This window comes from Suricata suricatta, chromosome 12 (assembly GCF_006229205.1).
Source record: "Suricata suricatta isolate VVHF042 chromosome 12, meerkat_22Aug2017_6uvM2_HiC, whole genome shotgun sequence".
Lineage (NCBI taxonomy): Eukaryota > Metazoa > Chordata > Mammalia > Carnivora > Herpestidae > Suricata > Suricata suricatta.
This window is the reverse complement of record NC_043711.1, coordinates 14,803,849-14,874,444: the sequence shown is the minus strand read 5'-3', so window position 1 is coordinate 14,874,444 and position 70,596 is coordinate 14,803,849. Positions and strand designations below refer to the sequence as shown.

The following is a 70,596-nucleotide window of genomic DNA, read 5'->3' as shown; positions in this document are numbered from 1 at the left end:
TCATGATCTCACGGTTTGTGGGTTCAAGCCCCACGTCGGGCTCGGTGCTGACAGCTCGGAGCCTGGAGCCTGTTTTGGATTCTGTGTCTCTCTTTCTCTCTGACCCTTCCCTGCTCACGCTGTCTCTTTCCATGTCTCAAAAAAAAATTTTTTTAATAAAAAACTTTAAAAAAAGAATCTTAGGAGCACCCCAGCTAAGTGATTAATTTACTAAAACACATCCATGCGCCCCCCCCACACACACACACTAGAACAGAGTCTCGTGACTTATAACCCAAGCCTCACCTGCTGGTTTGTCCAGCAGCGCTGACTCGGCTTTGGATGGGGTGGGGGAGGAGTTTGCTGGTCAGGATTCATGATTGCGCTCAAGGTGAGTGGAGCCGCGGGGGATGTCAGGACCAAGAAGACCCAGGGCCAAGGCCGTCCACCTGAGTGGTGAAGAACTGTTCAAACCCTCTAATTATCATTCTTAATGATAAAAACTATCCCACAAATTATTTCAAACCTCTTCCTACAGCCTTGTAATTAGCCGCCACCTTCTCCCAGGCAGCTGGCAGCGTTCTGACAAGCAGGCCGGGAGAGCCAAGATTCCTGCCTCACCTCGTTGTAGCCTTGAGTTTGTCTTTCAGGACATCATTTAAAAAAAAAAAAATCACTAACTACTGCTTGTAATAGCTGACACGTTCTGAGCATCTGCTCTGGGCCGGCCGCCTTCGGAGTGTTTATGTGTAACCGTCGCCCGTTAACCGTCAGGGATGCGTTCTTTAAACGCACACGTGCTGCTCGCACACACGAACCGACGCCCTGCGTCTCACGGTTTCATTCGGGAAAAATTATAACAACTCCAGCCCCCAACCATTTCCAAAAATATACAGGGGCACCTGGCGGGCTCCATCAGTTAAGTGTCTGACTTTGGCTCAGGTCATGATCTCGTGGTTCATGAGTTCAAGCCCCACATTGGGCTCCCTGCTGTCTGCACCGGCGCTTCGGATCCTCTGTCCACCTTTCTCTCTGCCCCTCCCCCACTCGCGCTCTCTCAAAAGTAATACATAAACATTAAAAAAATAATAAAATGTTGTGTTTGGAGATGTGAATATTCATGTTCCCTCAGTAGACATTGGCCAGAAATGACTATGAAAGATGAAACGGATATAAGTAGTAAGAACTAAGCTGTTTGGGGGCGCCTGGGTGGCTCAGTCGGTTGAGCGTCCTGCTTCAGCTCAGGTCATGATCTTATGTTCGTGGGTTCGATCCCCACGTCAGGCTCTGTGCTGACAGCCCAGAGCCTGGAGCCTGCTTCAGATTCTGTGTCTTCCTCTCTCTCTGCCCCTCCACTCATGCTCTGTCTCAAAAATAAATAAAACATTAAAAAAAAAGAACTAAGGTGTTTCTCCTGAGAAAACATAAATTGAGGAGGTGCTCTTGAGTAAATCTCTTCCTCAAGCAAGGAGCCTTGCTAAGACCCTTGGATTGAGGGGCACAGAGAGGTGAAGTGACTTGCCCAGGGTTACCCAGCTGGTGGGTAGTGATGTTAAGATGGTGGCCCGAGTAGCTGACTCCAGGGTCCAGCTCCCGTCACCAGTGCCCAGTGGGACTCTTGAAGACAGCGTTTGCTAGTCCTCTCAGATGGCGTCTGCACCCCAGACACTTCCCTTCATGCAAAACAAAACAGTGAGTGCTGTGTTCATATTTGTCCTGGGGATATTCAAACAGTTTAAAGACTGTGCCTCGAAAAACCTCTACATGGTAACAGAAATTCAAATTGTACAAAAAGTCCGTGGGAAGCAGTATGTCCCCTTCCACCTCTGACCTCAGGCTTTCTCCCAGAGGCAGCTGTGGTTTCCTGTGCATTGTTCCTGAGCAAGCCTACGTATGCACAGGGATATAAATGTATGTACATCCCTTCTTTATGTGGAAGGAGCCTCCATTACGTGCTCACTCCGTATCAGAACATATGGGGGCTGCCATTAATTCCCGATCATGCGCACACCGTGTCATATCATCAGCCTCCAACTGCTGGGTCGTCTCCAGCAGAGAAGGAGACACAGAATCTGAAGCAGGCTCCAGGCTCTAAGCTGTCAGCACAGAACCTACCCGGTGCTCGAACCCACAGACCGTAAGACCCTGATCTGAGCCAAAGACGGACACTTAACCGACTGAGCCACCCAGGCACCCCTCCAGTCTTTTGTTTTTATAAAGAGAGCTTCAGTGGCCATATTTGCAGTTGCCTTTTTTAGCCATATAGACAAGAGTATCTGTGGGTGCAGTCCCCGGAGGAGGGAGTTACTGGGTCAAAGAGTTTGTACAGAAAGTGTCAGAGAATAAATGGAGGAAAGTGAGTAACAGAAGTGAGGCAACTTGCCCAAGGTCGCAGCTAATAAGCAGGGCAGCTATCCGTGAATCTGGGCAGACTCGTTTCAGAGTCCAGGCTCCATCCCTCCTCGCGCTGCCATTTTCTCCTTCCTTCATTTTTCCCAGCTGAAACTTACCATAAGTTTTAGTGAGAGAAACGTTTTGAGGTTCCTTTTAAATATTGACTTTTGATATTGACTTTGAAATGCTCAAGAAGACTGAAGACAGGCCTGGGCTCTGGGAGCTCCTTGTGAGCTTACGTTGAGTTACATCGAGTTACGTTTGTTCTTACTGACTTTGACGTCAGTGACTCTAGCGGCCTGAGGGCTAAGAGTCCTCCTGTGCAAAGGACAGTTCGTTAGTAGCAGTAACGATCGTGACAAGGACTTTGTGTTGTCCCCCATGTTCTCCCCATGTGACCCACGTTGCCCCACAGTATCTTAACCAGGTTGGTCTGGTCTGGTCTTCTCTACACAGTGATGGGGAACTTGATAGAAAATTTGCCTTCACTTCACAAACTTGTAGGAAATGAGAACTTCTTTATTCGGGTACTGGACTTAAAAAATAACCTGCACTTCTTAATTCTCTCCCCAGAGGAGCCCAAGACAAGGGCACCCCTAGAAACGTCGCTGGTCTGACTTTGCCAGGGAGGGGCCACCCTCTTAGACCAGCTGTCTGTCCTGCCAGACGGACACACAACTGAGTTGTATGACTCCAAGGCCATTAAACACCTCGCTTCAGCGTGTGAACATGTTTAAGTCATGAATTTGGAAATACCGTGAAAGAATAAATTAAATCAAATACCTTGATCCATAAGCACAAATGATGTAGCTTTTTTGTTTGTTTGTTTGCTTGCTTTTTTAATGTTTGTTTTTCAGAGAGACAGAGCACGAGTGGGGGAGGGGCAGAGAGAGAGGGAGACAGAATCCAAAGCAGGCTCCGGGTGCTGAGCTGTCAGCACAGAGCCCAACATGGGACTCAAACTCACGAACCACGAGATCATGACCTGAGCCAAAGTCGGAGCTCAGTGAACTGAGCCACCCAGGTGCCCCAATATAGCTTTCGTTAAGTTTTAAGTAAAGTGCAGATACTTCTGATCCTCAGTGACAAAAGACCAGGGTGACATTTCTACAAAAACAGACAAGGTACCCATCTGCTGCCTGTCTGGGATAATAAAAGACAGTCTCCCAAAGATGAGTTTCATCAAATTTTATGCGTCCCCAAATTACATGGAGTTTAAACTAAGTGGCCGTTTGGGGTTTTGAGTCGGCCACCTGGCCATGCGCAATGCCACACGATGCTTGGAGCCGTGAGGAACCTTCTGCAGCTCTTGACAATGTGTGGTCCAGCTGGGAGCAGGGCTCAGGTGTGTCTGTCCAGGCACCTGCCCACTCACCCGAACGGATGCCTTATCTTGTGCTATGGATCGGGTGGCGGGAACACCAGGCTATTTCAAAGATGCGCGGCTGAAGCAGCATTGAACCTGAAAACAATTTGGAACTTTCTGGAAGCCGTCCATTCAGACAGGCGTGGGGAGAGCACAAAGCTTGCTTCAAATCCTGCCTCCACCACTTCTTAACTAGACAACCGGTACTGGTCACTTAGCCTCCCTGGGACCACGGCCTCACTTCCAAACAAGGACACCGTGGCACTCGTGGGTGGCTGAGTGAAATCCCCGCTGTGAATCACTCAGCACGACTTGCCTGGCCTAAAACACTTCCCTCAGTGAATGAGAATTGCCATTTTCTCTGATAACTGGAGCCGAGTCTGAGAAGAACTTGGAGATTTTCAGCAGCAGGCAGTCTAGACAGAACTGCCAGGCCCGAGTCTGTGTAACCAGGTCACTCGTGGGCGACACTGATGTTCTCAGGCTTCTGCCACACCGGGCTTTGGTTACTCTCCCAGCACAGTTGACTTTGGGCACGTGTGAGGACGTCTTGGGGGAAGCTTCTAGAAGAGAAGCTCCTGGATTAAAAACAGAAAGAAATTGGGGTACCGGGGTGGCTTAGTTGGTTAAACATCCAACTCCTGATTTTGGCTCAGGTCGTGATCTTCCGGTGGTGAGATTGAGCCCAACGTCAAGCGTGGAGCCTGCTTGGGATGCTCTCTCTCTCTCTCTCTCTCTCTCTCTCTCTCTCTCTCTCTCTCTGACCCTCCCCTACTCATTCTCTCTCTCTCTGTCTCTCAAAATAAATAAATAAACACTTTCTTAAAACTGCAAGAAGTCGTTCTCAATGACACTAGCACAAGTTTTTAAAAATTGTTTGCGGGCAAGCACAGACACACACACACACACACACACACACACACACACACACACACACACGTTTCCGGTTAGCCAAGCAACTGACCAGACCAGTTTTCTGTAACTTAAATGCCACGCCCAATTACTCGGGGACGTGAATGTGAACACCCCAGTAGGCTTCTGAGGGTGAGGGCTGTTCTCATGAGCAGGTGTCCTGCGCCGGGACCGGGTTGGAGCGGGCCAGGCTGTGAAAGCCACACCGGACCCCTGCCTTGAATCCCCTCCGAGAGACGGGAGGAGGATTGCTCAGCTGGCCCAGAAGCCGCTGACAATCTTATCGGGCACTTCGGCCTCAGGCGAAACCTGTCAAGAGCAAGTTCTCAACTTGTCAGAACACAGAAGACAGCTTTCAAATTGTCCAGGGTGCTTGGGCCATCGTGCGGAAGCCCGGCCCAGCCCCGGGGAGCTGAGCCCCTCACCAGAACGTCTTGCAGCCTCGCTGGCCTCTCCCTGTACGGGGAGTACAAGCCACCTTGTGGCCAGGAACCTGGGTCCCCAGGGAAGGGGTGCCCCGCCGGCACCTCGAAACGCTAGATAAGCATCTTCTGCTCCTTGTCCTGGTAGTTGGAGACTGGAAACAACCCAAATATGCATCAAGAGGAGCCTGGTTAAATAAATTCTGGAACATCCTGACAGTGGATGCGACACAGCCATGTGAGGGAATTGGGTAGCTCTCGTGAACTGATGAGGAACAGCCCCCAAGGTGTATTGTGGGGAGGAAAACAAGGCGCAGAACAGGGAGTGAAGCATGTTGCCTTTTGGCAAAAGGAAATGAAATAAAATAAAATAAGGTGGCCTATAGGTATATACTTGTGTATTCATAGATTTCCTGAACAAGGACACGCACAAACCGATATGGGGGGTGCCCCCGGCCACAACACCAGATTCAAGAGAAGAGTGAGACTTTTTACTGGTCAAAACTGATTTTTGCTTGTTTGTTTGTTTTTACTTTGTGCTTCATGTATCATTTATCTAAATGCAGAACATATTGTTTTCAGCTTTATTAAGATATAATATACAGAGGCACCTGAGTGGCTCAGTCAGTTAAGCGTCCAACTCTTGGTTTAGGCTCAGGTCATGATCACACGTTCATGAGTTCGAGCCCCGAGTCAGGTTCCGCACTGACAGTGCAGAGCCTGCTTGGGATTCTCTCTCCCTCTCTCTCTGCTTCTCCCTTGCTCGTGCTCTCTCTCTGGCTCTCAAAATAAGCAAATAAACCTAAAAAAAAGATATACCTAACACAGGATTCGCCAATCTCATCGACAGTATTCAGTGAATCGTGTCTAATGCATGACTCAACATTCCTGCCACCCTGCAAGGTTCCTGCTGACACCTTTGCCGTCAGTCCCTCGGCAACCACTGATTTGCCTTTTGCCTTCTATCACCAAAGTTTTGCCTTAAAAATAGTTTTAAATTTGGGGCGCCTGGGTGGCTCAGTCTGTGGAGCGTCCAACTTCAGCCCAGGTCATGATCTCACAGTTCATAGGTTTGAACCCCGTGTTGGCCTCTGTGCTGACAGCTTGGAGCCTAGAGCCTGCTTCAGAGTCTGTGTCTCCCTCTCTCTGCTCCCCCACCCGCACCCTTGCTCATGCTCTGTCTGTCTGTGTCTCTCAAAATATAAACATTAAAAAAATTAAAGTAAAAAAACTCGTTGTAAATTTAAATAAATCCAGAGGCAGGTATGAGGATCGTAATCAATTCTGCTTTGTAAAAATGCAGATATCATGAGTGCAGATACTGTCTTCAGAAAGTCTACAACTGTTTGCTGCAGGAATGTGGTTGTGTGTAAGGAACGGGGCAGAAGTATTAAGTCACTAGGAATTGGGGAACTAGTGACCACAGCTGCCTTCTCCACTTGGAGCGACTTTTCTAGAAGAGCAAATTGCTGCGTTTCCCTCGTACCCACTCTTAGAGCGTAGCACTGAGCAGGCCTAGAGATCTGGTTTCTGCCTAGAAAATCTTTGAAAGATCTAGTCTATTCTTAGGCCATTTGGTAACAAACCCCATCCATTCCACAGATCGTGGAGGCCCCGTACGCTCGTCAGCGAACGTACAGAGGTACAAAGCACCAGTCCCTTCAAACATGTGAACTGGGGGGCTACAAATGGGCGGCCTACAGGCCTTGGCCCAGTTCTGTTGGATGTGTTTTGAAAAAAAGCTGAATTACAGAGTGTTCATTCAGTAAAGCATGCACCCTCTGATTCAGCAAAGACACTGTGTTGGCTTTTCTTGTTTACATTGCTTGTCTGGGCCCCTGAAAGAATAAGTTTGAGACACTGCCCAATGTGATAAGTACTCATGAAAGATACACACACACACACTGCTGTATAGGTTGGGGATGGAGAATAGCTTTCATAGACAGGAAAAGAGAAGGCAGAGGACACGGTGTGCTCCTGGCGGCAGGTCTGTGGGGCGTCACGGTGACCCTGAGGCTGCCCCGGAGTGGAAGTGCGACTCCGTCATTCCTTATCAGTGACCCTGCTGTGCTGTTCTGCTACCATGAGAGCCTTCTCCACCTTTTCTGAACAAGACAGCTTGCTAAGTGATCCACAATGTGGAAAACATGAAATTAAGGGTGATCCTTTGACATCCAGATGGCCAACGGACACTTGAAAAGATGCTCAACATTGCTCATCATCCGGGAAATGCAAATCAAAACCACAATGGGATACCACCTCACACCTGTCAGAATGGCTAACATCAACAACACAGGAAACAACAGTGTTGGTGAGGATGGGGAGAGAGGGGAGCGCTCCTGCCCTGTGGACAGAAATGAAAACCGGTGCAGCCACTCTGGAGAGCGGGATGGGGCTTTCTCAAAAAGTTAACAATAGAGCTACCTTATGATGAAGCAATCACACTAGTAGGTATTTACCCAAAGAATACGAAAATACTCATTCAAAGGGATACATGCACCTGAGGATTTTAGTGGCATTGTCTACAATAGTCAAGTGTGGAAACAGCCCAGGGGTCCATCGATTGATGAACGAATAAAGAAAATATGGTGTGAATAAAGAAGATATGGTGTAGATATACAGTGGAATATTACTCAGTCATGAAAATGAGTGAAGTCTTGACATTAGCAATCACATGAATGGAGCTAGAGAGTGTCATGCTGAATGAAGTGAGTCAGTCAGAGAAAGACATGCCATACGATTTCACTCATATGTGGAATGTAAGAAACAAACCAAAGAGCAAAGGGGAAAAAAAAGAAAGGCAAACCAAGAAACAGACTCCTAACTGTAGAGAACACACTAACGGTGACCAAACGAGAGGTGGTGGGGGATGGGTGAAACAAGTGATGGAGATTAAGGGGGGCACTTGCTGGGAGGCGCACCGGGTGTTGCGTAGAATTGCTGAATCGCCATATGGTTCACCTGAAACTAATATTACACTGTATGTTGACTAACTGGAATTTATTTATTTTTTTAAGCTTATTTATTTATTTGGGGGGATTGGAGGGGCAGAGAGAGGTGGGGAGAGAGAGAAGCCCAAGAGGGCTCTGCTCTGTCAGTGCATCGTCTGCCGACGCAGGGCTTGACCTCACGACTGTGAGACCATGACCTGAGCTGAAGTCAAGAGTCAGATGCTTATCCAACTGAGCCACCCAGGTACTCCTGATATTTCTATTTTTAAATATTTATTTATTTTTGAGGGAGAGAGAGTGCACATGCAAGCTGGGGAAGGGCAGAGAGAGAGGTACAGACAGAAAACCCAACATGGGGCTCAAACTCACGAGCCCCTGAGACCATGACCTGAGCCGAAGTCGGACGCTTAACCGATTGAGCCACCCAGGTGCCTCTGTTAACTGACTGGAATTTAAATAAACACTTTAAAAAGAGTGATTCTTCAGTGTATAATTTATAACTGGAGACCAGCTAGAGGAGCAAAACAGAAAGCAGTTGAATGAGGATTAAATGCCTCATTGCTCTGGGATTTCACCTGGATTTGTTCCCATCCTCCCTTCCTTCCTTGGAAATATCACTTAGTGGTAGGACCGACTCCAGATGTAAGGACTATGGCTCATGAGAAGGAAAGTGCTCTGAACCACAGTCTCTCCCTTTCAGCGCTAACCATCTGCTTCTCTCTTCCACCTGCCAACACGGCGGGCTGGGGGACCAGCTCCTCAGAATGCTCAGCTCAACATTCATGGTCCTTCAACCTTGTTTTTTATGTCCCTGAGTTCTGAGCATAATTCTCTTAAGATCACTGGCTAGGGGCGCCTGGGTGGCTCAGTCGGTTAAGTGGCTGGCTTCGCCTCAGGTCATGATCTCATGGTTTGTGGGTTCGAGCCCTGCGTCGGGCTCTGTGCTGACAGCTCAGAGCCTGGAGCCTGCTTCACATTCTGTGTCTCCCTCTCTCTCTGACCCTCCCCTGCTCGCGCTGTCTCTGTCTCTCTCTCTCAAAAATAAATAAAAAACATTAAAAAAAGATTAAAAAAAAAAAGATCACTGGCTAGTCTCGATACTGGCGGTGACCATGCGCCAATATGACCATCCTTGTCGATGTAACTTGTTGCGTGATGGTTGGACCCCTATCATTCCCGTTCTCGTTGGTTTAAGACCTTGCATGTCAACGTCTTCCATACCATCCGTCCTCATGGACCAAACACCCCCGTCACAGCGGTTCTTGTAGACAACCACCTTCCACAATGACCCTCCTCATGAATGAGACACACCTTCTGTAATGGCTGATCTTGTTACATAGCACCTTCCGTAATCACCATCCTCTGATGTAACGTATTCCATAATGACCCCCCTTGTTGATGTGACACCTCCCGGGGACGTTGGTGGCCCCTGTGGGGAGAAAAGCACACACATGTCTGTGTGGCCACAAAGATTTCCTGGAATGTGCAGCCTTCCTTTGCTGACCCGTTTTCCTCTGGTCTTACCCCGCTTACCAGAGGAATCGCTATTGACCTGACCTGTGGTCGTTTGAGAGAGTTTCATTCGGAGACTGATTCTCTAAGTCAGGCTGTGTGGCTTGACATCCCCCTGCCCTTTACGAGTGCTGGAAACATCGGGGAGCCTGGGTGGCTCCGTCAGTTAAACATGTGACTCTTTTAATGTTTAATTATTTTTGAGAGACAGAGAGAGAGGGAGAGACAGAGACAGAGAGAGAAGGAGAGACAGACAGAGAGAGAGGGAGAGACAGACAGTTTTGGATGACTAGGCTCTTGTCTCCCTACAGAACAGAGTCTATAGTCACGGCGAGGGGCGGGGCGAGGGGGAAATACTAAAAATATTTTTAAAATATTAAAAATTTTAAAAATAAAAGATATCAGCCAGGTTGTGTTCTTATCTAGAGCTCGTGTTGTCTTCTAAGCTCACAAGGTTGCAGCAGAATTCAGTTCTTTGTGGCTGGTGAATCCAAGGTACCCTGCTCACAGCAAGTAGAGGCCACTCAGACTTCCCACTGTGTGGCCCCCTCCATCTTCAAGACCAGCTACAGAGAATCTGCCTCCAGTCGAATCGCTTTCACACTTCAATTCTCTTTCTCCAGGAAAAGCCCAGTCTTTTCAAGGGGCTCAACTGATTAAGTCAGGCCCACCAGAATACAGTTGACCTGGTCCTACAGCATCACTTAATCACATGAGTGATGCGCCTTGATGTTCCAAGTCCTTCCCACGCTCAGGGCAGGAGTACATACAGGGCACAGGTCCTTGGGGTCACCTTGAAATTCTGCCTACCACAAGGTTCAAGGGTCAGGAGCTTGGTGCCCTCTGTGCAGACGGACGTGGGGTAGCCATTACCAATGAGAGCTTACCACCAGCCCAGCCCTGTTCTTTGCACTTGACACATATGGTCTCACTGCAGGACTTGTAGAAGTCCCGTGTAGTTCACGTTTGTGGCCAAATATTAAAATGAGAAAGCTGCAGTTCAAAGAGGTAAGATGAGGGGTGCCTGGGTGGGTCAGTCGGTTAAGCTCAGGTCATGATCTCACAACTTGTGAGTTCAAGCCCCGCGTCAGGCTCTGTGCTGACAGCTCAGAGCCGGGAACCTTCTTGGGATTCTGTGGCTCCCTCTGCCTCTCCCCTGCTCATGCTCTGTCTCTCTCTCTCTCTCAAAACTAAATAAACCTTAAGAACAATAAAATAAAGAGGTAAGGTGGTTTGTCCAAGGCGGCCCAGCCAAGCGTGGCCCCAGAGATGACCGCAGAGACTGAGCTCATGGGGCAGGTGTGTCACTCACAGCAGGCTGAGTGACAAAGGTCCAGACTCGAGCGGCCAGCGCAGGTCAGGCCCTAAAAGAACCATCTCTCCTGCCGCCCCTCCCGATTCCCTCTGCAAAGCTGCAGACCAACCTAAATCAAAGATGGATTTTTGTTTTTAGTTTGTTTATTTATTTTTGAGAGCAGGAAAGAGAGATAACCCTAAGGAAGCGCCAGTAGCCCAGGCCCCAACCCAGGGCCCAAACCCGCGAACCATGAGGCCACGACCTGAGCCAAACCCAAGAGCCGGCGCTCAACCAACCGAGCCCCCCAGGTGCCCCTCAAAGGTGGATGTTTTCATAATGAAGCATTTCCCCACTGCCTTCCCGCCCCCATCTCTTCACCTTATCTTTGAGGGACAGTGAATAATAAGGTGGAAATAGGCTGTTATAACCTTCTGGAACAGCCCATTTTATTTATTTTTTTAAATGTTTATTCATTTTTGAGGGAGAGACAGAGTGCCAGTGGAGGAGGGTCAGAGAAAGAGAGGGACACAGAATCTGAAGCAGGTTCCAGGCTCCGAGCTGTCAGCACAGAGCCCGACGCGGGGCTCAAACTCACAAACCATAAGATCATGACGTGAGCCGAAGTCGGAGGCGCCCCCAGGCGCCCCAGAAAAGCCCATTTTAAACGACACTTATTTTTAGTTTAAGCGCCTGACTTATGTTCAGGCAAGTGAGAGAGCCCTCTTGTATATTGCTGCTAATCGCCAAGGAATGCGGGCCTGTCAGAACACTGGTCCCGGCAGCCCATTGTTCCGTCTGCAGCGCGGGGAAGGTCAAGGTTGCTGAGCGCTGGTGGCCGGCGCTTTTCAGAGAAATGCTCCTGCTTCTTTTTTCCATAACCTTTTGCCATCTTTTGTGTTTCCTAGTTTATTGACACCATTTTTCAGTTTAAAGAAAACTTTCTCCCCCTTCTCACAAAGCGAATAGTATGTGTGTGTATGAATTGGAGCCTGGGTCATTTGGCTCCATCGTTGGGTGTTATTCGAATAAATGGTTAGCAAGGCTCATGTGGAAAAGCAAAGCCCAGGGGCACCTGGGTGGCTTGGTTGGTTAAGCATCTGACTTCGGTTTAGGTCATGATCTCACCGTTCCTGGGTTCGAGCCCCCACATTGGGCTCTGTGCTGCCAGCTCAAAGCTTGGAGCCTGCTTCAGATTGTATCTCCCTCTCTCTGTGCCCCTACCCTGCTTGCTCTCTCTCTCTCTCTCTCAAAAATAAATAAACATTTTTAAAAAATTGTTTAATGACTACTATGGTAGACTTTCTGTTATGTTTACTTTACCACAATTTTTTAATGGGGAAAAAAGTGTATGGGGTTTATTCATGGGCAGTAGAAGGATGAATACTCTTCTCAAAATTTTCAAAGTTTATTTCTTTATTTTGAGAGACAGGAGAGAGCGAGAGAGAGAGAGAGAGAGAGAGAGCACGAGCAAGAAAGGGGCAGAGGGAGAGGGAGAGAGAGGATCCTAAACAGGCATAGCATTGTCAGTGCAGAGCCCAGCATGGGGCTTGAACTCACAAACCATGAGATCATGACCTGAGCTAAAACCAAGAGTCGGACACTTAACCGATGCCACCATGCAGGCGCCCTGTTTTCCCTTTTCCTTTTTATTTACGTTTTTTACCACAATTAAGAAAAAAGAGTGGCGCTCACGTTAGGATCCCAAGGCTTGCTTTGTAAATGCACTGGCGTGTCGGCGTCACATCCCACAGCGTCCCTCCTTCCACAAGCCTAACTCAAGTCCCTCCCGGTTCAGACCACTCGGCCTTTACTCAGAAGCCAACAGGCCTTTCTCCTCCTCTTCAGAGCTGGAGAAACAGTAGTTTGTTGGAGCCAGAAGTGTGAGGCTCTCTGCAAAAACCTAGGAACTTGAGGGCAGAGACCTTGAATCGTTTGTGGACAAGACCCCATGCCCAGCACCCTGCGGTCACAAAGAGGGACTCCGGGGGAGTTAGTGCCCGTCTGGAAGGATGGGGGGGTGGGATTTGAACCTCTCATCAGAACAACTTTTTTTTTAATTTTGTTAATGTTTTATTTATTTTTGACACAGAAACAGAGCATGAGAGGGGGAGGGGCAGAGAGAGAAGGAGACACAGAACCAGAAGCAGGCTCCAGGCTCTGAGCTGTCAGCACAGAGCCCGACGCGGGGCTCGAACCCATGAATGTGAGATCTGACCTGAGCCGAAGTCAGAGACTTAACTGACTGAGCCACCCAGGCGCCCCAGAGCAACTTTCAAAGAGTTAACTATTGTTTCTCTGAGTCTTCAAAATTGTTTAATTGAGGCACGCAATAAAATACATAAATCTTAGGTATACAGCTTGGTACATTTTCCGTATGTATACACACATATACATACACATGTATACGTGTGTGCGTCCTTCCGGCACCCCAGAATTCTCCTCCGCCCCCTTCTGAGTTAATACTTGTCCCCCAGGGCATTCGCTGTTCTGACTTATGCAAGCATCGATCGGTTTTGTCTTCTGGAACTTGATATAACAGAATCATATAGTCTTTTGTGTGTGGATTCTTGTCTGACCATCTCGCTGCTCACTTTGTGTTTGTTTTGTTTTGTTTTGTTTTGTTTTGTTTTAATGTTTATTTATCTTTGGGAGAGAAAGAGACAGAGCCTGAGCAGGGGAGGGGAAGAGAGATCACGACCTGAGCGGAAGTCGGACGCTTAACTGCCTGAGCCACCGAGGTGCTCCCCTGGTTTTTTGTTTTGTTTTCTTTTTGTTTTACTTTTTTAATGTTTGTTTTTGAGAGACAGAGACAGAGCATGAGCAGGGAGGGCAGAGAGAGAGGGAGACACAGGATTCAAAGCAGGCTCCAGGCTGTGAGCTGTCAGCACAGAGCCCAACATGGGATTCCAACTCATGAACAGCGAGATCATGACTTGAGCCAAAGTTAGAAGCTGAACTGACTGAGCCACCCAGGCGCCCCAGTTTTGTTTTGCTTTAAAGTTTATTTATTTATTTTGAGAGAGAAAGAGAGATTAGGAGTTGGGGAGGGGCAGAGAGAGGGAGAGAGAATCCCAAACAGGCTCCACACTGCCAGCACAGAGCCCGACATGGGGCTCGAACTCACTCACTGTGAGATCATGGGCCACTCAACCAACAGAGCCACCCGGGCTCCCCTTGCTGCTCCTTTTGTATCAGAACCCGAACAACTAATCCGTTAGGTGGGGCCATTGGAACAAAGCCCTTTAGGGCGGGAACACTAAAGAAAGTAGAGATTCAGCAACTTGTAAAGATTTGGCAGCTGGGAAAGGGGAGGTATGGGCCTCTTGTCCTGAATATGTCCGTGGGCAGGCACGCAGATGGGGTCTTGGATCTGCGTCTTTGATTCTTCTCCACCCTTCCTTGGGATCCTTAGAGACTTTCACGGTCGCAGTAGCTCACGCTTCAGGGTCTGACAAAATGAATCTTTTTAACGTTTCATAAAATGTAAATGTGATTCACACTGGCCTTATGGCTTTGGAACATATCATCATGAATTATTTACAGTTGTTATGAGCTGAGTTGTGTGTGTTATTTAATTCTGCAATTCCCAAGTTTAAAGTCTGTTATTGGGCAACTTGTTCTCCCTCCGTGGCCCTCTTTGAAATCATTCCTTCACTCGGTGCACTTTGATTCAATCTGGAGTTAAATGTGAAAGTCCATGTTTTGGGCTGGCAAGAAGCCTTCAAATGGCCACAGTCCCAGAGAGATCTATACATAGATGCATCCACGTGCTCCAGACCGGAGCAGAATCCCTCAGAGCCCAGTGTCCTCACTGGCAGAATGGGAGATGATAGAAGCACCCACTCGGTGGGGCGGTTGCGGACATTGATAAATCCTTACCGAACACGAGCATGAAGGCAGCACATACAATGAGCACTCACTGAGTATTCACTGTGATTATCGCCTGGGCATGCCTGGTGCCTAGATTCCAGAGGCTTCTCACCCCGGGAGAGACTGATCAGTTCCTGCAACTTGTGTTGTGTCCTGTTTTATGTGGATGTGAGAAATTCACTCTTTTCCAGGTCGGCCTGCGGGTGACTTCCTGCCGTTGGGAAGACAGTCCCTGTTCAGTTCACCAGTGTGTAGATAGACCTGGCCAGGTCGCTGCCAGGTGGAGGTGGGGGGATCTAACCCAGTTATCCCCTCCACTGTCTGCAGGGCCTCACTGCCCCGGGGCCACAGATTAGTAAAACTGAATTTGGTGGTCTGACAGCCTGGCACCCTCCCCCCCACACAGCGGATCCCATTCAATACTTATGTTGGTGGCGATGCCCAGCCCCTTGGTGTCAGTCAGCAACTCATTGTGCCTCAGAAGAAACAGCAGCTGCTGGGGCGCCTGGGTGGCTCTGTCGGTTAAGCGTCTGACTTCAGCTCAGGTCATGATCTCACAGTTCATGAGTTCGAGCCCCACGTTGGGCTCTGTGCTGACCACTCAGAGCCTGGAACCTGCTTCTGATTCTGTGTCTCCCTCTCTCTCTGCCCCTCCCCAACTTGGGCTCTATCTCTCAAAAATAAACGTTGAAAGGAAGGGAGAGAGGGAGGAAAGAAAGAAAGAGAGAGAGAGAAAGAGCAAGAAAAAAGAGCGAGCACCTACTCTCTTCCTCCAGTTGACTTGACCACCCTTGGAGGCCTCCAGAAGGGCCGCTCGGTGTGGTAGAATGGACGGGGCAGGGGGGCTGGGGTCCAACCAGAATGTCCCAGCTGCCGCCTGTGTTCCAGAAACATGGGGAAGTGGAAGTCCTCTGGGCTGCAAAGGGTGCTGGGATGCCATGAGTCAACACCTACGAGCAGCTTTGATAAGCAGTGAATAGGGCCAGGCCGGCAGGGAAGGCGTGGAAAATCTAAGGAGGCCTCTGCGCTTGCACAACTTGAGAGTGAATGCCTCCTTCAAGCTCGCCCCAAGGTGCCATTCAGCCTCACCCTCGTCCCCGCCCAGCCCTGGGCTTCAGACTGTCCACAGGAGGAGCAGCTAACCTTGATCGACTACCTGGCGCCTTTTGAAGCACTTCATAGGTATTAACTCTTTTCCTCCTTACAACGGCTCTAGTATTATCCCCATTTGCAGTTGAGGAAAGTGAGGCACAGAGAAGCTAAGGAATTTGTCCAAGGACACACAGCCAGTGAGTGGTAGAGCCAAGAATCCATCCCGAGCAGTGAGATTCTAAAATCTAAGCTTCTTAACCACTATGCAAAGCTGCTAAGTTCTGCTGGTCCACTGGGGAAAGCCCAAACTCCCTGGCCACAACCACGCCCTTTGCAGCCTCTGTCTTCTCTGCCTCTTCTACCCACACTTCCCTGGGCCTCCAGCCAAAACAAGCTCCCTGGAGTGGCCCCGAGGGAGCCCCGTTCTCCGTACCTCTGGGCCTTTGCACTTGCTGTTCCCTCCACCGATCCTTCCTGACACGCGTCTCACTATCCCTGGCTGGCAAACTCCTCTTTATTTTTCAAGACCCATCTTAAGTTGTGCCTCCTCTGTGAAGCCTGCCTTGACCCCCACCCCTAGACAGTTAATTTCTGACCCCCAGGGTCTCCAGAGTACCTTGACTCTCCTTGGTGCCTAACGGTGCTATCAGGTGGGGTCTGGTGGGCAGACGAGCACATGTATATTCAGCGTACCTCAACTCAGCAACTGCTCCCTGCGGGGAGTAAAAGCAGGAGAGATTGTATAAACAGTGTGAGCGAGCCCACAGGGTGGGTGTGGGGTGTCCCTTCTGCTGGGGTCCCTTCCTCGGCCTCTCATGTTCTGACCTCCCATGCTCTGAGGGACCATCCACAATTTAACCAAATGCATTTTGCAAACCTGGCCCCTGAAACCAAATCACTGCGTCGTCTGGTGCTCACCCCGAGGAGCCGAGATCCGCGCCACGGATGAGCAAACGCCAGCCGCAGCCAGCGGACGTGAGGGAGGGTTTTGATGCATGACGGGACATCTTCCTCGGAGGACAGGACTATTTTGGCCAGAAGTACTTTTCTCCTCACGGGCTTGCTTGGGAATTTGACTCCCACGCAGGCTGTGACTGATCAGCCGAGCTGACTCACAGTTATGCCACTGGGCTTCTGCGTTCTGTCTCCCTCAGCATCCGGGGCCCTGCTGCGTGGCATCATCCACCTTAACAGGTGTCTCCAGGTGCCCAGGCCCTGTTGGGAGCTGCTTGGTGCCCGCGGTGGACGGAGACTGAATGAAGGCCATGCTTTCCTGGGAACCACACTCAGAATTGAGACAGCTGGTTATAATCCATCTAAACATTTTTATTTTATTTTTATTTATTTTTGAGACAGAGAGAGACAGTGCGAGCAGGGGAGGGGCAGAAAGAGAGGGAGACAGAATCTGAAGCAGGCTCCAGGCTCTAAACTGTCAGCACAGAGCCCGACGCGGGGCCCGAACCCACGAACTGTGAGATCATGACCTGAGCCGAAGTCGGACGCTTAACCGACGGAGCCACCCAGGCGCCCCACATTTGTTGGTCTTTTAAACTGTATTTGAGGGACGCTTGGGTGGCTCCGTCGGTTAAGCGTCCGACTTCGGCTCAGGTCGTGAGCTCACAGTCAGTGAGTTCGAGCCCCACATCACACTCTGTGCTGCTGGCTTGGAGCCTAGAGTCTGCTTCGGATTCTGTGTCTCCCTCTCTCTCTCTCTCTCTCTGCCCCTTCCCCACTCACATTCTCTCTCTCTCAAAAAAAAAATTTTTTTTAACTGTATGTGACGAATCTGGGAGCAAATAAGTTCCCCACTGTGTGTCTGGTGGAATCCCCTTCTTTGGGTTTATTTTCCTTGCCTGTGTTTTCTCTCCCGAAGAGATTGGATGACAGGGAGAAGAAAGCACAGGGCTGTTTGTACAATATCCTGTGATACGGTGATTAATGAATGGTGATTAAAACAATTGGAAATTCCCGCCTGAGAAGCCGCTTGTGGGGCAGAAACTAGCGAGGTTCTCCAAACAAGGAGCGGTGGGAAGGCAGGAGAGTGGAGAAGAGACGTGTGATTCATGACAGGAGCCCAGTGCCCGCAAGCCTCCCGGGCCTGGGAGCCCACGCGCCGCTTGCCCGAGGCTGGGCTGGGCTTGGGTTTCTTTCCACCTGGAAGACCTCAAAATCACGCCAGAAGGCTTTGTCTGAGTTTCTGTGGACTTGGATAATAGATCTCCCAAAATGACTGCACCAGTGAAATACCAAGTTCCTGGGGAGGCAAAAGAAAGAGATGTTGAAGAAGAGAACGCCCAACCACTTTCTTTAAACTTTTTTTAATGTGTATTTATTTTTGAGAGAGAGAGAGAGAGTGAGTGTGCTAGTGGGGGAGGGGCAGAGAGAGAGGGAGACATAGAATCATAAGCAGGCTCCAGGCTCCCAGCTGTCAGCACAGAGCCCGGTGGGGGGGCTCGAACCCACGAACTGTGAGATCATGACCTGAGCTGAAGTCAGATGCTCAACTGCCTGAGCCACCCAGGTGCCCCTCAGCCACTTTCTATAAGTTACAGCGCGTCTGTCCCACACTCAGATGTGCCCACCCGCTGGGGGTTGGCCGCGGTGGGAGGCTGAGATTTATTCCAGTGTTGGGATTTCCGATTTCAAGGTAGGATTAATGGTGGGGAATGCAGGAGGGAGAAATGTGCAAGCAGCATGTCGTTCTCAAACCCTGAGCATCTGTGATGAGGGTTAAGTGGTTTTGCACAAACAATGAGGGGTCGCTCTGCCCCTGGGCTGGGGGGAGTTGTGGGGGGAGGGGGTCTGGATTTCAAGCAGGTGCAAAGTTGGGTCATCAGCCTCTCAGCCTCTCGCTCCCCGTCTCCCCCTTCTGCTAATATATTCATCCCTGAAGTTGCGAGGGGCTGTGCTATGGGTAATGTGTGGTTGGCTGTGACCCTAGGAAGCAGCCTGTCTTGTGAATAGTCCCCTCGCTCTCCTGCTTTTGTTTCCTGTGGGGGAGGAGCTGGGAAGCCGGGTGGAGATTTCTGGTCTGGGGTACTAAAGGAGAGCTATGAATCACCACCGGGCTGTAGAATGTGCTGGAGGGGTGGGGAGGGGTCGCCTAGGAGGCAGAACAAAGAAACCCTGTGACGTAATAAAACTACAGCTGAAGTGAGTCATTTAACCCTTTCCAAGCTTCACCGTCTTTGTTTGCAGAATGAGTTAGAATGTAAATCTAGGTCATTTTGACCCCAAATAAAACATACAGGGGCGCCCTGGTGGCTCACAGTCAGTTAAGCGTCCAACTTCGGCTCAGGTCATGATCTCATGGTTTGTGGGTTTGAGCCCCGGAGCCTGGAGCCTGCTCCCTCTGTCTCTGCCCCTCTCCTTCCCACAATCTCTCTCTTTCTCAAAAATAAAGAAACAGAGGCAGCATTAGCGATTCGTGAAGGATGGATTGGTGTATTCCGTAACTAGAGTTGGGATAGCTGGCTTCCCATATGGAAAAAAATAGTAGAAGTGAATCCCTACCTCCCAGGAAAAAGGTCTTTCCAGTACAAAGTCTTAGGTCCCATTGGGACTTTATCATTCTTAAAGCCCTCCAGAGGCCGTTTAGAAACCTCTAGTGTGGACTGTTAACTCCCTGGGGGCAGGAACTCCAGTGGTTTTTGTCATTAAATCATTTGTACCAAGTACAGTCTCCTAGAACATATTATGAACCCAGACAGTGTTTGTTAAATGAATACACGATTTCATAGATTCTGCAAGAAAATAATTTTTCTAAAAGAGATTACACATCTTTTTCCTGGGCTGTCATTAATAGTAGAACAGATCATTGTACCCCAGAATTAGTTGGGGGTACTGACCTGCATGGAAGCAGGAGAAAAGAGCTGATGAGCTGAAAAGAGCACCTGGGTGGTTCAGTCATTTAAGTATCCAACTTCAGCTCAGGTCATGATCTCGCAGTTCATGGGTTTGAGCCCCTTGTCTGGCTCCGTGCTGACAGCTCAGAGCCTGGAGCTGCTTCGGATTCTGTGTCTCCCTCTCTGCCCCTCCCCCACTCTCACTCTTTGTCTTTGTCTCTCTCTCTCTCTCTCTCTCTCTCAAAAATAAGTAAACATTAAAAAAAAATTTTAAGGAAAAGAAAAGCTGAGTGGAGGCATTGTAGTGAGAGCCCCTTTGTTCTCGAAATTGAATTTAAAGATATTTTAAAATATTACACATGCCACGAGAGAAACAAGGCCTAGGATTTTATTAAGCTATATTTTAACTATGGTCATGACTACTCCTTTATTCATTTATTAAGTGCCTACTGTATGTAATAACACAATCTTTCTAACACGTTTCTTCCTCTTTTTCTTGTTTATTAAGGCATAACTTCCATATAATAAACTTCACCAATTTTAAGCGTACAGTTTGATGCATTGTGGCGTTTGTGTGCAGTGTGTAATCACCTCCAAGGTGGAGATACAGAAAGGCCCTCCCATCCTGCCCCCTGGGCCCGCATCCCCTGCCCCCTCCTCCAGCATCCGCCAGCTGCCGGTCTGCTTAACGTCTAACACTTAATGAAAATAACAATAATAATTGTAGAGTCAGGAATTTTGTTTTTCATATTTATCTGGTTTTAAGAGAGAAAGAGATGGAGCCGGAGCCGGGGAGGGACAGAGAGAGAGGGAAACAGGATCCAAAGCGGAGTCCGTGCTCATAGCAGAGAGTTCAACGTGGCCCTCAAACCCACGAACCTTGAGATCATGACCCGAGCCGAAGTCAGACGTTTAACCAACTGAGCCACCCAGGCGCCCCTAGAGTCAGGAATTTTGAAATAATGCTGTAACCAAAGGGTGTACACGCAGACAGAAGAGAAGTAAGAATGGGGAGGGAACTGATCACCCGGCTAAGCGGGGCTGCAGTCCGGACGCTGGACGCAGCCTCACTTGACAGTGAATTAGCCCCACGGGAGACCCAGGGTCAGAGGCTGCCAGAGAGCCTGCCATGCCTCCCGAGACTGGGTGTTCCAAGAGGTTTTTTTTTTACAAATAACATGGGGAGACTTTTTTACGATTACAGAAAAAGAACGCAAGATTGACAAACACCGCTTGGACTAAAGTCTGACACCTGGGTTTCTGAACACGGATCTGGGTTCATTTTAAGTTTTTATTTATTTACTTATTTATTTATTTATATATTTATTTTTGAGATGGGGGAGGGTGCACAAGCGGGGGAGGGGCAGAGAGAAAGGGAGACAGCGGATCTGAAGTGGGCTCTGTGCTGACAGCAGAGAGCCCTACGTGGGGCTTGAACTCATGATCTGCCAGATCATGACCTGAGCCAGAGGCAGACACTTAACCAGCTGAGCCACTCAGGAACCCCCGGATTCATTTTGACTTGATGTCTTAAAGAGCCCCTGAGCCTTCAGGTCCGTCCCTGAAGATTTTAAATGGCGACGCTTCTTGAAGATGAAGCATTGGAATAAATGAGTTCTGCCAGGGAGAATGTTTTCTCTCTCTGAAGCTGTTAATTAAAAAGCTGGGTGGGGGGGCGCCTGGGTGGCTCAGTCGGTTGAGCGTCCGACTTCGGCTCAGGTCATGATCTCATGGTTCATGGGTTCGAGCCCCGCATCGGGCTCTGTGCTGACAGCTAGCTCAGAGCCTAGAGCCTGTCTTCAGATTTTGTACCTCCTTCTCTCTCTGACCCTTCTGTGGGGTCTCTATCTGTCTCTCAAAAACATCATTTAAAAAAATAGATTTTTTTTTAAAAAGAGCTTAAAGCCCCTGGTTCTCACCAAGACTTACTAGCCCGAACGGAAATACAGGAGTGGTGGTCTGTCTGTCTATCTGTCTGTCTGTGAGATGCTGCCAAATGCAGCAAAGGCAAGAATATGGATGGAGATTACAGTTTTTCACGGAGCCGTTGGGGGCTTGTAACTTCGGCCCCACGGGGACAGCAGTCACCGTCTGGATCCCCAGCCCACCACTGTAATGACAGGCAAATTCCTGCTGCCTTCCGGTAGAAAGGTGCTCCTGTTCTGATCACAGGAGGAGAAAACAAATGAACAAGGAGCACGGTGCTCTCAAAGCCCAGAGCAGGGAGGGACATAAAGCAGGAAGACGGGGGGTGCAGGAGGAGGGGAGCCCTTCAGGAGGCTGGCCAGGGAAGGTCACTCTGAGGAGATGACCTTTGAACTGAGACTGGAATGACCCAAAGGACTCAGCTTTTGCTAGAGAAAGAGCCTTTTAGAAATCAGGATTAGCACATACAAAGGCCGTGGGGAAGGGAAGGAGGTTCGTGTGGTCAGGAAAGAAGGCAAAGGTGGTCGCTGGGCCAAACAGGGAGGGGTACGAGCTGAAGTTGGAAAGATTAAGACATTTTGCCACCAAAATGCAAACCGAAGCCATCTTGAAAGCAAAGTCGGGAAGGCAGTCGAGCTGGTGTCCCGGCACCCTGAGGCACGTGTCCCCACCGGGCAGTAGCTGGGGATGTGTCCGTTGCAAAGTCACTTCTTCCTCGGGTACTGATCACAGACCGGGAGCTGGCAGGAAGGGGTAGGTTTTGCTGACCCAGCCCCCTCCTTTTATAAATGGAGGAACAGTGGCCCAAAGAGGGTAAAGTTCTTCCTGATAAAAATGGACAAGATATTTGCAGTTCACTATCACAGACTGAGGGCTCAGTCACCACACTATATAAAGAGCAGCTGGCTGGCCAGGCCAAAGCAGAGCAGACAAGGTGGGGGAGAGATTCAACAAGAGGATGGCGGAAGTCCCTACATTTCATCACACGTAGCTGCTGGCCCGGGGAATACACGTGTGCTCATACCTTCCCGTGGGAGGAGAAGTGCATGTAGCCTGCACGTAGCCTAGCAGTTTTGATAAAATTAAAGCACGTGGCTGGTCAAAAAACTGGAAGGAACTCAGATGTCACCCAGCAGGTGCATGGAAATAAACACACCGTGGTCTATGCAGATAACAGTGCCCCACTTAGGAGTGAAAAGAAACAAAGTACTAATCCCTGCAGGAAAAGTGGATTAATTTCACAAACGTGCTAAGCAAAGAAACCAGGCACCAAAGGGAATATCCTGTAGGGTTCAGTTTATATGGAGGTCTGGGCTGGGCAAAACCAATGGATAGTTTTCTGGGACCAGAAGCCGAGGCTGACTGAAAAATGATACTAAAGGGATGTTTAGGGGTGATGAAAATTTTTTATATCTTGATTGTGATAGGGGTTATGTGTATATACATTTGTTAACCTCTTAAAATGAGTGGATCGTTTTCAGCATATGTAACTATAGCTCAACAACATTGATTTTATTGATTTTCTATATTGAGAGAGAGTGTGCAAGAGAGAGACACGGCACGTGCCTGCATGAGCAAAGGAGGGACAGAGAGAGGGGGAGAAAGAGAGAATCCCAAATAGGCTTCATGTTCAGCACCGAGCCCTAGGTGGGGATCGGACCCACAAACCATGCGATCATGACCTGAACTGAAATCAAGAGTTGGATGCTTAACCCACTGAGCCGTCCAGGCACCTCTTAATAAATTTGCTTTTAATTTTTTTCACATTTATTCATTTTTGAGAGACAGAGAGAGACAGAGCATGAGCAGGGGAGGGGCAGAGAGAGGGAGACACAGAATTGGAAGTAGGTTCCAGGCTCTGAACTGTCAGCACAGAGCCTGACACAGGGCTCAAACTCACGGATGGAGAGATCATGACCTGAGCTTAACTTGATGGTTGCCCAAGTGCACCAATAAGTCTGCTTTTAAATAAATTTTTTAAAAGGGTGGGGAAAGCAGAGCAGGTTAGATTGCTGCTGATTCATTGGCTGAACACTTAATGGACACCTTCCATGAGCAGGTGCATCAGAAGTACTGGCCATGCCTTTGTCCCCGAACGTGGTGGGCAGAACACCCACGTCAGCCCTGCACGTCTCTGTGAGCCCCTGGGACCCCCCACGGGACTCACCTACACACGACTGCCCATCATCCGCTGCCCGCAGGCCGTCAGCTCCCCAGAGACCCAAAGTCAGGACCCAAGTTGGGGAAGGAGCCAAGATGGCTCTTGTTCATGGATCAGGGCCCTGTCCTGACCTGTGCATACACCTCTGTTTAATGCTCAGCCCACATCTCACTGGCCTGGTATTGTCCATTCAGATCATTTTGCGGAACCCCATTCTACAGTATTAGCATCATTTAGCTCTACCTTTCAAAGTTCGTTGACACAATGTGTTTATATCTCATTTCTGCAAACATTTTCCTAGCCTCCACTACTGTGTGTATGCATATCCCTGGCGTGTGCAGCGCACAGGGCAGGAGACAGCGGCTCTTTGCAAACAAATATGTCACTGTGTAGATAGACTTCTGCACATGGACTTCCGTCTACAGTCACACCTGCAGAAGCGGTGCGGCAGTTTCTCTGATTGCTGTCTGATGCTGCACAAATTGGGTATCTGTACGTATACGGCTCAAGGCATCTAGGATGCAGTACAGTGTTTTTAATTTTTAGAAAAATTAATAAAACAAATAGGAGGAGCACCTAGGTGGCTCAGTCAGTTAAGCATCCGACTTCAGCCTCAAGTCATGATCTCATGACTTCGGCCCCACATCAGGCTCTGTGCTGACAGCTCAGAGCCTGGAGCCTGCTTTGGGTTCTGTCTCTCTCTCTCTCTCTCTCTGTCCCTTTGCTCATGCTCTGTCTCTCAAAAGTAAATAAACTTAAAAAAATTTTTAAATAAGGCAAACAAGAGATATTTCTCAGCACCCCATTGGCCATAGCCTGGCTCTTTCGTATCGGTAAGGACAGCCCTGTCACTTTACATCACTCTCCTCAGACCAGGAGGGAGGGAAGAAAGGTGTCAAAGAGGGTGTCCTCCCTGGACCAGCAGAGGGGAAGGCAGCATGCTTGGAGATCTAAAACATCCTACTCACTCCTGTTTTTCTTCCTTCTTCTAGAAGCTTCCGAGATTGCTCTGCCACCTGGAAGTGACATTACGGTTCTCATAAAGCCTGGGACCCCAGCTCTGCCGTTGAAGCCCTGTTACATCATCCATAATAAAAGACAGTTAACCACATTGATCATCAGATCAGGAGAAAAGGTGAACTTTTCCTTTAACTGTCAGAACCCAGAGAAGCACTTTGTCATCGAGACCCAGAAGAGTATTGGTAAGTACACACTCATCAACTGTGTGGCCTCCCTGCCTCTCTTTCCGGTGCTGAGCCTGTCTCTAAGTCGAGAGAGGTAAGGTCTGTTCTGAAACTCCATACTGTTTAGCTCTTAAGGGGCCATTGGGGGTTTTAAATGCTTTATGCAGGTTAAGTTATTAAATCTCCAAAAGAGCCCTTTGAGAAACTCACAAAGATGGGGAAACTCACAAGGGGGTGCAAGGCAGAGAGAGAGAGAATCCCAAGCAGGCTCCACACCATCGGCGCAGAGCCCAATGCAGGGCTCAGTCTCACAAACCGTGAGATCGGGCACTGAACCACCCGACTGAGCCCACCACGCTGTTTCTTGATAGAGCTTTAGACTTCAGGTCTGGAATACCCCAGCTGATGTGCCGAAGTGTTTGTCAACTAAAGTTTAACGTTGTGAAACTAAAACTTTAAAGTTAACTTAATTCAAATTTAAGCTGATTTAGTTTGAGACTAAAATTTTGCTTATGAGGAGCAAAAAGGAAAGGAGTTGGAAGACAAAGAAATTGGAGGGGCACCTGGCTGGTTCAGTCGGTGGAGCACATGACTCTTGATCTGGGGGTTGTAGGTTTGAATCCCATGCTGGCTGTAGCGATTACTTAAAAATAAAATCTTTTTTTTTTTAAAAAAAAAAAAAAAAGGAGGATGGCCTGGTTGGCTCAGTCGGTTGAGCGTCCGACTTGGGCTCAGGTCATGATCTCACGATCTGTGAGTTCGAGCCCCACGTCGGGCTCTGTGCTGACCGCTCAGAGCCTGGAACCTGCTTCAGATTCTGTATCTCCCTCTCTCTCTACCCCTCCCCTGCTCACATTCTATCTCTCTCTCTCTCAAAAATAAATAAGCATTACAAACTTTTTTAAAATTTCTTTGCTTTACATTAAAAATAAATGAATTGGGCAATGGATAAGCAAGGAAAGAGGTAAAATAAACCTTAGGAAGAAGACAGTTAGAAAAGTAAAAGAAATTAAAGTGCTTACCAGCGGCTTTGAAACTCCATCAGGTAACTAAAGCTAAGGTGTGGTTCTCTATAAAGACGAATTAAATAGATCTCTGACTAGTCTCCTGGAAAAAAGAAAGAGAAAATACAAATACACAGCTTTGAAAGGCTAAAATGTTGCTTTCATGACATTTACAGAGGCGATTTCTAAAATAGACTGTATATAACATTATGGTAATAAATGTGAAAATCTGAATAAAAGGAATACTTTTCAGGGAAAATTCAATGAGCCAGAATGACTCATAGAAAGGTAGGAAACCCAAATCAGTAAATAACCAAAGAGGAGATTGCAAAAAATGTGCAAGGTGGAGGAAAGTGGGGTTTGGGTTATTAGAGATGGAAGATAATTTCTCTAATATTTAAACCATTCTAGGGGAACCTAGGTGGCTCAGTCAATTGAGTGCCTGACTCTTTTTTTAATGTTTTTTAATTTATTTTTGAGAAAGAGAGACAGCGTGAGCAGGGGAGGGGCAGAGAAAGAGGGAGACACAGAATCCAAAGCAGGCTCCAGGCTCTAGCTATCAGCACAGAGCCTGATGCGGGGCTCGAACCCACAAACCATGAGATCATGACCTGAGCCAAAACCAGACGCTCAACCGACCGAGCCCCCCAGGCACCCCGATTCTTTATTTCAGCTCAGGTTGTGATCCCAGGGTCAAGGGATCAAGCCCCGTGTTGGGCTCTGCACTGACAGTGTGGAGTCTGTTTGGGATTCTGTCTCTGTCCCTCACCCCCTCAAATTTAATAAAGAAAAGAAAAGAAAGAAAATTCTAGAAGAGGGTTGGCAAACCTTTTCTGTAAAAGGCTGGATGGCAAACCTCTCAGAGTGTCTCCGCCCCAACCACTGAGCTCTGCCTGTAACAGCAGGAAACCAGCCACAGAAAATAGGTAAACTGGGCAGTGTCGTGCCACATGTTTCTTCTCTGTAGCAGGTATTGGGCCGGACTGGGCCCACGGGCTGTGACTTGCTGACCCCTCCCTATTCCGGAGCACAGAAAAAGGTGTCACTTCACAATTCGTGGAATAAAGCTCTTACAACCCTAATATCCAAATGTGCCAGACCATAAAAAAGAAAACCGCTGTCTAAATAGGGCGACAGGATCCCACAAGAGCCCAGCGGGACCCAATCCATGTGACCCTGGGCACACTGGAGGTGTGGCTGCCAAACCTGGAAAGAAGTGGCTTCACAGAATGAAGTTTCTATGAGCTCCTAAAAATAGACACTCTGCTTACCCACACACAACATCTCACGTCAGCCAACTTTGTCACCTTTTTATCTAATCCTGCTGTGTAGATTAGGCAACACGCCGTGCCGGCAAGAACTCAATGTGGACCAAACACAGCCGGGCTTTCCTCCTGGGGTGTCGTGCATTGCACACACACTTGTCACCAAAGCTCCAGGAATGCTTTGCAAACATAAGCGTTTGGGTGTGAGCGACCTCGGAGGTCCTTAGACAGCTCTGAAAGTCTCCCGGTACTTTCAGACACCCCGCTGGGGGGAGCAGTAAGCATTTGAAGAGTCCCCTCCGAGTGGCCGAGTGGCCGGAAGCCAGGCCACTGACCCCGTTCCCTGCACCGGGGACAACGAAAGCCTCGCCGTCTGTGTCTGCTTCTGTCACTTCTTCCACACGCGTGTTCCCTCCTCCAGGGCAGGGTTTCTTGCTTTGTTTTAAAAGGCTTAGGAAACAAAAACATATCAAAGGATGTTATCAGCTGCTAGCCTTTGGGGAGAAAAAAGTCAACTGCAGTGGTAATAAAACGCCAACATGGCCGTGGCGGGTCCATAACCGCGCCTCTGGGCTCCAGCCATCAAGGGGGGTGGGCGTTCAGAGGGTACTTGGTATGTCGATGGGAAAAGCAGGGTGCCTTAAAAATTGTGAAACCGTGACTGTCTCAGACCTGGGAAAGCGGGATAGATACCCCATCGCACAGGCTCTATTGCAGAGGGCCTCCATCTGGCCTCCAGGAAGGCTGGAATCGAGGCCCACCGACTGAACCGCAGTGACTAAATCTGGGAAAGGCAGTAGTTAGGAGGTGACTTGCATCTGGTTTGGAAGCAGAGCCGGACACAAGGATTTTTTGTTGTTGTTAATATTTTTTTTAAGTTACTTTAATTTTTTTTAATGTTTATTTATTTTTGAGAAGGAGAAACAGAGCTCAAGATGGGGAGGGGCAGAGAGAGAGGGAGACAGAATCCCAAGCAAGCTCCAGGCTCTGAGCTGTCAGCATAGAGCCTGACACAGGGCTCGAACTCACAAACCATGAGATCATGACCTGAGCCAAAGTCAGACGCTTAACGGACTAGGCCACCCAGGTGTCCCTGTTGTTAATATTTTTAGTGTTTAAAGGCACCTGTGTGGCTCAGTCAGTTAGGCCTCTGACTTTGCCTCAGGTCATGATCTCATGGGTCCCGAGTTCGAGCCCCACGTCAGACTCCTTGATGAGAGCTCAGATCCTGGAGCCTGCTTTACATTCTGTGTCTCCTTCTCTCTGTACTCCTCCCCTGCTGTGCTCTCTCTGTCTCTCAAAAAATAAAACATTAAAAACCATTTTTAAATATTTTTAACGTTTATTTATTTTTGAGAAAGAGGGAGAACCAGCAAGGGAGGGATAGAGAAATGGGGGACAGAAGATCCAAAGCATGTTCCGTGCTGATGGCAGAGAGCCCGGCACTCATGAACAATGAGACTGTGACCTGAGCCAAAGTCAGAGGCACAGGGATTTTTTAAGTCATCTGTCGAGAGAGCACGATTGGAAGAAACTTACGAAGCGGTGAGAGCAGCGGGGTAGAGCCAAAGGAAGAAGTAAGCAAAGGTGTGGTTTTAGCTGGTGTGACCACAGGCCAATGCTGGCATCGGAGTGGCAGTCCCAGGCTATGTGACACAAAGCAGGGAGGTCAGGCTTGTCACCCCTGCGGTGGGCAGCGATCGGCTGTGGGCTGCTGCCCATCCTGGGACATTGGGAGGGGGCCGGAGGGGGCGGGAGGAGGGGCCAGTAGGTGCGGGACAACCTCTCAGGCTTTCTGCCCCAAGGGGGTTCCCCAGAGAAGAGTGAGCTACTGGCCGCCAGCACTCACGCAGCCAGGAGACGCTGCGTCTGCCTGGCGGTGGCCCCACGTCCACCACAGGAGTCGAGAGGGACAGTGAGTGACCTGGTAGCGTTTGTGACCGAGCTTGCTCTTGTGACTGTGTTTCAGACTGCATGTCAGGCCCGTGTCCTTTCGGGGAGGTTGCGCTTCAGCCCTCAACGTCGGTGCTGCCCACCCTCAACAGAACTTTCATCTGGGACGTCAGAGCTCACAAGAGCATTGGCCTCGAGCTGCAGTTCTCAGTCCCTCGCCTGAGGCAGGTGGCGCCGGGCGTGAGCTGCCCAGATGGAGTCACGTACACCATCAGCGGCCGCATCGACGCCACCGTGGTCAGGATCGGGACCTTCTGCAGCAACGGCACCGTGTCCCGCATCAAAATGCAAGAAGGCGTGAAGATGGCCTTGCACTTGCCATGGTTCCACAAAAGAAACTTCTCTGGCTTCAGCATCGCAAACCGGTCTTCTATAAAACGTGAGCACACCCCCTCTGTCCCCACTGTTTGCTGAGGCTGAAGCATACCAAAAATCCCCGTTGCTCTGGACGGGGATGCGGGCAGTATGGTGTGGATACCTCGAAGGAAGAGCCCACTCTTTGGAAGTGGTGCGGATCTCCTGGTGTGATGCCGCCCCTCTCTGTTTTTTTTTTTTTAAGTTTATTCATTTTTGAAAGACAGAGACACAGTAGAGGAGGGGCAGAGAGAGAGAAAGGAGACACAGAATCTGAAGCAGGCTCCAAGCTCTGAGCTGTCAGCACAGAGCCCGATGCAGGGTTCGAACTCACGAACTGTGAAATAATGACCTGAGCCAAAGTCGGATGCTTAATCGACTGAGCCACCCAGGTGCCCCGTCACCTTTCCCCAGTAAACAAACCGGGATGCCACTCTCTTTTCGTGGCCCTTTGTTGCCTGTGAGGTTTGTTTTCAAAACATGCAGTGGCATTGGCCCCACAGACCTCTCCTCACCCTGTTCCTAATTTCTTTGTCCTGCCTTCTAGCCCCTTCACGTTTTCTGTGATTGTGTCAGTGGTTGGCCAGAGCTGGGTGTTAAATGCTCAGGAACTGCGTCACCTGAGGCTTAAACGGAGCTGCTAATAAAAAAAGAACTATGCAAACTTACACTTAAATTAGAAACAAAGATAATACACGCTCAAAACTCATCACTTCCTAATTAGTTCACTGCATTTTACCGCTCTCTGTGCTCCTGAGGTTATTCACACTAACTGTACCTCTTCGGTGGGGACACCATACAGTGACAAGCTACTGCGAGTCTGCTCCCGACTCCACATTCGTGTCACGGTGGTGGCTTGAAGTCAGCCACGCTGCGAGGAAATGGCCAGGCACCCCAAATGAGGGTGCTTGTTTCCCCCTGCCGGGTTGGCCATTAAACGTCCACTCACCCTTAGCGAGGGTAAGACCAGAGCCAGAGCCCAGGGGCTGAGAGCTGCCCTCCTCTCTTCCTGACCCTCTGCCCGCCCGCTCCGGACAACCAAGTCAGGGTCTCATCGCCTCCCATTCTCTCTCGTTTGGGCCCCGCTCCCAACAGGACTGTGCATCATCGAATCTGTGTTTGAAGATGAAGGTTCCGCCACCCTGATGTCTGCCAACTACCCCGATGGCTTCCCCGAGGACGAGCTCATGACCTGGCAATTTGTGGTTCCCCCGCACCTGCGGGCCAGCGTCTCCTTCCTTCACTTCAACGTCTCCAACTGCGAGAAGAAGGAGGAGCGGGTGGAGTACTACATCCCGGGCTCCACCACCAACCCCGAGGTGTTCAAGCTCGGGGACAAGCAGCCCGGGAACATGGCTGGGAACTTCAACCTCTCTCTCCAGGGCTGTGACCAAGACGCCCAAAACCCAGGGGTCCTCCGACTGCAGTTTCAAGTTTTGGTCCAACATCCACAAAATGAAAGCAGTAAGTGAGCCCTGCGTTCCTTTCCCCTCCGCCTCCAGTTCTTTCTTTCCCTCCCGGGTAGTCCGCTTTGGCATGAGGCTCCCTTTCTGTTTCTCACCTGTGGCTTCTGAACATTTGAACTCTGGACCCTGTAAGAGGTCCCGGACGTGCGCTGCCGGGCAGTGGGACGGGCTCACTGGTGAGCGCCCACCCCGAGAGGCAAATGCAGACCTGCATTCAAGCCAAGTCATTTGTTTGTTTTTTAAGTGTATTTATTTTGAGAGAGAGAATGTGGAGGGCTAGAGAGAGAGAGGGGGAGAGAGAGAGTCCCAACCAGGCTCTACACTTGTCAGCAGAGTCTGATGTGGGGCTCGAACTCACGAACTGTGAGATCATGACCTGAGCTGAAACCAAGAGTCAGACGCTTAATCAACTGAGCCACCCAGGGGGCCTCAACCTAAGTTGTAGTTTAGAGAGAGAGAGAGAGAGAATACATGAGTGGAAGAGGGGCAGAGAGGGAGACACAGAATCCAAAGTAGGCTCTGGGTTCCTAGGTGTCAACACAGAGCCTGTTACAGGGCGTGAACCCACAAACTGGTGAGATCGTGACCTGAGCCAAACTCAGACGCTTAACAACTGAGCCACCCAGGAGCCCCCAGGCTAAGCTGTTTTTAACGAACGTGTTGGGGGATTACTTTCTGTATCATATGTCTTGACCCTCGATGTGAATCAGGATGCACATTGCATGGTCACCATCAACACTGACAATGAACCCTGTCTTATTGGCTGAGTGCCCCATCCGTCCTGTGTATACACACTCAGTGCCAAGCCCTGACCTAAGCAACCGCTTAAACGGCCTCAGCTAATCCTTATTCCAACCCTAGAGGGGAGGCGGGAATTATCCTCAATTAGTGCTGGAAACCGTGAGATCATGACCTGAGCCGAAACCAAGAGTTGGACACGTAACTGAGGGAGCCCCCCAGGTGCCCTCACCCCACCGTATCCTGACCCAAGATGGCTTCTGATTTACAATAACCAGGAATTCCGGGGTTGGGAGTGGGGACTCACGGCAGAGCCTGGTGCTTCCCATCCTACCCAGGCGGCCCCGGGTGGTTGAGAACATTGCCACGGGAAGGGAGTCTAGTCTGTGTGCTGTTTCTGCTCTTTCTTGGTCTTGGAAATGAGAAGGAAGAAGCTGTGGGTTTGCTTCAAGAGGCTGAGTCCCGGGGCGCCTGGGTGGCTCAGTCGGTTGAGTGTCCAGCTTCGGCTCAGGTCATGATCTCGTGGTTTGTGGGTTCGAGCCCTGCGTCAGGCTCTGTGCTGACAGCTCAGAGCCTGGAGCCTGTCTTCAGATTCTGTGTCTCCCTTTCTCTCTGACCCTCCCCTGCTCATGCTGTCTCTCTCTCAAAAATAAATAAAACATTTTTTAAAAAGAGGCTGAGTCCCTGGGGCTGAGTCCCTCAGTAGGAGCCTCTGCCCTTCCTTTCTCCCAAGAGTGTGGGGCAGAACCTCCTGGGGCTGGTCCTCCATTGAGGCCTCCTCTTGCTGCTCCTCCCTGAGCCCAGGCCAGGGCCCCTGGCCCTTCACTTGACCACCCTTTGCCCCCAGCAGAAGAAACAGCTGCCCAGAGCAGAGCGCATGGCCCAAGAGCCCACATGTGGGGGGTTTGCATTCATCACAGTGTTGTATTTATCCGTCTACACAGCTGTGTCCCGCTAACCTCCTCCCAATCAGGAGCCTTGTCCTCTATCTTCCAACACCCACCACAGTTTTTGGCACATTCCAGGCCCTTTGTTTTTTGGGGAGTTTTTTGGGTTGTCTTTTTTTTTTTTTTAAGTAGGCTCCATGCTGGGCATGGAGCCCAATGCAGGGCTTGAACCCACAACCCTAAGCTGAAGACCTAAGCTGAGATCAAAAGTCGGATGCTCAGGGGTGCCTTGGGTGGCTCATTGGGCTGAGGGTCCAACTTCGGCTCAGGTGGTGATCTCATGGTGTGTGAGTTTGAGTCCCACATCAAGCTCACTGCTCTCAACACAGAACCTGCTTCGGATCCTCTGTCCCTCTCTCTCTGCCCTTCCCTTGCCCATGTTCTCTCTCTCTCTCGAAAATAAATATTTAAAAATATAAAAAAGAGGGGTGTCTGGGTGGCTCAGTCAGTTAAGCGTCCAACTTCTTCAGCTCAGGTCATGATCTCCCAGTTCTGTCAGCACCAAGCCTGCTTAGGATTCTCTCTCCCTCTCTCCCTGCCCCTCCCCCACTCTCTGTCTCAAAATAAATATGATAAACTTAAAAGAAATCTCTACAGATTCCACAAAAATGAGTAGGGGCCTTTTTGAACCTCAATCAATAAACTAATCCCTTCAAGGGTTTCCACGGTGTCAGTAAGTATCGAGTAATGAAAGGTTGTCTTTTTTTTTTTTTTTTTAGGGGAAGGTGTCTGTTCAAATCTCCAGGTGTTTTTTTACAGAGGAAACACCTGCTGATTCTCTTGGTAGAAAACTTTCCATCAGGTTGTAGCCTCCAGCCAATTGGCTGTCTTCTTTCGGCTGTAAATTGGCCACAGTCACCCCCACAATTCCTCCTGGCGGGGGGAGGGTGAGGCCACTTGTCAAAGCACAAAGAAGACACTGAGTACTATCTGTCTTCTCTTTCATGGGTTTACAAATGTAAATCGTGACATTTCCATGTCAAGCTTCCCATCTGTGACAGGGGACGGCACACACTTCCATCTGGCTCTGACAGTTGAGGCAGAGCGTGAATTTACTGTGTCTACCCCTCAAGTTATCAAAAACATTTGTTTAATGTTTATTTATTTTTGAGAGAGAGAGAGAGCGTGTGAGCAAGGGAGAGGCAGAGAGAGAGAAGGAGACACAGAATTTGAAGCAAGTCTAAGCTCTGACCTGTCAGCACAGAGCTCGACATGGGACTCAAACCCATGACCTAAGCCAAAGTTGGATGCTCAAAGCCAGCTGAGCCACCCAGGCGCCCCTATTTTTTTTAATGTGTATTTATTTTTAATAGAGAGAGAGCCTGAGTAGGGGAGTGGCAGAGAGAGACACACACAGAATCCGAAGCAGGCTCCAAGCCGTCAGCCCAGAGCCCGACACAGGGCTCGAACTCACAAACCGTGACATCATGACCTGAGCCAAAACCAGATGCTTCACCAGCTGAGCCACCCAGGCGCCCCAACCCCTCAACTTTACTTTGAGAGCCAGCCCCACTCAGTGTGGACCGAAGGCAGGTCAGATGACTAATGAATGAGATGCATACGCAGACCCAGAGAACCGGATACAGGCAGTGTTAGCACGGAGGCCCCCCACCCTGCAAGGTCTGTCTTGCCCAGAATCAGGATCATTCTCCTCAGAAAACTCCATTCTCTGTTTTGGCTTAACCGCAGGCTGTCTCATTATACAATAACCCTCAAAGGAAAGACGAACCGTACAACCACAGGACCATTCCAGACCCACCAGAATGGCTAAAACAAGCGTGGCTGGCAACAGCAAGTGCCGACAAGAACAAGGGGCACTCAGAGTCTCACATGCTTCTGGCAGGAGGGGCAAGAGGGTGTGACCGCTCAGGGGACGGATCTGGCAGTTTCTCGCAAACTTACACTTTCCTATGACCCAGAAATTTCTCTCCAAGGCAGTTAGCCCAGAGAAACGAAACTGCAAGTCTATTCAAAGATCTATGAAAGAATATGTACAGGGACGCCTGGATGGCTCAGTCAGTTAACCATCTGACTCTTGCTTTCAGCTCAGGTCATGATCTTGTGGTTTGTGGGTTTGAGCCCTGCATCAGGCTCTGTTATGGCAGTGTGGAGCCTGCTTGGGACTCTCTCTCTCCCTTTCTGCCCCTCCCCTGCCTGCTCTCTCTGTCTCTCTCTCAAAAATAAGTGAACTTTAATGGGGCGCCTAGGTGGCTCAGTCAGTTGGTCCTCCGACTTCAGTTCAGGTCATGATCTCACATTCGTGGGTTCAAGCCCCGCGTCAGGCTCTGTGCTGACAGCTCAGAGCCTGGAGCCTGCTTCTGGTTCTGTGTCTCCCTCTCTCTCTGCCCCTCCCTGCTCATGCTCTGTCTCTCTCTGTCTCAAAAATAAATAAAACATTAAAAAATAATTTAAAAAATAAATGAACTTAAAAAAATTGTTTTTAAAGAATGTGTGCAGCAGTTTTATTCATGATTGGAAACAACCAAATCTCCATTAACCTAGGAAAAATAAGTATGGTATATTCATTTTATGGAATACTACTCAGCAATAACAAGGAAAAAGTGACTGATATCCGCAATGTGAATGGGACTTAAACACATTTTCCTGAGGGGGAAAAAAACAACCAGGAGAGTACGTACCGTATGATTCCATTTATCTGAAGTCCCAGAACAGGTGACGTCAGCAGGCATAGAAACCAGGAAGTGGCAGCCTTCACAGGGGCATAACTGGAATTCAAGCAGAATAGACTGAAAAGGGGCCCGGAAGGCTTTTCTGGGATAATAGGAATGTTCTAGATCTTGCTTGGGGTGATAGATACAATGGATATATAAAATTGTCAAAATTCATCAAACTCAACAGTTAAGATCTGTGTATTTTACTATATGTAAATTATACGTCAACAAAGTGACTAGTGGGTTTGGGGGTCAGACTGCTTTGGGCCCCACTTACTAGCGAGCTGTGTGATTTTGGACAAAAATTACTTAATCTTTCTTTTTTAAAGTTTATTTATTTTGCAAGAGAGAGACAGTGTGTGTGGGGGAGGGGCAGAGAGAGAGGGAGACAGAAAATCCCAAGCAGGCTCGGTGCTGTCAGCACAGAGTCCGACATGGGCCTCGAACCCACGAACCATGAGATCATGACCTGAGCCGAAACCACGAGGAAATCTTAACTGACTGAGCCACCCAGGCCTCTCTGAAAATTACCCAACGTTTTTAAGCTTCAAGTTTGTAGTTTGTAAAATGTGGAAAATAAGGGTGCCTGGATAGCTCAGGTTATGATCTCATGGTTCATGAGTTTAAGCACCTCTTCGGAGAACCTGCTTTGGATTCTGTGTCTCCCTCTCTCTCTGCTTCTCCCCTGCTCACATTCTCTCTCTCTCTCTCAAAACTAAATACACATTAAAAACATTAACAAAAAATAAAATGGAAGTAATAAAAGCAGTATTACCTTAGACACATCTAGTCTTTGAACTTTCCAAAGAGAAGGTCCATTTATTATTGCCAACCATCCCTGGAGGGTGGTAGAAATGGCCCTCTGTCAATATTGGAAGAAGTGTCGTTGAACTAAAGCAAATCTGACAGATTTGGTGCCTTTCTAAGACACATCAAGGAACAACTTTGCTGTCATCTTGGAATCAGATGGCCGTTGGTAGGTCTTTTCGGAGGGGACATCATCCATACATGAGCTGCGGGAAGCCAGGCTGGGGTTTAGAGGGATTCTTGTCTCCTTGGGTAGCCACTGCCTGGAGAAGAGGAAGCAGGGGTCCAGAGGCCATGAGCACTGTAGAAACAGTGCCACCTTTGTAATCGGAAGATGTGGACTCAAATCCTTGTTCCACCACCTCCTAGCCTTAGTTTCCCTGTCTGTCAAATGGGGGTGATGATGCCTACAGCACTAGATTGTTTATATGCTACAAAATCTTCACCACTCCTCCGTGGGGGGGATTAGATTTGCAACCCCCTTGGCTATAGTCTTTTTGGGTTTGGGGGGGTTTTTTGAAGTTTATTTATTTATTTTGAGAGAGAGAGATCCAGGGAGGGGCAGAGAAATAGAATCTGAACCAAGCTCTATGCTCAGCACACAACCCAACTCGGGACTCGATCCCGCGAACCCAAGACCACAACCTGAGCAGAAACCAAAGAGTCCTGATGCTCAATGGACTGAGCCACCCAGGCGTCACCTCATTGGCTACAAGCTTGGACACGTGGGTTTCCTTCAACCAATGAGATGTGAGGGGCAGTGAGCGGGCCGCTTCCAAGCAGAGGCTTCAGCCCACGTCCTGTGGTTCACCTTCTGAACACAGTCCTAAGACTGGGGTGTCCCAGAGGCTTCTCCTTCATCCTGGATCTCAGAATTAAAAAGACACACACCGGGGGCATCTGGGTGACTCAGTCAGTCAAGCTTCCGACTTTGGCTCAGGTCATGATCTCAGAGTTTGTGGGCTCGAGTCCCTTGTCAGGCTCTGTGCTGACAGCTCAGAGACTGGAGCCTGCTTCCAATTCTGTGTCTATCTTTCCCTGTTCCTCCCATGCTCTCTTCTCTGTCTCTGTCTTTCAAACATAAAATTTAAAAAACATTAAAAAAACAAAAAAGGACATGCACCAGAGGGGTGCCTGGGGGGCTTAGTACTTAAGCATCAGATACTTGATTTCAGCTCAAGTCATGATTTCCATGGTTTGATCCCCAGATAGGCCTCTGAGCTGGCAACACAGAGCCTGCTTGGGATTCTCTCTCTCAATAAACCTGAAAAAAAAAAAAAAAGACATGCACCAGAGCTGTAGCCAACTGGCAATGGATGTATAAGCTGGATACAGAATGTCTTATTTTTCTAACCCTTTGGATTTGGCGACCATTTGTTACTGCAGCCTAATTTAGCCTGAGCTGACCAATACACTCCCTCTCAAGGATATCATGGGGCTTAGTAACCTAACACATCGTGGACTCTCTGCCGTCTCCCAGATATGCAGGTCGTGGAGATCCATGAAGTTCACTTTCTGGCAGGAAGAACAGACAAGTAATTGGAAAATGAGGACTTCCCACTAAAAAGAGATTTGCTTCCTTCTTCAACCACCCTGTAATGGCTTTTAAAACATTTCTAAAAGCATAAATTCCAAGGGAAATGATAAATGGAAAGGAAACAATATTCTAACATTTCCCAAAGTGGGACGTAGATGGGTAACTGATTCAGCAGACCCGGGAGGGCAGAATCGAATCCCACAGTGGAAGCTCCAAGAAGAAACTTTTAAAGTCCCAGGAATTGGGAGCGAGTCACCTCCAGAACTAGGGCTAAAAGTGGGAGAGGCCACTCCAGCCCCAGCTCTACCAAGCAGCCGGGAACGATCCTCCCCCAACCAACCGAAGATAGGGATTTCTTCCCTGGCAAAGGGAAGTTTTTGAACCAAAGATTCCATTTGCATTGAATTAGGGAGGTGCTAAACTGAACACAGGGGGCTTGAATAAAGACTGATGTGCTGACCTTTTTTTTGTTTTAAGTTTATTTCTTTATTTTGAGAGAGAGAAAAGAGCGTCGAGAGGGGAAGCAGGGAGGAGGGACAGAGAGACTCCCAAGCAGACAGCTCAGAGCCTGATGCGGACTCGAACTCATGAGCCGTGAGATCATGACCTGAGCTGAAGTTGGGCGCTTATCCGACTGAGCCACCCAGACGCCCCTAAACGGTTTTTTGTTTTACAATTTGTGTTTACTCCACACCCATAAGGGTCTTCTCTTTGCTTTGAAATACCAGTCTAATTTGATTCTTTTACTAATGGGAGAGACTGTTCTCCTGGCCTGGCCAGGAGTAGTTCATCTTTTTCTCACTTGTTTGAAATATAGCATTTATTAGAGACTAAATTATAATATCAGTGGATATAATATCTATGAATAACAATAATATCTAGAAAGAAATATAATATCTATGAATCTTCTATCCTTGCACTAATAGCACACTGCTGCTAATTACTACACATGAGAATATTTACAGAGGAGGGGCCCCTGGGTGGCTCAGTCGGTTAAGCATCCGACTCTTGGTTTCTGATCAGGTCATGATCTCACAGTTTGTGAGTTCAAGCCCTGCATCAGGCTCTGCACGGACAGTCTGCTTGGGATTCCCTCTCCCTCTCTCTCTCTGCCCTTCTCTCTCCTCTCTCTTTTAAAATAATTAAATAGGGGCGCCTGGGTGGCTCAGTCGGTTAAGCCTCCGACTTAGGCTCAGGTCAGATCTCACGTTCGTGGGTTCGAGCCCCGCGTCGGGCTCTGTGCTGACAGCTAGCTCAGAGCCTGGAGCCTGCTTCCAGTTCTGTGTCTCCTTCTCTCTCTCCCCCTCCGCCTCTCATGCTCTGTCTCTCTCTGTATCAAAAATAAATAAAACATTTTAAAAAAATAATTAAATAGCTTTAAAAGATATTTATGCAGGAAGATATTTAAATGATGGTGAATCTCATTTGTTAATTATCAAACAACCACTAAATTATTTTTAAAGATGCGTGAATATGAAAATTATGTGGAAAAATAATTAAACCCGTGTAAAGTCATAAAATAAAAGCTGAGTATAAAATTGTATGTATACTATACTTTTATGCAGGTGAAAATGTTCGTATGCATGTGTATGCACAAGGACTAAGATGAATTTGAAGGAGTAAAAGTTACGCAGCGGTAGAAACTCAGTCCATTATTTTTCTTTTTCAATTTCTCCTAGAATTTTTGTATGTTCTCTCTCTCTCCTTTTTTTTAAGTTTTTTAAGCTTATTTATTTATTTTGAGAGATAGCACAAATGGGGAAGGGGCAGAGAGAGGGAGAAGGAGAGAGAATCCCAAGCCGGCTCCACACCACCAGCACAGAGCCTGACGCGGGGCTCAAACTCATGAACTGTGAGATCCTGACCTGAGCCAGAGCCAGATGCTTAACCAACTGAGCCCCCAGGCTCTTTCCAACGCTCCCCAGCCAGGAGAGGTCTAGTGCTCATTTTTGCCCATCCACCAGGTGGCCACTGATCCACGCCTCAGGCCTGTTTTCTCTGTGGTTTCAGATAAAATCTACGTGGTCGACTTGAGCAACGAGCAAGCCATGTCGCTCACCATCGAGCCACGGCCCATCAGGCTCAGCCGCAAGTTTGTCCCCGGCTGCTTCGTGTGTCTGGAGTCTCGGACCTGCAGCACCAACCTCACCCTGACCTCTGGCTCCAAACACAGGATCTCCTTCCTTTGTGATAACCTGACCCGCCTGTGGGTTAACGCTGAGAAGACCATAAGTACGTCCCCCTGGTTAGCGCCCCCCCGCCCCGGACCGTGGGTGGCTCTCCCTGCCCCTCCCCATCTCCATGGGTCCACTGGGTAGACTATAAATAGTCTGATCAGAAATGTCCCCGGCAGTGCAGGGTAGGCAAGGGCGACCAAGAAGCAAACAGCGAGGTGGAGATGTGCCCGTCTAGGACCAGAGCCTCAGTTGCAACGGTGTCCGTCAGAAGTACTCTGCATTCCCACGTCCACGCTCGTCTCCTCTGCCCAGCCTTCCAGAATCTCTCGTGAGATCCTCTCCTCCATGGAGCCTCCCCCAGCCTCTCCCATCCGCGCGTCCCCCGCCTCCACACTCACCGTGCACTTAGCACGTCTTGCATGAGACTGAGCGTCTCGAGGTCAAGAACTGTGGCTTCTTCCACTTTTTTGCCCCTTTAGCCCTAGTGGTGCTGGACGTTATAAGTCACCTAATAAATGTTTGATGATTGGAGGGCAGCAAAACGCATAGTCCCCTCCCCCCACTGGGCCACCATGACCCCTGACACGATGCAGTTCTGCAGATGCCGCAACTCAGGCCACAAGACGCACAGCAGCCTGCCCACTAGGCGGTGCCAGGCTGGGATGCGGGCTGACCTCTCCCCAACTCCAGCCCTGCTCTGACCACTGCACAAAACTACCCGCCCATTGTGGGGTGGAGGGGAAGCAGAGAGCCTGGGGCGGCCTGGAGGGCTGGGCAGGATGCACCTGCCGGGCCCCTCCCTGCCTGGTGCCACGAGCCCTTCTCTTCCAGGCTGCATGGACCAGCGGTACTGCTACAAAAGGTCCTACTCCCTCCAGGTGCCCGGGGACATCCTCCAGCTCCCTGTGCAGCTGCACGACTTCTCCTGGAAGGTGCTGGTGCCCAAGGACAGGCTCAGCCTGGCCCTGCTGCCTGCCCAGAAGCTGCAGCAGCACACGTCCGAGAAGGCCTGCAACACCAGCTTCAGCTACCTGGTGGCCAGCACGGTCCCCGGCCAGGACCTTTACTTCGGCTCCTTCTGCCCCGGCGGCTCCATCCGGCAGATCCAGGTGAAGCAGAACATCTCCGTGACCCTCCGCACCTTCGCCCCCGGCTTCCAACAGGAGGCTTCCAGGCAGGGCCTGACCGTGTCCTTTATTCCATACTTCAAAGGTAAGAGCCATCTCCCTCTGTCTCCCCTTTCTTGTGTGGGCATCCACCTTCTGTTGGGTGTGCGATCGTGTTGATTAAGAGAAGGGGTAGCTGCATGGACTGGTGCTCGCGCTGGGAATGTGGAAGACAGGGAGCCCTCCTCCTGACTCTACCATTAATCTAGCGTGGAAAATTCCGGGAGGTAGAAATAAGTCTCTGACCATGGGAGGTGACGGGTGGTAGGCAGGAGAACAAATAATCAGGTTCAAGTCTGTTTTGGAAGCAGGCAGGGCATAAACAAGCGCCAAACAAACTTTCTGAGTCCTGGACTTTTAAGGTGGTCACGTGAAAATCGTTATATAATTTTTGTTTTAGTTTATTTATTTTGAGAGAGAGAGAGAGTACAGGCAGGGGAGGGGCAGAGAGAGGGAGAGAGAATCCCAAGGATGCTCTGCACTTGCAAGCCTCAATCCCATGAACCTTGAAATCATGACCTGAGCCAAGATGGAGTCAGACACTTAACCAATGGAGCCACCCAGGCACCCCAGCCAAGACTTTTATCTGAGGTTCACTCCGTACTTTGTTCCCAGATGTCTGAGTGGGGAAGGAGAAGAATCTTTGGACATAAGATTAAGATCACCCCTGGGGGCACCTGGGTGGCTCAGTCAGTTAAGCATCCGACTTCAGCCCAGGTCATGATCTCTCAGTCTATGAGTTCGAGCCCCACATGGGGCTCTGTGCTGATAGCTCAGAGCCTGGAGCCTGCTTCGGATTCTGTGTGTGTGTGTCTCTCTCTACCCCTCCCCTCCAAAAAATAAATAAACATTTTTAAAAATTAAAAAAAAAAAAGACTTTAGGTCCGCCCAGGCTGCCTGATCTCTCCGAGGCTACCCAAGAAACTCCTTCTGGGGCTCTTTGTAAATTAGACCTACTCTCTGCAGTGTGAATGTTGGGGTTTTATCTCCCTTGAAGGTCAAGGATGAATCCTGTTACATGTCGGAAGCTCTTCGGCTTTGCAAGTCTCCCATTCTTCCCAGAACCTGAAGTGTGGTTTTTTTTAATGTTTATTAATATATTTTTAAAAGAGAAAGAGAGTGCACAGGAGGGGGAGGGAGAAGAAGAGAGAGACAGAGACAGAGTGTGAGCAGAGGAGGGGCAGAGAGGGAGGAGACACAGAATCTGAAGCAGGCTCCAGGCTCTGAGCTGTCCGCACAGAGGCAGACGCGGGGCTTGAACTATGACATCATGACCTGAGTCAAAGTTGGACGCTTAACCACCCAGGTGCCCCAGAATGCGAAGTGTTTTATTTATTTTTTTTTTTTTACACTTATTTATTTTTGAGAGACAGAGAGAGGCAGAGCACAAGTGGGGGAGGGGCAGAGAGAGAGGGAGACACAGAATCTGCAGCAGGCTCCAGGCTCTGAGCTATCAGCACAGAGCCTGATGAGCGAGGCTCAAAACCACGAACCATAAGATCATGACCTGAGCCAAAGCCGGACGCTTAACCGACTGAGCCACCCAGGTGCCCTGAACCCGAAATGTTTTAATTTCTAAAAACAGAAATCACTATTTACCAGTCCCACTAGGGACAGAGCATCAGGTGAACGTTAGCCTAGGTTGAGGGCATTTCTGAGAGGAAGCTTTCAAAGACGGCCAGCGGTTTGGCAAACTAGCCCGTTTTTTGTTTGTTTGGTTTGGTTGGTTGATTGGTTTTGTTCAGGATCTGAGCACCTAACCTGAGCATCTAATCTTGTGCTGACCGATAGTCACTGGCCATGTGTGGAAATTTATATTTAAATTAATAACAGGATTAAAAAGTCAGTTCCTGGGGCCCCTGGGTGGCTCCGTCGGTTAAGTCTCCAACTTCAGCTCAGGTCAGATCTCACATTCGTGGGTTCGAGCCCCGCATCAGGCTCTGTGCTGACAGCCAGCTCAGAGCCTGGAGCCTGCTTCCGGTTCTGTGTCTCCTTCTCTCTCTGCCCCTCCCCCTCTCATGCTCTGTCTCTCTCTGTATCAAAAATAAATAAAACATTTAAAAACATTTTTAAAAAAAGTCAGTTCCTGTTACGTCAAGCACATTTCAGGTCTCCTGCAGACACACACGGCCGTGCAATACAGGCACCCAGGAAATATTGAGGGTCTAGATCGAGGCCACTGTAGTAAAGCAAGTGTAATGAGTTTTTTGGTTTCCCAGCACATATAAAGATATATTTACGCCTTACTATAGTCTAGTAAGTGTGCAGTTGCACTGTCTACTTATGTGAATTTTAAATACTTTAGTGCTGTGGTGCCTATTTGACTCCAGTGAGACATTCGACTCTTGATCTCGGGATTGTGAGTTCCAGGCCCATGTTGAGTGTAGACATTATTTAAAAATAGAATCTTAGAGGGGCATGTGGGTGGCCCAGTCGGTTCAGTGTCCAACTTCAGGTCATGATCTCACGGTCTGTGGGCTTGGGCCCCGTGTCGGGCTCTGTGCTAACGACTCAGTGCCTGGAGCCTTCTTTGGATTCTGTGTCTCCTCTCTCTGTCTCTCTCCCACTTGTTCTCTGTCTCTCTCTCAATAATAAATAAACTTTTAAAAATTATTTTTAAAATACATAAAAATTAAAAATAAATAAAACTATGGGATACCCGGTTGGCTCAGTTAAGCGGCCAACTTCGGCTCAGGTCGTGATCTCATAGTTCGTGGGTTTGAGCTCAGCATCGGGCTCTGTGCTGACAGCTCAGAGCCTGGAGCCTGCTTCTGATTCTGTGTCTCCCACTCTCTCTGCCCCTCCCCTACTCATGCTCTGTCTCACTCTCAAAAATGAATAATGTCAAAAAAATATTTTAATTTTAAAAATAAAAATTTTATAAGCAAAATAAAGAAAAAAACTTTATTGCTAAAAAATGCTAACCAGTTGGTCCGAGGGTTGTGGGTTATCGTTAAGCTGATTAAAAATGCTAACCATCATCCGAGCTTCTAGTAAGTTGTAATCACTGATCACAGATCACCATTAGAAACATAATAATGAAAAAGTTTGAAATGTTGCAAGAATCACCAAAACGTGACACAGAGACACAACGTGACCAAATGCTGTTGAGAAAATGGCGCCACAGACTTGCTCCATGCAGGGTGGCCACAAACCCTCATTCTGTAGAAAGCGCAGGAGCCACAAAGCACAGTGGAGCAGAGCGTAGCAAAATGAGATAAGCATGTGAGAAATTCTGATGTCATCACAGAAAGCTCTGGTAAACACTAGAGCAGACACTTGAACGTCTTCTCTGTCATTTTCCCTCCATTTTGGTTCAGTGAGACATCTGTGTGGATTCTCTCCCCTTTCCTGCAGAGGAAGGCGTTTTCACGGTGACCCCAGACACAAAAAGCAAGGTCTACCTAAGAAGCCCTAACTGGGACCAGGGCCTGCCATCCCTCACCTCCGTGTCCTGGAACATCACCGTGCCGAGCGGCCAGGTAGCCTGCCTGACCTTCCTCAAGGAGCGGACCGGCGTTGTCTGCCAGACGGGTCGTGCATTCATGATCATCCAGGAGCAGCGGACCAGGGCCGAGGAGGTCTTCAGCCTGGAGGACGAGGTGCTCCCCAAGCCCAGCTTCCACCACCACAGCTTCTGGGTCAACATCTCCAACTGCAGCCCTGTGAGTGGCAAGCAACTGGACCTGTTCTTCTGGGTGTTGCTTACCCCCAGGACTATAGGTAAGGGCCTGCAAGGTCTTGTGCAGGTGGTGGTAGACAGCAAGTGGGCAGCCCAAGGCCAGGGGGCAGGCCTGGGAGGGATTCAGAAGACATGGATTTGAATGTGGGCTGTCTATGTATCAGTCAGCTTTTGCATCAGCAATGCTGCATAACAAATGACCCCAGGACCCAGTGGTTTAAAAACAGCCATTTGTTATTGCTTACATGTTGGCTGGGCGATTCTGGTCTGAACTGGGCTAATCCGGGTTCACTTGCTCATGCACCCGTGGGCAGCTGCACTGAGCTAGAAGACTTCGCTGATCCTGGCCATGCACTCAAACTCCTGGATCCAGCAGCAGTAAGCGGGGATAATTCGGTTCCTTGGCTCTCCTTACCACAGTCCCTTACACTCCAGCCTAGGCCTTGTTCTCACGGCAGAAGCAGAGAGATCCAAGAGAGTCTAGGGGTAGCCTGCAGGGTCTCTTGATGCTTGGGTTAGGAACTCACACACCATCCGTTCCGGAATCCTTTTGTCCTGCCCAAAGTCAAGGGGTGGACAAATCGACTCCACTTCTCGGTGGGAGGAGCTGCAAGAGTCACGTGGTAAAAGATATGGTTCAGGGATGGGGCAGAACTACTGCATTTTTATTGTCCGTCTGTCACAGTCACTTACCATTAATATCTCTCTGACACAGATATTTCTCTCCCCTAACCTTCCTCGTCTCTAGAGGGTGGATGGTAAATAACTACCTCATAGAAGTATCAGGAGGAAGTCAGCATTGAGGGTTCATATGTGGGGACCTGGAAAGTGTGACACCGACATTTGGTGCTGGCATTTTTTACCAAGTCCGGTGAAGCCCTGGAAAATGCCCATGGGAGCCGGCCTTATGCTCAGAGTTACAGAATCCGCCCAAGAGTTTCCAGCGAGGAAGCATGTGTGCGGCAGGGCCTCTGTGATGGGGCCACATTTGCCTTTATTCCAAGATAGTCACAGAGCCCCGCGGGGTGTTGGAGCCAGCAGGGACCGCCGAGGTGGTTTCTCCCGGCCCCTTCCCTCTCTGGCGGTCAGAGAGACTGCGTGTCTGCCCCGTGCCACACAGCAAGTTAGCAGCAAGAGAACGAGAGGGAACCAGAAACCATAGTGAGAAGCTCTCCCACTCTCTCAGCTTAGCTCCTGGGTTTGCTGACTCTCTCACCTTCATTTTCTGTCATTTATTTCTATTACTTTTTCTTTAAGTTTATTTATTTAGCCATCTCTACACCCAGTGGGGGGCTCGAACTCACGACCCCAAGAGCCAGAGCCACACAGTCCTCTCTGTCTGAGCCCGCCAGATGCCCCATTCATTTCTCTTTCTCTCTTACCCTCACCTTTTGTTTTCTTGGTGAACAAGCAAGAAATTCTAAATCCGTGCTTAGTGTGGGGCTCCCTGTCTGGTTTATTTCCTTTCTTAGGCAACTGTAAGAAAAGAATAGCTTACATGACACCACCCTGTCCCGAACACCTTCACTGCTGACTTTCGACTCCCTGCTTTCGCTCCGCCCCTCTGCTCTCCTCCCCTCCGTAGGCTGTGGGGTCCGAGTGGACACACCCAGGGGTAGGTGCCGAGTAGCCTTTGGAGTGGATCCGGTAGGGCCCCCGGTTCATTTTAGTTATCTTTCACCGCATAACAATCGGCCCCAAGATTTAGTAGCTTAGACGGGATACCATTTTGTTTGCTCGCAGTTCTGTGGGTCAGGAATTTGGACAGGACACAGCAGGGTGGCTTTTCTGTGGTCTTGACCAGGACGGTTCACCTGGGGGCAGATGTCCGGGTTCCTTGGGGCATGCTCCTCACGGAGTCTCCACATGGCTGGCTTGGGCCTCCTCCCAGCATGGTGGCCTCAGCGTAGTCACACTTCTTCCGTGGTGTCTGACTGGCTTGCCCTCAGACAGAAAGCGCAAGACCTTGCCAGGCCTCCAGAACTGGCAAGTCAGGAAGAGTCGACAAGGAGGGAAATAGGCCCCTCTTACCGTGTGTACCGGGAGGGCAAGGAAGGGATGGCGGCCGTCTCTGGAGACTGTCTCCTCCTGTTTATCGTCGGCCCGACACCCCCACGTCTTCTCATCCCTCTCCCTCGTGTCTCTCCTCACAGACCTGACTGTCATCGTCTCCGTGATCGTGGGAGGTGCCGCCTTGCTGCTGGTAGCCCTCGGACTCATCATTTGCCTTGTGAGAAAGAAGTAGGTGGAATTTCTCAAAACCGTCTCCAGCTGCCCTGACGCCTCCGTAACCACACAGACCAGAGCTGTCATGAGTTACGGACTTCTTTTCTTGCTCCCGGTTCCGCTCCCGGGAAGCGGTGTTAGATGATGCTTGGAGGGGGCGGGGAAAGTAACAGAAAACATGGCTGGTGACATTTTGGCCTGCAGTTTTTATATGGCTGCGTCAGCACATGTCAGCTGTGAATCACCACTGTCTGCTCATCAGACGGTGTCATCACAGGCGTGACCTCAGCAGGAAGACGCCACACCGGGCCTCTGAGCCTGCGTCCCCTGTCCCCTGGAGTGCAAATGCATGCTGTCCCCCGGTGTGTTCTCTGGTTGCTTTTGTCTTTTGTTTTTAATGTCTTATTTTATTTTGAGAGATAGAGGCAGAGAGTGAGCTGGGGAGGGACAGAGAGAGAGGGAGACAGAATCGGAAGCCGGCTCCAGGCTCTGAGCTGTCAGCACAGAGCCCAGCGCGGGGCTCGAACTCACTGACTGAGAAATCATGACCTGAGCCGAAGTCGGATGCTCAACCGACTGAGCCACCCAGGCGCTCCTCCTCTGATTTCTTAAACTATTTTATGTTTGTGTATTGGACTCCAAACAGACACCAAAAAGCTAGCCCTGTGGGCGAGAGGAAGGAAGACCCAGTTATCTGACCAGTCCCACCTCCCGCCCCCTCAGGGAGCGACTGCTGTTTTATGAAAGGAAAGAAAGCGTTGGCCTTTTTAGACCTAATACGCGCTCCAGCTCCTACCAGATTTGATCCAGTCTGCTCGTATTTCTGATTAAAGCCGTGAGGGAGGAGGGGAAATGCTTTCCTTCACACGATTCAGTCTTCCAACAAGACAAAATGAATTTTTTTAATTAACCGGGGCCATGAGCACACAGCCGAAATTCCTGACCAACAGTGAGACGGTCTAGAAATGTCTGCGCTGATGAGGAAGGGGGGCTGCCCAGGGCAGATCCGGGGCAACGCCTCTTCTCCATGAGATGGGATTGTGTATATATCGCATCGGCGGGGTGGCGGGGAGGACTTCTTTTTATGAATTATCGTTTTATGGTTTTTCTAGAAATCTTCCTCAGTCTGGGGTGCAGTCTCTTCTACCCAGATCAGAAAGCTCAGTGTTAACACTGGGCCCCTGCCCATCAGGAGGGAACCGGGCGAGGGGAGGGTCAGCTCTTGCCTGCACCTCTGAACTGCCCTGGGTCTGGCCTGAGAATCACCAGCGCTGGCCTTGCTGGGGGGGTTGGGGGAGGACATGATGGGGAGGGCCACCCGCTGTAGGAGGGTAGATCGGCTCTGCAGTGGGAAAGAGAGAACTTGTTCAGTAAGCGTGTTTCTGGGAGCCCCATGGACATTAAGGACCATGCCCGGTGCTGGGGATGCAACGGTGAGCACCACAGTCTCTCCTCCCCACTCCTGGTGTGGGGGACAGAGGGACTAAATGAAAGACCAGCTTCAGAACTGCCTAAAAAGAGCATTAGGAGAGCACACCAAGGCTCTGCGGAGCACGAAGGGGGGGCGTCCATCTCAGGCTTCTGGCTGGAGCCTTTGGAACCCATCAGCCCAGCCAGAAATGCAGTGTTACAGCTAAATGTACTAGATTATTTTTATCTCTGAAAAGGACAGAGAGCCTGTGCACAATTAGTGAGCCGCCAGCCTGTGCGTTATGTGGTCCATTATGTTAATTGAGCTAATGTCCTCCATTTGAATCGCTGGGTGGCTCAAAAGCCAGCGTCCCTTGCTTTTGGCTCGTGGAGACGGAGAGTAAAGCTGTTTTCCGTGGCAGAGAGAGCTAATACCCGTCCACACCCAAGGACCAAAGAACATTACAAACCGAAGGTTAACGGTGTTACCTCGGAACTCTGGTGTCCTGGCCTGAATGTTGTCTTCTTTTGAGCTCGTTCCCCATATGCAGGCTCCTGCTGAAGGGACTGGATCCCTGTGCTAATACTGGTTCCACGGTCCCCAGCTCTAGTGAGAAGCTAGGATACAGCCTTCCATCCCGAGTCTCCTATGTCGGATCATTGAGAATGCAGTCGGTCAGAGTTTCCCCCCTGAAAAGGAGGGGTGAAGCCTTAAGCTACTGGAAAGACTGAGTCGTAGAGGGTTGGCCCAGGAATCGCCACCCCTGATGTGGTCCAGCTGGGGCGTCATGACCCGTTCTCATAGGACAGAGGGGGGCTGGTTGTGAGATGTTCCCACCCCTGGGCACTGCACAGCCACCAAGGCACATCCAAGCACAGTGTTAACTGTGCATGCTCTCCTCCACCCTGTTTCCACTGTGAAGACTGGAGACAGAAGCTGGTCCCTTTTTTTAATGTTTATTTATTTATTTTGAGAGTAAGAGAGCATGTGAGCAGGGGTGGGGGGGCAGAGAGAGAAGGAGACAGAATCCCAGGCAGGCTCCACACTGTCAGCGCAGAGCCCAGTGCGGGGCTCCGTCTCACAAACCGTGAGATCGTGACCTGAGCAGATCTCAGGAGTCAGACGCTTCACCGACTGAGCCACCCAGGTGGCCCTGAAACTGGTCCCTTCTAAATTCTGAGAACAGGAGCTTCCATTTCAAGGGCTAAGGGATTTGAGAGACTCGGGGGAGACACAGGAGAACCCCAGAGGGCCTGAGTTCCAGTAGGGCCCTGCAGAGGCAGCACAGCTAAGGTCGATTTCTCCCTGACCGGCTCCTTCCCTTTCTCTCAGTAGGAAGAAGAAGACGACGAGCAAAGGGCTATCTGTAGGCGTCTACAATGGCAACGTCAACACCCAGATGCCGATGCAGCCAAAAAAGTTTCCGAAAGGACGAAAGGACAGTGACTCTCACGAGTACGCCGTCATCGATGACACCATGGTGTACGGCCATCTGTTGCAGGATTCCAACGGCTCCTTCCAGCGGCCGGAGGTGGACACCTACCGGCCCTTCCTGGGCCCCATGGGGGACTGCCCTCCCTCCCCTCCCCTCACAGGCTCCAGGGCCCCAACTGCAAAGCTGACCACAGATCAGCCATCCTCCAGCGTCCCTGCTGAATCTGAGAGTGAGCCATATACCTTCTCCCACCCCAACAACGGGAACACAGACATTCCCTTGCTGGACACTCACAAGCCCTCAGAGCCTGAGGAGTAACTCGGACCCGTCCCAAAGACTCTTGCTTAAAGCGGGACACTGAGGCACCCTTTAGGGGTTTCCAGAATCCAAAAGAGGAATTATATGGAAGGGACAGCAGGAAGTTTTCCTGGATGCCACCAACCTCTGATTTCCAAGTGGATTTTTTCCGACAGTGGGACATTGAAAGTGATGAATTCCGATCTGGATACAGTCGTCACAGTCCCTGTCCTTCGGAAGACAGATTAGGTTGGAATCCAGCCTGTAATCAGGGCAGGGGGGCTGTGAGTCTCCCCATACACGGTTGCAATGAGCTCTGGATCTGGATTTGGAACACTTCGGGGTGACAGCTCCCATCCCTAAGAACCCACCCGAGGTCGCTGCTCCCTCCGGAGCCCCCCCGGATGAAAATGACGATGTGCCTTATTACTATTATTTATTTGGTGGTCCTGTGTATGTAAGAAGTCGGATGTATGACCATGCAGCTCTTTTCCCCTGACGTAGTGACGTCTCAGGCTCACGGGTGGGGTGGCTGGGTTTTGACTTCTCCCGACCGCTAGATAAACATGTGCCTGGCCCCGGGAAGGTGGGAATGGTTGGCGATCTGTCCAGCCAGAAAAGGGTGTGCGTGTCCGAGGGCGCTGACACGTCCCTGCTTTGATAAGAGACTTCTTGGCTCTCTTGGTCTCCTCGTGGCTAGCCGACTTCACAGCTTCATGTCGGGCCACACCATCCTGCAATCCTAGAAGGAGGAGAAATTTCCTTGAATTGCTGTGTGTGACTGTCCCAACCCCAGCCACACTTTGGCATTTAAACAGAAAGGCAGAGAGTATTAGGGTCCTCTAAAAGTGTTTTAAAGTGCACCGGCGATTGGCCCCTGGATTCCTTTCCTATTGCTACTGTGACCCATTATCTCAAACACAGCGGCTTAAAACAACCCTAATTTCGTAGCTTTACGCTTCCGGAGGAGAGAAGGACAAGATGGATCTCACGGGGCTCCCATCAGGCTGTAGCCCCTGCTTGAGGCTCCTTGCCTGGTCGAGCTTCTAGAGACTGCTCACAGGCCTCACCTCCAATGGGGCTGGTCACATCGTGGCAGCCGCACTCTCACCAGCAGGGTGACACTGATTCCCCTCTTTCCTTCTTTCAATAAGGACGTTTCACTTAGAAAGCCCAGCCCCCCAGATAATCCAGCATCACCTTCCCTCGTGGAGATCTTTAATTTAATCACACTGCAAAGTCCCTTTGGCCGTGTCAGGTACCATATCCACAGGTTCCAGGGGATTAGGACTCTTTGGGGAGTCATTATTCTGCCTGTCACACCCTCCTGCCCGTGCAGGACAGTCTGAAATGACCCCGCCCACCAGTGTGTTTTTTTTGGCCTAAGAATCTTTTTTTTTTAAGAGTTAGTTACTGACATTTAAAATTGTAAAATTTTTGTATAAATATCCAGATGGGGACATCTGGCTGGGCTGGGGGACTTAAACGTCACCGAGCAGCCACTGGCTAGAGCTGGGAAGCAGCTCACTTTTAGGTGGGGCGCCTGGTCTCCCGGTCACCCCAGCCCCTGCTCCCCTCCCCACACTCCTTCTCCTCCCTCCCTCACTGGTGCTGAGTCTGCAGCTACTGGTTCGTGCTCCCCCCGCCCCGCAGAGCTGCTTTGCTTATAATGAAATGGAAAGTTCAGGCCCTAGATCTCTCATCGAATGAGAAGACAGGCCTCCAGGCTGGTGTGTGTTTCAGGAAAGGCTTTTCCTACGACAGCTTCCCGGCCTCAGTCATGCCAATGACAAGCCCAGCTCCTGTGGCTGTTTGCCTCTGTAGCCCCTGCCCTCCTCTGGGAGGAGAGGGGTGGCGTCCGCACCGTCCAAAGGTCGGTGTTTCGGTGGCAAAACCTCCTTTAAAGATAAACAGGCTTCATGGTGTTCAGTGAATTCACCTGGGAAGCGCCCCGCCCAGACTCGTTCCTGGACCCCTTGGCCTTCCTGAGAAGGAGTTGTGCAACCTCCCAACCGGTGAGTCTTCCGAGGCCTCCTGGACTCTCTCCAGAAGGAAGAGTTTGTTGTTTTAGTTATGACCTGGGCGCTGCCCCGGCACCTTCCCTTCTGAAAGGCGGGCCCCTGCCCCGTTACCGTCGGCCTCTTGGCCGGAGATTCAGGCAGCCTCGCCCATGAAGGGCCAGAGGAGGGCTTCCTGCCCACAGCTGAAGTTGGATCATTACTTAAAGTTGGGCTGTTGGAGCCCCTCCTCCACCTTCTGGCCTCCCCGACCTCCTGGGCTCTGCAGAAGTGCCCTCAGTCCACGCTCTGTAGCCACGAAATGTGGCCGGCCACCTTTATGTACAAGGGCCCCGTGTGGCCACGTTCTTTTAACTGACAGCTCAAAACCCCAGGCTCAGGTGCCATCTTCCAGAAACCTCAGCTGAATTTAAGGTTTCCCAAAGCTTTGCCTCCTCCTCAGAGGTGCCAGCCCAACTCACCCCTGGCTCTTTGCTTGAAAGCGCAGACCCCCCACTTCCGTAAAATACTTCAGGGTCACTGGAAAGCAGTCGGACACGTTTGCTGATGCCTCGTGTGCTCTGGCACAGTGCCCTCCCCGTCGGGGCTGCCTCCATGCCCAGCTGCTGGGCTCGTGAGGAAGCCCGGCTCGTCCAGGCCTGGGCTCTAGTGCCGGGGTCGTTCTGCACAGGAGGGGGAAGTCCCAGGAAGGGCCAAGGGGGAAAAGCATGTGTCCGTGGGATGGAACCTTGGTCAAGGTTAGAGAACTGGTTTGTGTGGACCTGTATTGCTTAACTGGGAATAATTTATTTTGTTGTAGATACTTTTTAGGTACCGTTTTGTTCATTTCCTACACTTTTTTAATAAACAATGTACAGGAAAGAAAAATGGGCATTGAGTTGTTTGAAGGCTTTGGTTATTTGTCCCCTGGTCCGGCTGAGGGCCAGAGTCCCCAGGTCACTGGGACGTTGAATGCCATCTCCATCCTCCTGAACTGGATCTATCCCCTGAACTCCGACTTGAGATGAGGGAGCAGAGGGCAGGAGGTGACAGCATCATCGAGATGAGGGACTTAGTGAAAGCAGTGGAGGTAGGAAGGTATAGGATCCTGGATACCAGGAAGAGGTATTAAGATGACTCACCATCTCCACCTGGCATCGGATGGGCATCTCAAATTCAACACATCCAAAGCTGCCCTCCTGCTGTCCCCCCTCCAAAGCTGCCCCTCCCATGGAGGGAAAGGGTGGAAGAAACAGTTTCCCCCAACTCTGTTAATGGTGATTCCAACCCTCCTATTGCTCAGTCCAAAGCCTTTGGAGTCCTCCTTGACTCTCTCTTACACACATATTTGGTCCACCAGCAATGCTATTTTTTTTTTCAGTAAGCTTTACTCCCAACGTGGGGCTCAAACTCATGACCTTGAGATCAAGAGTCATAGGCTCTGCTGACTGAACCAACCAGGCACCCCAGGGCCACCAGTCATCTTAATACCTCTTCCTGGTATCCAGGATCCTATACCTTCCTACCTCCACTGCTTTCACTAAGTCCCTCATCTCGATGATGCTGTCACCTCCTGCCCTCTGCTCCCTCATCTCAAGACAGTGACCACAGTGACTCTGTTCATATATAAAGCAGATCTCGTGATTCCCTTGCTCAGAGCCCTCCCCATGGCTCCATCTCATTCAGAGTGACATTTAGAGGTGGGACCTAGGTTCCTATCTTTCTCCTTCACCATCCTGGCTGTGGCGTCCTACCATTGAGTTTGCCTCATGGTCTCATTATGGCTGCTGGAAGTCCAGAAGCCACATACACATTCCAGGCAAAAAGAAGAGAGATGGGGAGTAAAAAAAACTTACCTGGGGATTTCACTTAACTTTTTATTATATCCCACCTCTAGCTTCGAGGATGATTGAAAAATTAGCTAGACATGTTGGTGACTCTGGCGATGTAAAACTCTGTTACGGGGAGAAATGAGAAAATGGGATACTGGTTAGGCAACTTGGCATCGTTGCTTCGGTTCTGGTTTTTTGTATGTTTGTTTATATTTGTTTTGTTTTTTTTAATGTTTTTATTTATTTTTGATACAGAGAGAGACAGAGCATGAGAGAGGGAGGGGCAGAGAGAGAAGGAGACACAGAACCGGAAGCAGGCTCCAGGCTCTGAGCTAGCTGTCAGCACAGAGCCCGACACGGGGTTGAACCCACGAATGTGAGATCTGACCTGAGCCGAAGCCGGAGGCTTAACCGACGGAGCCACCCAGGCGCCCCTGTTTATATTTGAATATGAGTGTAAATCTCTCAAAAACATGCAGTGTTTGTTTCAGCATAATGTAACAGTCATATCCAACTAGATGGCTAGGTTGGCTAGATTCTCTTCACTCGGACATTTATGCATCCAGCTCCTCTTTTATTTCCTGCCTTATCAATTTAAGAACCTCTCAAGAGATTCCCCCTTATCCTATCCCTATCCTTAGCTTTTTAGAGACCATGCTAAAAGTCACCACGTGTTTTAAATGGTCAATCCTGTCCTTATGGACTAGAGAAATGTCTCCATATATAACAATGTGGCGCAGCGCCTGGGTGGTGTCTGACTCTTGGTTTCAGCTCAGGTCATGATCTCACAGATTGTGAGTTCAAGCCCATATTGCACTCTGCGCTGGCAGCATGGACCTGCTTGGGGATTCTCTCTCTCTCTTTTCTCTCTGCCCCTCTTCTCTCTCTCTCTCTCTCTCTCTCTCTCAAAATAAATAAAACAAGCTTTTAAAAAAAAGAAATAGGTTCTGTCAGAAGAACAGGGCTTTAAAAAAAATATTGTGTCGTTTGGCATTTAAAATTTTCTCAAAAATGAAAATGAGCATGTTTTCGGCAGGTTTCAAATGAGTGTCATCCTGTTATACAAACGCAGCCCATTATAACACCATAGAAAGATCTCGAGTCCAGCTGTAACATGATGATGTTTTGTTCTGTTTCGCTTCGTTTCCATAATGGACATTAACTAACCTCAAAGTACAATTTGTCCCTGAAAATCTCTCCATGTGACATAGAGCACTGTCACCAAAGAGGCCCAAGTGAGCAGAGCTGGACAGCAAGGGAGCTAATTGGAGCTGCCCATCCACTTAGGAGCTTTCATTATATAATAGTTCATCATTATTTTCCCCAATTCCAAGCAGGGCCTGAGTCTGTTCACACTCAAGGCCTCTTTAAGACTAGCTGGGGTATGATATGTGCCCTTGTGGCCTCAACGGAAAAGCTTCTAGATGTTTCCTGCCCTTCCTCAACTGATTTCCCATGCCAGGGCCCAGAGTGTCTCAATGTGATTTCTCAAACCCGTGTCCAAATTGCCTGGAGTCTGTAAATCAAATGCAAATTCCCCGCCCCATCCCCGTCTACACTAGTCTGGATCTCTGGGCCTGAAGTTCTGACGTTCTCAACAAGCTTCCCAAGCTTGGGCCGACTGACCAAGACTTTCTTCAGAAAGGGGACTCACAGATGAGGAGACGGGGCTCACTTTCTAGTCCACCTGTGCCACCATCACCTGTTTGCTGCTCCTCGAGAGGCCTTAAAGGACCAGTCGGGGAGTGTGCTCGTCCTTGAGGGGGTCTCTGCTGCTGTGGCCCCTCCCTGAGGAGTGCCCCACAGAGGAAGCCACAGGCCACTCGCCCGCCATGTGTCAAGGAAATGGTGCAGGGCTATCAATTTGTGTGCACAGGTGTGCCTAGTAAACCCAGCCCATCTTGTCTTTAGGAAACATTTGTCCCCAGCCTGATGAAGACCTTGGAATTGCTGAGAGGCAGCTGTGACGTCCAGCTGTTTCGTCCAGGCAAGCACCTTCGCTTTTCTGAGCCAAAATATTAAAAGAATATATCCTGTAAAATATGAATCCTAACACCTACTTAACAGGATGACCGTGAGGGTGGGGAGAGGTGATGGGTGTGACAATGTCTGAATTTTCGTAACCAGTCTTCATTAAGTCTGCGTCGGAAAGGAAAACCATCGCCAGTAGTCGGCTTATTTTGGCTTGGTCTCATCTTCCGCAAGCTGGTTCCCTTTTCCTGTGAGGTGACAGTTCTCTAGCTGGCTGTGTCACATTTGAAGATGCTGGTCTCCTCATCCTCTCCAAACCCAGTTAGCTGTCAACTCCAGCAAGCTGGCATGTGATCGCACAGCTTTTGTGCAGAAAGAGACGTTCCTGGAAGAAGCAACACAGCGTGAGCCATGGGGGCTCAACGGCCAGGGAAAAGGGAAGTGCAGGGTCCCATCTTGTACCACTGTCGCGGATGAGCTATTTGATGGGCCGTGTCTGAAGAGTCCTGTGTGTTTGGACCTGCCTGGACAGCAATGGACGCCAATGAGGACATGGCCGAAAGGGGTGGGAGGTGGGGGGAGGGGTAGCATTCCCAGCACCACAGTTTGAAGTAACCATGACAACTGTCCAGTCTTTTCTCCCCGCCCCCATCTCACTTGCCAAAGGACAACTTTCTTCAATGGCAAGGGGATGAACAAACACCAACACTCCTTTAAAGATGGTGCTGGGGAAGAAAACTTTTTCATCGTCCTTCAAGATTCTTCTAGCTGGTCTAAGAATTAAATTGACATGAGATGGATTAACAGGGAGAAATCTAACTTAAACTTGGGCATATGGGCAATCTACACACGCATGAGATTCCACAGACAGTCAGGCAAAATGAGGTGTATGTGTCATCCTGCTCTAAAGAGAGGGGAGAGGGGTCTGGGACATCAAAGGGAAGGAAAGCAATTCACGGGAAGGTGAAAAAAAGTAAATGTTTGGTAGACACATGTTTGCTGGGCCCCTCAGAAACCATGGGACATCGGGAAGAATTTTAACAAACAGACTGGCCAAATCCCTTTCTGTCTGTGCTCATATGAGCAGGTAGTTATCGAATGTAGCAATCGCCTTCAACCGTGTTCTTCATCTACATTCTTTCAGATAGTTAGGGGGAAGGGCAAAGTTTCTTCCTGAGTCTTTGGGCCTTGATTATTTTGCAACTCGCTCTGAATCCCTGCCATGGTCAGAGGCCACCTCGATTTTTCTCCAGTGTAGAGTCAGGCAGTGCCTCAAAACAGCCTCTAAGATTCTGAGAAGTTTAAAAAATTTTTTTAATGTTTTTTTATTTATTTTTGAGAGACAGAGAGTGCAATCAGGGGAGGGTCAGAGAGAGAGGGAGACACAGAATCCAAAGCAGGCTCTAGGCTTTGAGCTAGCTGTCAGCACAGAGTCCGACACAGGGCTCAAACCCATGAACCAATCATGACCTGAGCCGAAGCTTTCCTTCATGGAAGGAAACTGTGAGACTCGGAATCTTTCACCGCGCACCCTTCTGTAACTTTTGAATTTGAACCTTGAGAATGTACCTCTTATTTTAAAATGTAATAAGGGGCGCCTGGGTGGGTCTGTCAGTTGAGTGTCTGACTCTTGATTTGGGTTCAGGTCAAGATCTCATGGTTCATGGGTTCAAGTCCCACCTAGGGCTTGGTGCTGAATATGGAGCCTGCTTGGGATTCTCTCTCTCCCTTTCTCTCTGTCCCTCCCCTGCTCACACATGCATGTGCCATCTCTCTCTCTCTTTCTCTCTCTCTCTCTCTCTCTCTCTCTCAGTCTCTAAAATAATAAATAAAAATTAAACACAATAAAACACAAATGAAAACTTACTTATTAAAACATGTTAAAACTCAAGATCCTGTGGTTGTTAACTGTCTCAAAAAAGTATTGCAGTCTTGCCAGCCTCTTATTAAGTCCAGGGTTTCAGACTTTGAGCCTCTCTTCTCCCCTCCCCACCCCCAGGGGCTGCCACCGGTTTGGCCAGATTTCACCAGGTTCCTTCCTGAGAGGCTAATAGGTGGAAAAGACTGGAAGGTGTGGCCACAGAAATGCTGCCCACACCCTGTGGGAAGCTTCTTCTACACACATCTGTCTCTGACTTCGGAGAGCCTGCCTGGGTGGGATTCTCTCTCTCTCTCCTTCTCTCTCTGCCCCTCCTCTACTTGCACGGTCCCTGTCTCTCTCAAAATAAGTAAACTTAAAAAAAAGAAAACAGGAAAAAGAAAAAGAAACTCATTTTGTGGCTGCTCTGTAATATTAGGGGACAATATATTTTTATCCAAACTCCCAAGTCCACAGGCCTGTGGGAGTGAATGCAAGAGGCACATGCTCTGCCTCAGACTTGGGACTCAGTGCGTCCTTTGGACCCCAGGTGAGTTCACTGGGGCTCAGGAGCCGAGGAGGGACTGATTCCAATCTCGATCCCTTTCTTTTCACAGGACACCAATTGCTTGGCTGTTGGCCACCTGCCATGTTGCCTGAGCCTGATTGCAGGCTGAACACCGGCAGGGTCCTCAGACGTTCCTGGGTTAAATCTCTTTTCCCATCATCACCGCCACCCACTCCCCCGCCCCTAGCCCCTGCAGCCACCAAGGAGACCCAGCCTGCAGGCTCTCATGGGTCTTTGATCTCAACTAATTACACCTTCTCTTTTGATTTACAAAGCGCCCTCACAAACCTTATTGCGGTTTCCCCACGTGCAGCACTGTGTACCTGGCACCTAACAACTCAATAAACTCTGAGTTTGTTCTGTTCTTATAACCACCCCGAGTCCTGCAGAGCTAACTGTCTTCTTCCTCTTCTTTCTTTCCTCTTTTCTCTTTTTTTAAATTTAAATGAAGAAATACAGGGGTGCCTGGATGGCTCAGTTGGCCAAGCATCCATCATGAATGTCACAGTCCTTGAATTCAAGCCCCACATCCGGCTCATGCTGACAGCTCAGAGGCTCCAAGGAGACACAGCTCTGTGTCTCCCTCCCTCTCTGCGCCTCCCCTCTCACTCTCTGTCTCTCTGTCTCTCTCAAAAATGAATAAAACATTTTTAAAATTTTTAAATGAAGAAATACGAAGAATGTGTGGGGTTTGCCTAAGGCCACCAGCAAGAGAGGTGCAGATCTACGGATGGACTCCAGCCCCCTCTTTTGCAGACTAGGGGAGACACAGGGAAGGCCTCCAAGACACCATGTGGCACTCCAAAATGCATTTGTAGTCACAATGACATGGATGGACCTAGAGGGTTTTATGCTAAGTGAAATAAGTCAGACAGAGAAAGACAAACACCATAGGATTTCACTTAGAGGTGGAATCTAAAAAACCAAATGAGAACAAAAACAACAACAAACCAAAAACATAGGTATAACGAGAACAAACAGGTGGTTGCCAGAGAAGGGGGGTGGGGGAGGATGGGCAAAATAGGTGAATGGGATCAAGAGATACAAACTCCCCATTATAATTAGGCACAAGGATGAGAAATACAGCACAGGGAATGTAGCCAATGATACTGTAATCACTTTGGTAACTGCTCTTGCCATGGTATTTCCTAATGTATGGAATCGTCAACTCACTACGTTGCGCATCCAAAACTCATACAATATTTCATGTCAACCATACTTTAATTTTTATTTACTATATATGTTTATAAGCCTGTTTCGTGGCTGCTGATCTCTTTACCCAGTCAGTATTTTGGTTCTCCCACTGGCCTGGACCCTACAGAGCTTTAGGGCAGGCATTCTCCAAAGGCCTTTGGCACAGGGATTACTGTGACTCAGAGTCAGGCCATTTCCTTTCTTTTGGTTAGATGTCTTTCTATAAGTAAAGTCACAAATGGGCCAAAAACTCAATTTAAAGTTGCCAAGGAAGAATGAATCAATCTTTTTACTCAGAATCCCAATTTCCAGGAAAGCCAAACAGTCTTGAGCAACGGTCTTTTCCATTCCGGGAAGGCACCCGACAGGAAGCCACAAGAAATAACTCATCCGTCAGATTGTACTGAGAGATATCACCATTTCCCCCAGAGGGTAGAGGGAAGATCTGGGGAGAAAGACCTCTGATAGGGTAGTGATGTGGTTTGGAGAATTGGGGGTCTGGGGTTGACGGCCAAGAAAGAATTTTTGAGATGGCTCGGAAGCAAAAAGGTGATTTTGTTAAAGCACAGGGACAGGACCCCTGGGCAGAAAGACCCTCACTGGGCTTGTGAAGAGTGACTAGTTGTACACTAAGGAGTTGAGGAAGGTTAAAGGCGAAAGGGAGACCTCCAGAAGGACTTTCATATGCCCAGAAGGACTCCTAAGATACTGGAGGCCTAGCTATTGTCAAGGTAAGGTTGTTTCCCTCTAGTAAGGCATTAAAGTTAAAACAGGAGGGAGTTCCTGAAGAACGTTCTACTCCGCATTTACCCCCAGTATTTGTCAATGGGCTGCAGGTTATAAAGTAATTTAATTTTACCTGCCATTTCCTTCTTGCCTTTGTTCCCACACCACTATGGAGAGGGAGGGTAATGTTGGAAACTGAGTCTATAGGTTTCTGGAGATCAGGCTCTCCATAGGATTGCCTTTTTCTCATAACTTACTAAAACCCTTCTAAACTGATGGAGACTCCTGCCCTGCAAGACTGTGATCTCTATCAATTAACCATTGGTTTTTCCCTTTCCTTTGTTCTTGGGCAGCCAGGAGTGCGCTAGGAATGTCACACACAGCCGCATATACCCCGGGGCGGGGCGGGGCATCAGCTCGCTCAGACTCCCTCATCAGCAGCATGAGCTGCAACAGCTTCACAGGACATGGCTGCACAGCTCCATTGTCCCTTTGGGCTAATGACCCTTGGTGATTATTTTGCAGGAGCGTGATCCATCGTGTTAAGACAGACAAGCCAAAACTCGAAACTTATGCAAAATGATGGACCAAATGCCCTTTCCAAGTCTCCTGGAACATTGTCTAACAAGTTCACCTAAAGATCATTCAGTGCTGTAGAGAAATGAAATTGTGGGTTGACTATTGATTGGGATCTCGACTCTGTTAAGAGTGCATGTTTAGGGGCGCCTGGGTGGCTCAGTTGGTTAAGCCTCCGACTTCGGCTCAGGTCAGATCTCACATTCGTGGGTTTGAGCCCCCGTCAGGCTCTGTGCTGACAGCTAGCTCAGAGCCTGGAGCCTGCTTATGGTTCTGTGTCTCCTTCTGTCTCTGCCCCTCCCCCTCTCATGCTCTGTCTCTCTCTGTATCAAAAATAAATAAAACACTAAAAATATAAATTAAAAAAAAAAGAGTGCATGTTTATATGTAGAAAACTAATACGTTGCAAGTGATTTTTGTCAGGTAGAGACGCAAATGAACTCTGTCCAATAGAACAGACAACCTCAAAGGTTATGATTTCATTGCCTTGTAGGACATTAACCAGTCTTGTGTCTAACTTTGCCATCTTGTTCTACATTATTTACCCCACTGAGTATACATTGATTGTACATTATGATTCTTCAGGAAAATAAATAATTCTTAGGGGCTGTTTTCTAAAAGAAACCACCAGCTTCAAGAGAAGGAGAAGAAAATGGATCTGAAAAACTCAGCAATTCTGCTCCCTGCTGTTACCCACTCAGAGCCTTGGGGTTGGGTACCCCCGCTGCTGCAAAAAGAACATAAGGGAAGATTCCATTGGTATTCAGCTGCAGGAGACACAGTAAGAATATCCTCATCCTGTGCGGAAAAGCTGGTTGTTTTAAGTAGGTGGAGAGGAGGGAAGCCCCATGTGGGGCTTCCTTCAAAGGTCTACACAGAATCTTATCTTCTTATCCAGTAACAGAGGCTGAATTAGTTAAACTGAGGCTTGGGCCAATACAAAATTGCTCACTCTACAGCGCTAGGGTATAAGCCCCCTGAGCACAGAGACTTGGCCTTTGTTCACCTCTGTGTCGCCAGGAAAGTCAAAAATTGGGATGCTCAGGGAAGATGTACCTGCGCTGAAGACGCAGTCTGATGACTACTGGCTACGAAAGGAAATGAGGGGACTTTTGGGGGTGACGGGGACAGTGGGTTCTCTGGGGGCAAATATTTGTCAAAAATGACCAGTAGTACACCTCAAATGTGTGCATTTTAGTGTAGGTAAATTACACCTCAATAAAATTGATTTAAGAAGGGAAAAAGCATTAATTAAGATTACCGGTCTTTTTAAGATAGTCTGTGACTCATTCCAAGCCCTCTGGTTTACAGAGGGCAGACTTCACTCTCCTGCTATTTTCAGAGTTTCTGTTTGAAATGAAAACACTCAACCAATAAACACAAATACTTTGGAAGACGCCATGAAAGCAGAAGTCTTTTCTTAGAGGGGCACCTGGTGACTCGGTTAAGCGTCCAACTTCAGCTCAGGTCATGTGATCTTGCGGTTTGTGACTTCGAGCACCGCAAAGGGCTCTGTGCTGACAGCTCAGAGCTTTCGGCCTGCTTGGGTTTCTGTGTCTCCTCCACTTTCTGCCTCTCCCATGCCCATGATCTGTCTCTCTCTGTCTCTCAATAATAAATAAACATTAAAAAGAAAAAACAACTATGTTTACAAAAGGAGAAGTCTTTTCTTACAGAATCACTTTTAAGAACAAAAAAAATCTAAGATTCATCATTTGGTATTGGTTGACCAATTGCCCAAGTGCTTTTCATTTTGGCCAGCAAAAATATATCCAAAAACAAAAGCAAAAACAAAAACAAAACACCAAAGAACTGTGAAAACTCTAATTAGAAGGAATGTTAAAGATTATCTGGTGACCAGCCCGTTCGTTTCACAGATGTGGAAACTGAGGCCCAGCTAAAGGAAAGAGAATTGGAAAATATGTTCTTGAGAGGCAATCCTTCCAGTCAGGGGTTAGAGCTTTCCAGAAATCTTCCTCATTTCCTCTTGAATGGCAGCCCAGTGATGTTTCTGCAGATAGTCTCTTTGAGAAACCCTGGCAACAGAGAGAGTTCCAATAGTGAAGATAAAATGTCCTATACCTTTTAAAAAATCTCTAATGCCAAATCGGTTCAGGATACCCAGGATGAAGATATATATATAAATGTTTATTTATTTTTAAGAGAGAGAGAGATAGAGTGTGAGCAGGGAAGGCCCAGAGAGAGGGGGAGACAGAATCTGAAGCAAGCTCTGGGTTCCGAGCTGTCAGCACAGAGCCCGACGCGGGGCTCAAACCCAGGAGACCTGGGTTCATGACCTGAGCTGAAGTCGGATGCTTAACCAACTGAGCCACTCAAGCACCCCTGAAGTTGTATTTTCAATTATGTTTTTCTTAAATAACATGGATAAAAAGCCCTTTTTGCGATAATAAAGTCTCTGTCTTTGGTGTTTAAAAAATTAATCAGGGGCACCTGGGTGACTCAGTCGGTTAAGAGTCCAACTTCGGTTCAGGTCATGATCTCATGGTTTGTGGGTTCGAGCCCCGCATCAGGCTCTGTGCTGACAGCTAGCTCAGACCCTGGAGGCTGTCTTTGGATTTTGTGTCTCCCTCACTCTCTGACCCTCCCCTGCTCAGACTGTCTCTCCTTTCTCAAAAGGAAATAAAACATTTTTTAAAAATTTTTAAATTAATCTAATTTATTTTATTTTCTTCCAGGCCAGAGACCTCGATTCTTAAGATAAAAATTTACACTTGCTACAGATGTTGCAAAGGTGGACTTCTGGCACAGATAGATCAAGATGTTTCTATTTGTCTTCAGACCCTTGTCAAGAGTTAAGCAATCTTTGAACCCGCATCACATCCGTTTTGGTGTGCATGAAGAGTTTCAGCACGGGTAGCACTAAACCGTGTGGTATTTATTCTGCTAGATATACAACTCAATTCAGTTATCACAATTCACTCCTATCAAGCACACACGACGTGAAAGACATGGTACTAAAGCTACGTGTGGTGGAGACGCCCCGGGAAGGTCTATAAAGAAGGCGGGTTTGGGATTGGTGTTTGGGGTGGATTACAAACCTTAGGGAGTAAGCATTCACTCATTCATTCAACAAGCATGGGTGCTCTCTTGAACTGTTAAGGACCTTCTAAGCTACAAGAGGGGATGGCTGTCAGGCTGAAGCTGGAGCAGAAGTAAGAAGATGTGAATAGGGTTCTTTGCCAATTTCCATTCCATTTTCCCAATTCAGAGGGAAATTTCCCATTGCTTCTCACCTTGCTCCCAAGGCAACAGACTACTTGCAAGTTATTTACATTAACAAACAAGCTATTTTCATCTATAAGCCAATTAAAGCATGTTGCAAGGATTTTTAGCAATATCCTTTAACTAATAACTTACATTTTGGATGCTATAAAAAAAAAAATCATGCATTCCGTCACAGCTCCCAGCAATGCTGAAGGTCAGAGTAGCCAGACAGGCTCACCTCAAGATTTAATCTTGATTCCAAACCTTGGCAGAGAGAACTACTGTTTCTTTAATAGCAACCTAGTATGTTTCTCACCTGCAGGGGAGAGGAAACCCATATTAGGGCAACTCAGAAAAACAAACAAACAAGTAAATAACCAAAGAAGCTCAGTTGGAGAGAGCGGCCCTCTGGGGTATTCTTGACCCAGCTATCATACCCGGACTTTGGGATGGACAGGGCAGACACTTCTATGACTCTTTAGTCCTATCCCAAGTTTCTGAATTGACATTCTTCAGGTCCTCTTTCCCCAGATCTTTAAGGACCCAAACAATCAGGAAGAATGTGTGTTTTTAATTTTTTTTTAACACTTATTTATTTTTGAGAGAGCACAAGTGGGAGAAGAGAACAGAGAGAGGGAGATGCAGACTCTGAAGTAGGCTCCAGGGTCTGAGCCATCAGCACAGACCCCTATGTGGGGCTCAAACTCCTGTGAGATCATGACCTGAACTGAAACCAGGAGTGGGACACTCGACCCACTGAGCCACCCAGGTGTCCCAAGAAGGTTTTATTTATTTTTATTTTTTAGTGTTTATTTATTTTTGAGAGAGGGAGAGAGAGACTGTGAGCAGGAAAGAGCAGAAGAAAGACAGAGGATCTGAAGCAGGCTCTGTGTCAGCACAGAGCCCAATATGGGGATCAAACCCGTGAACTCTGAAATCATGACCTGAGCTAAACTCAGATGCCCAACTGACTGAGCCAGGCAGGCGCCCCAGGGAGGTTTTTTCTTTTTAAACAATTTTTTTTATGTCTTTATTTTTTATTTTAAGACAGAGAGAGACAGAGAGTGAGTGGGGGAGGGGCAGAGAGAGAGGGAGACATAGAATCTGAAGCAGGCTCCAGTCTCTGAGCTGTAAGCACACAGCCGGATGCGGAGCTCGAACCCAAGGACTGTGAGATCATGACTGACAGGTTTGGCAGGCTCGGGGAAAGAACACCAAGATGGCCAAGGGACCACCATTCTGGCTGCTCTCTGCCTGCTGCTGGCGCTCCGGAAGCACGTCATTTGCCCCGGCCGCATCTCTTCTTCTTACAGGGGGTTCTCGGCCCCAGGACACACATCAGAAGCTGCTGTCCTGTATAAGGCCCAGCCCTTTGTTCTCCTGCACAACTTCTCTGGTCCATTCTGTCTGGACCTGGGAACGTCGCCCGAGAGCTCTATATAAAGGGTGCTCTGATCTCTTTTCCCCATCTGTTTTGTGACTTTTTCACTCCACTGACTTTAACCTTACAATTCGATTTTAACCTAACCGAAGTCAGCTGCTTAACCAACTGAGCCACCCAGGTGCCCCAGGAAGGTTTTGAAGATAAAGGCTACATTAGGGATGAGCTTCTGCAGAATAAACACCCTCCTTGACCCTTCTCTCAACAGATGCCCCAAGACGTTGAATACGAGATGAGGACAGGGGAAAGGAATCATGGGCTTTGTCGCCTTGGTTAGTCAAATTCTTCCAGCAAATCCCAATGAAAGAACTCTTGCCACAGAGGAGCATTCAATACAGGACTGCTGGTGCACAGGGGACAGCTTCCTTCCAAAACTCTCCAAGAGCTGCCCGGAAGTGCTACCAAAAACAAAAATCCCCATCCAAAGATCCTGGTTTACGTCGTCAGTCCTAATCCTTCCATCTCTTTCTATGTGATAAGGTAGAGCTCTCATCCTGGCACTGTGGAGCGAGAGCACCTAGGCCAGACATCCAGACCTTCCGCCTCCCCTCTAAGGTGAGAATGAGGCAAGTCTTGAGATGTATGCCCAAACCAACTGCTCCTGCTCTCCATCCTGCCTCCCACTTCCAAGCCACGATTTTAAAACGGACCAGGTGAGGACAACTGGTGCAAAATCTGCCCAGGACTCACAGGCTCAGTGGGTGAGAAAGAGCCTTGAGACTTGAAGGAGGAGACCCCGTAGGTGATGCAGAAGAGAGGGGCGGGGCCTGAGGCCAAGGCGGAGTGAGGGCCTGATGGAGGTGGTGGGGGTGTGTCGTCGACGGGGACTTTGCGGGGGCGTGGCCGCGTGGGGGCGTGGCCAACGCGGCAGGGACTTGCTGGGGCATGGTGGGCGTGGCAGGGCAGGGGGGGGGAGTGACAGATCCAGCGGGGAGTGACGTCAGTAGGGACTTGCTGGGGCGGTGTGGTGGCAGGGTGGGGGCGAGGCGGAGCTAGGCAAGGATGGGCGGGGCCAGTGACCGTTGGCTGGATCTCACCTGGCGGTTGGCGCCGTTAGTCTCGTTAGTCTCGCAGAGTTGAGTCAGTGCTCTTCCTCTGCGTTGCACACACAGGGGATAGCCACTCTCTGGTTAGGGTGGGACAGACAGCCCGGAGGAGGCTATGGGTCTCGCCTCACCCAGTCTCCCGTTAGAGGGCACTGATCAGGGCGCAGAAGCCTGTTGAAGCCAGATTTGAGGCCACAGTGGCGCGCCCATGAGGAAACTCCTAGGACTCACAGGCGAGAACATAGGCGGGTGGAAAACGAGCAGTTTCATCCATGAAACTACCAAGAGCTTACCAAGTGAGTTTCTGGTGAACATTTTCACCGCTAAAGGCCGAAGAGGTTTGCTCTAGCAGACACCCCTCACGCCTTGGGCCCACGTTTTCGCGGGGAGCATGCATCTTCCCACCTGGGGCCCTACAGCCCTCCCGCAGTGAAAGCACGCAGCTCTAGAGGGTGCGTGTGTGAAGTTGCCGAGGCTCGGAGGCCCGACTCTGTGGGCCCTGGGGGGACGTGCGGAACCCCTTCCAGGCACCCTTCTATTCCTGGTCTGGGCTCTCCCAGGACCATTTGTTTTCCTAACTGGAGTGCTCTGTAGCCATCTTACTCCTTATTTGGGCTTTCTTAAGTCTCTGGAAGCCACCTTCATTATTATTCTGTTGTTTCTCCTGATAGGCCTGTGCATTTCTAAGTTGGGGCTTCTCGGAGAATCCAACGAGGAGTCTTGGGGGAAGCATGCCAGCTGCCGGGAGGCTGGGACCTGGCACCTCTCTCGGTCTTGCCAGAAGTAGCTTTCTTCTGACACACCCAGGAAGGTAAGGGGTTCACCTCTCCATCGGGACTCCTGCTTCCCCAGATCTCTCCCCTTGGCCGAGGGAGACTTCAAGGGCAGAGGATTCCCAGTGGGGATGAACTCTCCCCTCTTCTCTTTCCTACGGTTCTATTTACACCTCTGTTTCCCCCTGATGTTCTTGGCTCCTCCCTCTCCCTGAGATGATCGGATGACCTTCATGGTCTCCCAGCTCACCTCCTCATGTTCTCTGGACCTCCCGTCTTTCCCTCAACCCACCAGTTCCTCCTAGCTGCGAACAAGCACCTTCTGTGTGCTGGCCATCGGGCACAGCTTGCTGCCTTCCTTGATTTGCTTAAAACCCCACTCTACAGACCCGTGAAGGACACATAGATCTCCACGTTTGTCTGAACTGTTCAAGGCCACGGAGCAGCTCGTTAGAGTCAGAACCATAGTCAGGAGATCCATCTACACCTCAGCTGTATGGATGAAACCTTTTTTCTGGTCATTGTCTTGCCTACAGTTTCTTCTCTTTTTCTCTCGTAGAATGGTGGCGGCGCCTTGGAGACGAGCCAGGAGCCAAAGTCATAGAACAGGCCAGGGTCTGGCCACCTGTGGACCACCTGTCTCTGCCCATGACCAAAGACCATGAGGAACAAAGTTGGATTTACTGATTAGTTGCGACGAGGGGGACTGTGTGCGGGTATAGACGAGCAGTCCTGGGGCATTTCAGTACAAAGGGACTTAAAATAGCACCTGGGTTAAAAGCCGTGGGGGCAGTTTCGAGGAAGCAGGGGTTCGTTCTGGATTAGAATCTTTCAGGAAGCAGGATCCATTCTATGCCTGGGCATCTCAATTTTCATAGAGAAGCTGGGACAAAGGCAGTAGAGCTAAAACTGTAGTTGGTAACGAGGCGGCCACCAGCTGGGTTTGCTGGGGGAGGGGCGGGTGGGCGAACAGTGCGCTGGTCTCTGTGGTTTGCACAGTGGTCTTGATTCTGTCTCTGTTCAGACACGAGCGTGGAATAGTCCTGTTTTGTCAGCCTTGTGTGGTGCTGGCGATCAGAGAGACCGGCTCTGTTCAGCGGGAGGACATCGCGGTTGCCAGGGACCACTTTCCTCTTTCTCACTGCTAAGACAAAGCCTTGACCTTCAAGTGCCAGCCTTCTGTCCATCCTAGTCCCATATCTTCAGGGTGGGATAGGATTATCACACTGGAAGAGGAAGAGGGATGGACAAGAATAAAGAGCGGATATGCCTGGGGGTGGGCGTGAAGTGGCAGCTTAGCTTAGGACACTAATGTCTTTGTCACCTGCAAGAATCCGAGATTCCCTTCCTCTATTGAAAGAAGCTCTGATAAAGAGATGGGGGGACAATAAATGGCCAGTCTTAGTACAGATCATCCTCACTTAGAAACACAATCCAACTTGAAGGTAACCTAGGTGGCGTGGTCATACATCCCAATTTCCTGGTATGTCACTGGTCTCAGGGTTCTAACAACTCTATTCTCTTGGATATGGTTTTGCTATATATTTTATAGAATTCAGATTTTTTCGTGAAGGGAATCCATTACTTGTCTGAGGAGCAGACAGCAAAACAGGATTAGAACAAAGTGCAAGAGATGTATTAGGGGAAACACCTGTGAGGGATCAAGGGTTTGAGGGAACAGGAGCCAGTAGGGGGAGCCCTCTGCAGCCCTGGCTGGGCCCCGGGGCAAGGCGACCCCTAGAGAGGGACTGGGTAGTGGGAACCATGGGCCGCAGTGCACTTCTGGGAAACTCTTGATCACACGCCTGGGGACTCCCCAAGCTTAGCTGCCTCATCTGAGGACTCTTCTCCTGTTGGGGGGAACAGTGTGGCCCGGAGGCCCCTGCTCTGCTCAGTCATTGCCCAGAGGCAGCCAGGGAAAGACTGGCCCCCTGTCCCTGGAGGGCAGCAGCCGAGGCTGGGCTCCCTTGTAGACATCTGGGTCACCCCCTCCCCCGCACCCAGGGCCATATGCTTCTTCAGTGAACGGTTCACTTGTTCTGAACCATTGAACCAGTTTAAGTGGCCCTAGAAGCAGGCATCAGGATGGGATTAGACATGCAAGAGATTTATTGAGGGGAATGGCTGTTCAGACAAAAGGAGGGAAGAGAAAGAGAAAAACAACCCGACACAAATGTGATACAACTTGTGTACTGCTGGTGAAGAAATAAATTCACAGAAGAGAATTGTTGTTGTTGTGGGGGTTTTTTGTTTGTTGTTAATTTTTAAGTTTTTATTTTTGACTAAGAATGCACATGCACGAGCATGAGCTTGGGAGGGACAGAGAGAGGGAGACACAGAATCCAAAGGAGGCTCCACGCTCCGAGCTGTCAGCACAGAGCCCAACATGAGGCTCGAACTCACAAACTGCGAGATCATGACCTGAGCAGAAGTCAAAACACTCTACCAACTGAGCTACCCAGGCGCCCCATTGTATTTTTTTTAAGCCTCTGTTAAGTCATGTGTGCTGAACTTTGACTTGGGAAACATGGTTTCTTTATAAGCCATGGAATCTGATACCTCAAACAAATAAGGTCTGCCTCAACTATTTTTTGCATGGCTCTTTTCTGTGAGGGCTTCTCAGATGCCCCCTCACAGCTCCCACTTCCCAGCGGGGTGGGGGGGACGATTTTCCCTCCCCGCAGGGGACATTTGGCAATGTCTGCAGACATTTGGGCTGTCGTAGCCGGAGCCGCTAGTGGGTAGATGGGAGGCTGCTTAAACATCCTGCGGCGCACACAGAAGAGCCCGTAGCAAAGGGTCATCTGGCCCCAAATGTCAGCAGTGCCGAAGGTGAGCTGCTTTTCTACTTAAATAGCAACTTTTCGTTTAATAAGTGCCCCAGACCCCCCAATAGATTTCCAAAGACGTAACTAAAACGCACAACAAAATGCCTTATGTAAGTTACGGAAACTCATGTCAGAGCATAAAACGCTTGAAAACCTGATCCCCCCCCCCCCAGCTCTGTGCTTCAGGTGCTGTGACCTCTGAGGGTCCACGCCCACCTGACACTCTGTCAGCTGTATTTAGAATGTGATTTGAAACTTTTCCAGCCCGTCTTCCTTAAAATCTACTGAGTTTGGAGGACTCTCAACAGAAAGGGCTCTCCTAAACACTGGCTGAAAAACTCTGACTTTGTTTTTTCTCCTTCCTGTTGACCCTGAGCCTTTTCTGTTTTATGTCCCAGCCAATGTGACGAGCAGCATCAAGGGAATTCCGGGACACACGGATAAAATGGAAACCTGGATTCCCAGATCTGTTCACCTCATCCTTACTGGGGTGTTAGCTCTGAGCAGAGATGC

The 70,596-nt window shown here is 49.3% G+C and overlaps 1 protein-coding gene and 1 long non-coding RNA gene across 2 annotated transcripts; both read left to right on the top strand.

Moving 5' to 3' along the window:
- Window positions 1-23,617: 23,617 nt before the first annotated feature.
- CDCP1 (CUB domain containing protein 1) lies at window positions 23,618-52,933 on the top strand. The gene is made up of 9 exons (XM_029917864.1): window positions 23,618-23,792; window positions 24,720-24,929; window positions 29,150-29,512; window positions 30,583-30,951; window positions 39,665-39,886; window positions 40,663-41,043; window positions 44,355-44,720; window positions 46,833-46,920; window positions 49,649-52,933. Exons 1-9 carry the CDS (start codon window positions 23,618-23,620, stop codon window positions 50,067-50,069), a joined length of 2,595 nt encoding a protein of 864 aa, XP_029773724.1. The 3' UTR covers window positions 50,070-52,933.
- A 13,562-nt stretch (window positions 52,934-66,495) lies between these two features.
- Window positions 66,496-67,928, top strand: LOC115275518. The gene is made up of 3 exons (XR_003901598.1): window positions 66,496-66,778; window positions 67,154-67,293; window positions 67,815-67,928. It is a non-coding gene; the product is annotated as an uncharacterized LOC115275518 (long non-coding RNA).
- Window positions 67,929-70,596: the final 2,668 nt, after the last annotated feature.

What these genes read in the sequence shown, in the direction of transcription:
- CDCP1 (XM_029917864.1), top strand. Translation starts at nt 23,618, where the DNA reads ATGAGCAGGTGCATCAGAAGTACTGGCCATGCCTTTGTCCCCGAACGT. An exon ending in ACATCCACAAAATGAAAGCA is followed by an intron (nt 30,952 to 39,664) that starts GTAAGTGAGCCC and finishes CTGTGGTTTCAG; the next exon opens with ATAAAATCTACGTGGTCGAC. An exon ending in ATTTGCCTTGTGAGAAAGAA is followed by an intron (nt 46,921 to 49,648) that starts GTAGGTGGAATT and finishes CCTTTCTCTCAG; the next exon opens with TAGGAAGAAGAAGACGACGA.